This window comes from Sphaeramia orbicularis, chromosome 15 (assembly GCF_902148855.1).
Source record: "Sphaeramia orbicularis chromosome 15, fSphaOr1.1, whole genome shotgun sequence".
NCBI lineage: Eukaryota > Metazoa > Chordata > Actinopteri > Kurtiformes > Apogonidae > Sphaeramia > Sphaeramia orbicularis.
The window spans coordinates 6,968,709-7,040,797 of NC_043971.1; the positions used below are offsets into that span (position 1 = coordinate 6,968,709).

General features: G+C 36.3%; 4 protein-coding genes across 7 annotated transcripts in view; 2 read left to right on the top strand and 2 right to left on the bottom strand.

Moving 5' to 3' along the window:
* Nucleotides 1-2,444: 2,444 nt before the first annotated feature.
* fignl1 (fidgetin-like 1) lies at nt 2,445-7,823 on the bottom strand. The gene is made up of 2 exons (XM_030156674.1): nt 7,709-7,823; nt 2,445-5,038 (listed from the first exon to the last, which is right to left on the bottom strand). Exon 2 carries the CDS (start codon nt 5,019-5,021, stop codon nt 3,081-3,083), a length of 1,941 nt encoding a protein of 646 aa, XP_030012534.1. The 5' UTR covers nt 5,022-5,038; nt 7,709-7,823; the 3' UTR covers nt 2,445-3,080.
* On the top strand, nt 6,135-18,732 carry ttl (tubulin tyrosine ligase). Of its 2 annotated transcripts, none has more exons than XM_030156681.1 (8): nt 6,135-6,149; nt 8,775-9,362; nt 10,088-10,166; nt 10,279-10,511; nt 11,901-12,036; nt 13,527-13,796; nt 14,052-14,195; nt 16,146-18,732. In XM_030156681.1, exons 2-8 carry the CDS (start codon nt 9,194-9,196, stop codon nt 16,342-16,344), a joined length of 1,230 nt encoding a protein of 409 aa, XP_030012541.1. In that variant the 5' UTR covers nt 6,135-6,149; nt 8,775-9,193; the 3' UTR covers nt 16,345-18,732. The 2 variants fall into 2 exon arrangements, with proteins under 2 accessions (XP_030012541.1, XP_030012542.1); XM_030156682.1 differs by lacking the exon at nt 6,135-6,149 and adding an exon at nt 8,680-8,695.
* A 9,045-nt stretch (nt 18,733-27,777) lies between these two features.
* Nucleotides 27,778-52,727, top strand: polr1b (RNA polymerase I subunit B). Of its 2 annotated transcripts, XM_030156672.1 has the most exons (16): nt 27,845-28,021; nt 31,375-31,542; nt 33,943-34,089; nt 34,168-34,300; nt 35,667-35,803; nt 37,085-37,308; nt 38,716-38,887; nt 39,024-39,195; nt 42,436-42,717; nt 44,784-44,917; nt 44,992-45,162; nt 46,760-46,916; nt 48,998-49,194; nt 49,749-49,999; nt 51,093-51,996; nt 52,684-52,727. In XM_030156672.1, exons 1-15 carry the CDS (start codon nt 27,845-27,847, stop codon nt 51,973-51,975), a joined length of 3,405 nt encoding a protein of 1,134 aa, XP_030012532.1. In that variant the 3' UTR covers nt 51,976-51,996; nt 52,684-52,727. The 2 variants fall into 2 exon arrangements, with proteins under 2 accessions (XP_030012533.1, XP_030012532.1); XM_030156673.1 differs by lacking the exon at nt 52,684-52,727 and having other exon boundaries at nt 27,778-28,021; nt 51,093-51,975.
* A 4,533-nt stretch (nt 52,728-57,260) lies between these two features.
* nanp (N-acetylneuraminic acid phosphatase) overlaps nt 57,261-72,089 on the bottom strand; it is a 20,107-nt gene continuing 5,278 nt past the window's right edge. Inside the window, exons 1-2 of one of the 2 annotated variants that reach the window (XM_030156684.1) lie at nt 62,080-62,301; nt 57,261-57,984 (exon numbers count right to left, since the gene is read on the bottom strand). In XM_030156684.1, coding sequence (XP_030012544.1) covers nt 57,334-57,984; nt 62,080-62,169 — 741 coding nt within the window. In that variant the 5' untranslated portion in view covers nt 62,170-62,301 and the 3' untranslated portion in view covers nt 57,261-57,333. Of the gene's footprint in view, nt 57,985-62,079; nt 62,302-72,089 lie in introns of those variants that run through there. The other variant, XM_030156685.1, reaches the window with a different exon arrangement.

A 72,089-nucleotide genomic window follows, 5' to 3' on the forward strand; every position in this document is an offset into this window, starting at 1 on the left:
AGGTTTGTGAACTACTCCACTAGAGAGTAGAAGATCATTTTAACAAAATGAGAGATATGCTGAATATAGAGGGCAAAAAGAAAAAAAAAAAAGAAACCCATAGGTGTTCAGTTGTGACTGTGATGGCTGTAACATATGATTCCCATCATGTTCATCTTGGTTAAATCATTCTTTGAGCCCTCCTGTCCTATTGAGACGCCAGGATTAACTCTTAACAAATGACTGACGGTGATTTAAAGCTTAATGTTCCATGAATTCCTCTCGCTCACCATGAACGAGGCACTTAATCCACAGTTAATTTTTATGTGATTCATTTTAAATCCCTGCATTTGATCAGCCTCTAAAAGAAAAACAGAAGCTTACGTCTAATATTAGTTATATGAATCAAACTGGATTAAAGGGAAACATGTTCTGCATGCCAAATGAAACACCACCGACCTACACAATAAAATAACAATAATAAGACGTGTGTTTTCGTAATATCAGAATCCATCATGTTCTTAAAGGCTAAAGAAATGGATGGATGTGGAATAAGGTGGATGAGACTCACGAGGTGGAGCAGGTCGTACACAAAGCTGAAGATTATTGGTTTGACCCCTGACCCTTGTCCTTATGTTGATATTAGGGATGTAACGATAATAAAATTTCATATCACGGTTATTGTGACCAAAATTACCACAGTTATCCTTATTATCACAGTATTGTTGAAATGTGCTCGAAATGTTCAAAAAGTACTAATACACAACCTGAAATAATTTAACCAAGTGGTATTTTGAAAAAACAAAACAAAAAAACCCCAAATAAAATAATAGGCACAATGTACTGTCTGTTGGCAGAAACATTCAAATATTAACATGTAAACATCAGACATACAAATGCGCATTAAAGATGGCACCTTCTAGGCATTGTTTGACCATTTTCCATATCGAGTTTGCTTTGAAAGTGCAGTAATCAAAGAGGGTTATCATGATAATTAGAATTTAAACGATAATACTAACCGTCAGGAATTTTACCGTAGTTTATTGTTATACCAGTAATCGTTACATCCCTAGTTGATATATAGTGTTTACCTGGTGTGTGAATGGGTGAACGTAATACGTTATAAGTACCATCCAGGTGGAAAAGCTCTGTAGTGTCATTTACCAAATAAACGTGTGGAATCCAACTAATTTGGTGAATATGACATAAATGTGAATAAGTAGACATGAGCTGCAGGAATCACCGCTACATTATGCATCATGTCATCCATCAAATCACCGTATGTCATTTATTATTTAAGGATTACTTAAGCACTTTTTTTTTTTAGCCCTATCTCAGTGCCAGTTTTTTCCTTTGTCACATATAAGCATCCCCCATATGTGAGTTTGGTTTTGACCGGCTCAATATGTAAAGTGTCATGAGATAAGTTTTGTTATGATTTGGCACTATATAAATAAAATTTGATTGATTGATTGATCACTGGAAACAACAGCCAAATTTGTAAATTCCACATAATATTCTGCTTTTCAGATTTTGTGTAAATATAAATAAGGAATGATAAAGGCACTTGAAACTTTGTATGTTAATAAATAATAAAAACAATAATAAAAGTATTGGAAACATACATTAAAGTAAATGAAACTAAAAGATAAGATGGATAAACATTTAAATATGCAACCTCTCGAAGTTAAAAAATAAAAAATCTCAATAAATTGCAGTATTTGTTTCTGACCCTTCAGACTCTTTAATTATGTAAATAGATAGCAGTAAAATATTAGGCTACTGCTGTTAGTCAAATCTAAACAGATATATGTATTTCCCCCTAAAATGCTTTGTGTAACGTGCCTTTTTCAGTCCCAGTCAAACCGATACAAGCATACACCATATGGCACAGTTTTCAGTCCATACTCTGTGGACTCTATGGATCCCGGCAGCACCAGAGGAATTCTGTGCATCTGTCCCGGTCCAGCTGTGACGGCGCCCCGTGTCCGTCCGGCGACGCCCACCGGGGGGTTGTGTGACTACTTTCACTGCTGGCTAATTCAACAAAGTTTCAATACAGTGGCCAACCGCACAATCTGAAATATTAATCAGGGACTGGACAAAAAGATGAAAAATAAATGAAAGTCTTTTTTCATGGTCTTCCAGATTTTCAAAGATCGTTTCATTAAAATTACATGGCAGTTTCATTTCATGTGTGCACAATCTGTAATCGCCCCGTGTGCGTATGAGCACTTGACAAAATAGTCAACAATCTGTGTGTCAGTTTTAGGTTTTTATCTGAGAAATTAAACATGTGATTCTCCGATCCATGTAGTTACTCTGCGGATTAGGATTAGACTGTTACCTCAAACTGGATGAAGTAACAGATTTTCCTGTTGAGTCCACTGCTGTCTTAATCATTAACAGGAAGGAGATATGGTTAAAGTGAAGATTTGAGTCGACACGAAACCCAGGATACTCTGAACATTGCCTAACTTCCGCGGGCACGATTAGCACATCCAGCGTCAGGAACATTTCAGGACAATGAAAATTAAGGGGAAATGTCAGATATGCACACACACACAACTATCACTGCCCTCTGTGGACGAAAGCACCACAGTATCCCACATTACCCTTTGCTAATGAAGTGTTTTTCTTCAATAACGCAAAAAATACACCGTTAAGATTTTATTTAATTAGGAAAAAACACAATTTAGAAAGTGCCGTAAAGGGCCACATCAACACAACTGGGATCAGGTGTTATTCTCACAACATGGAAACAATTTACTTAGTGATTTTGATCATAAAGCATCTACTCAGCCTGCATATCAGACATTAACATAATACTTATATCGCTCTCTACCTTGGGTGTGTGCATTTATCAACTTTTCGTGTAGTAACGCAGTGTGTATAAGGTCTAAATTAAGTAAATTAACCAGTAAACATCAAACTGGTTGCAAAAAAATAACACAAATCTACTGGAATAGATGCTCATAAAATATAATTTATGACAAATAACTAGATTTAGTAACATACTTAAAGTTTGTCTACTCTTAAGTGTCTTCACAGTCATTCTTGAGTCAAGCAGAGGTAGGACCGAGCTGGATTAGGAGCCAAACTTAACGTCCACATCCAAAAGTCTTATTCCACTCTTCATACAGCTCCAAATCCTTGGTTGAGACGCTGGGGCGGACAGTGTTCAGGGCGTCCTGGAAGTCGCTGTAGAGGATGGGCCGTACCTGGTCTGCAGTGATGGTGGCGATGTCGCTCAGCTGGATGCTCCTGATGGGACCCAGAGCCGCCTCTCGACACAGCTGAGTCATATCCGCTCCTGAAAAGCCGTCCGTCGCCGTCACCACCCTCTCCAGCTCCTCTTCCATCAGCTGGTTCTTCTCTTGGGCCATGAGGTTGGTCACGATTTGCCGTCGGGCCGCTCCTTCAGGCAGGGGGATGTACAGCCTCTTGGCCAGGCGTCGGCGTGCGGCCTCATCTATCTCCTGAGGTCGATTAGTGGCCCCCACCACCAGGATGCGGTCCTCGGCTGCTGTGGCCGCCCCGTCAAGCTGAACCAAGAATTCCGTTTTTATCCTGCGTGATGAGTCGTGCTCCCCGTCTGTCCTCTGGGACAACAGCGAGTCAATTTCATCGATAAAAATCACCGCCGGCTGGTGGCAGCGGGCTATAGCAAACAAGGCCCGCACCATTTTTTCTCCCTCGCCAACCCACTTGGATGTGAGTGATGACGCACTGATACTAAAAAAGGTGGCACCTGACTGGCAGGCGATGCATTTTCCAATTAGGGTTTTTCCAGTACCAGGAGGTCCAAACAGCAAGATGCCTTTAGGAGGACCACGGAGGCCTGTGAAGATGTCTGGCCGCAGCATAGGCCACACCACAATCTCCTTTATCGTAGTCTTGGCGAACTCCAGGCCTGCTATGTCATCCCAGGCCACAGGGGGTCCATGGTCCATGATCTCACTCATGATCAGCTCAACTATCTTTGGCTCAAAGTTTTTCAGGCGCTCATCCATGATCTGAGGTTCCTGATTAAAACTGTGGCTCCCCCCACTTTGTTCCTCCTCCTGCCGTGGCAAAGGTGACACAAATTTAGAAAATGCTCCACGAGGCCTGTTGGCACCCAGGGATTTCTTCATCGTCGCTGCAAGCCCAGGGGTCTGACCTCTCTGGGGCTGATGGGAATTTTTCTTGTGCTGATCAACAATCAGTTGTTCACGGGCTGTTTTAAAGTTACCTCCAGCTCTTGGGCCAGTGCTTGTCTGACCTCCTTGTGGACCCCTAACACCTTCCCCTCCATCTGAGTTGTAAAAGTTTTTCCGCTTTGATGGGTTTGATGTAGGGAAAAAAGTAGACTGATGGCTTTGTGTGGAAAATGCAGGACTGGAGTTTCCCTGATGTGCAGCTGATGAGGGATAACTGAACACAGACTGAGCTCGGGCTGGAGGTCGAGGGAACAAGGTAGGATTACCTGAGATCCCCTCTGACCCTCTTGGTCTGTCTGAAGTAGTGCTATGAACACTGGAGGTGCTGTTAAACTGTGTTTGAGGTTGTGGTGGACCTACAGGTTTGAACAATGGAGTCTCTGACCTGACACTGGTCATGGGACCAGACAGGGAGCTGCCTCTGCTCTCTTGTCCAACTGTTATGTTCACATCTGCTGGTGCCACCAGGGAGCCTCCTCCCCCTGTCCCTTTCTGAATCATCTTCTGCACGCAGGGCAACTCCAGCACACTCTCCATGGTCAAGGACGACTCCCATTTATTGCTGTAGTTTCTCTGACTGCGGGCCAGATGCAGAGCACTCTCTGCATAGTTGTTTAGCCCTGAGCGTGGGTCATCTGAGTCTAGCACTGCAGCATAGTGCTCCGAGTAGGTCCTGAACAGGCTGGCCATGCCGGCCTCAGAGAGCTGGGAGTTTGCCCATGCATACTGAATAGAGAGGATGTGGGCCCGGTAGGCATCTGCCTTCTGTTCAGGTGTGCAGTTGCCAGATGAAATGTCAAAGGACCTCCTCTGCCATTCGTCCAGGTGTGCGCCACTCATGCCTGGCCTGTCCCAGCCTGGTGAAAGAGAAGGGACAAAGGTTATTAAAAATACATGTCCTCAGCTCAGCAACAGCAAAGCCACACATCACCCCTGACCCAAACACAAAAAGTTGCATCTCTTTACATTAGGTCCATCCATCTATTATCTATTCACGCTGATCCTCACAGAGTTCTGGGGGATGGAGCCAATCCCAGCTGAGACTCAGTGAGATGTAAACTAAAACCCAGACAGCCAGTTAGTTACAGGGCTGACACAAACAAGCTTTCACCTGCTGACACCTAGGGCGAATCTACAGACATCAATTAACCTGTGTGTTTACGGACTGAGCCACATGAAGGACCTGGACATGGAGAGATCCTGTAAACTCCATGAAGAAAGGCCTCAGCCGGCCAGTGGGTTCAAGCCCAGAACCTTCTTAATGTGTGCTAGTCTAAAGGGAGGAAGGTTATTAAAAATACATGACCTTAGAAACAGCAAATACAGACATCACCCCTGACCTAAACACAAAAAGTTACATCGTGTTACATTACATCTGTGATATAAACAAACTCACTGCTGACAAATTAGAACCAAGACCTTTGTTTATATTGTAAAAGTCAATTAACCTCCTGAGACCCAGGAAATGTCAGCAAAGTACAAGCTTTTGTTTTTGTTTTTATTAAGTAAGTGCCTATATTGGAAACATCATGATTCAACAGTTTTTTCAGATGCAGTTTTTACAATTTTTATGGAATGTCCTTTGTGGTGGACAGTTTTCTTTTTTTGTAAAAAGTTGTGAAACACTTGTCCACAAATGTGGACAGAAAACCCATAGCTGGGTCTTAGGAGGTTAAAGAAAACCTGCAAACTTGACACAAAAGGAGGAAATATAGGTCATACTTTGTGGCTTGTTTGTGGTTTAATAATAATGTATAATGGGAAAAGGACCAGACTATAACTAAGTGGAGGTCTGTGCTGTCTGATTGCTCTGATAGTTTGTCATAAACTAACTCAGAAAAAACACAGAACTGACTGTACAATTATTTTACACATTAAGTAACAGTGGCGATATGTACATTTATTCAAGTGGATACAAATTTGATGTATATTGTTTGTAATTCATTTGAGCTACGTATTTATTTGTAAGTGATGAAACAATCATTTATTGAGGAAAAATCTCTTTCTTCTTAAACAGTAAAAGTTACAAAGCCTCTTGGATTTACTGTACCAAGAGCTCTGTCATGAAATTGAATGAAAGCCTGTAATAGTGGATGTTTTAGACACATGACAGCACTGAAATAATGATCTTATAGAATTATAGATTAAACTCCACAAATTATATAAGTTAGTCGGCTAAAATTTACTTAGGGGGTCAAATGAGTGGCCATTTTTGTCAAAGAAAAAAAAAAAAAAAAAGTGTAAGAAATGCATAGAACTGTGTTGAAATAATGCTAATACATTTGTGCACAGACTACTTATATTATTTGACAGTGGAAGCTATATTTTCAGAAATACTGGATTTTGAATAGCACATGTATGCGAAAACTTTTGCTGGTGGACGGATGTGACATTACCCATGATGCTCTGGTCAGTACCAGTACTTTATTAGTAATAAACTTATAGACTTACTATTGCTAATTCTCCTCTTATTCATAAATGTTAGTATTGTGGATCTAAAACAATAACAGCTGACACAAAAACACAAAATGTGTCAGTGGACGGATGTGACATGGTTGTTCTGGATCCCTGATGGTGATGGATCTCATCATACTGATGCTCGGCAGCCATGTCACCGTTTCCACAAATGATCCCTGTGCAAAAACTAGTATCATAATTATTTATTGTATAGTTTATCATCATACTAAAGAGTAAATAACAATATAGAATTGTTATTTCTTTATAAAAATGCTTATTATTAGAAAACTGTTGATTTAAAAAGTGACGTGTGACATTCTTAATGTATGTATTGGCGTAACATAAGCAGGATGGATCAGCACCATACTCCATATTGCAACCTGTAAAAATAAAACATGTGATATGTAGTATATAATAATCTTGTAAGAAAAATTGGGGAATCTAAAAGAATAGAATATTTGTTTTTCAGGTAAATTCAGTTCAAATATAACTTGGCCATTTGTGACATAAAAATATAGCATTAATTGTGATGAAATTGGACATTTTTGAGCTGAAAACATAGTTCATATGAGCATCAACATGTTGAACAGAACTGAAATCCTGTACATTTGCACAACTTGCATTTACCAACACAGAGTTCCTTTGGGGATTCACTTATATTGATTTCTTATGCACAAAGATATAAATAAGACTTCTAAACAAATTTTAGCCGTAGTAAGAATTAGCTGATTGTTAAACATCTACAACAGTAAAAAAAAAAAAAAAAAGGACAACATCCACTAAAACAGAAGTAAAATGAATCATAAATCTCACAGATGATAGTAAAACACTGACAGGAACCACTTCACTACACAATGACACCTTTACTTTTCATACTTTAAGTAGATGTTTTAAATGCACTCTTTTACCTAGGTTTTGAATGCAGTGGTGTGTCTGTGTGTGGTATTAGTGCTGTAAACATAGTGATGTTTCAGTTTACGTTTTCAGACCAAAACATAGTTGACATTTCATTAATAATACCGCTACAAATCCGCCCACATTACGGGAATAAGAAGCAAAACTGCACTTACTAGTCGTGATATCTTCTTATAATATTCTGTGTAAAACATATACGTGCTAGCTCGTTGTCTTTTACTACAAACACCACTTTTGTGTAGCTACGGTGCATCAGACATGACACTTTCTGTGATTGTTTGTTCCCGCCACCGTCTTCTTCCGTCACAGTACTACTTCCTGTCTCGTCCCATTTCGTTTCCCAAAACCCTAAAATCACTTCTTTCAGCGTCGCTTTCATAAATTATACAAAGCTAGCAACAAATAGCCTTATATTTTACAGTCTTGGTAAAAACCCACCAATTTGAGAGAGCAGAAATTTAGAAAAATAAGAAATGAAGAGAGTTAATAATCGCACTTAAAGTATTGGAACGGGTCCGTATTTACTAGAGTGCTGCCTTTAAGGTAACTCAGTAACTGTCTAATTATTGATTATAGTATATATATATATATATATATATATATATATATATATATATATATATATATATATATATATATATATATATATATATATATATTAACTTTAACGAAAAAGTCCTTGATAAGTAATGATCTATTGAACAAATACGTGTCTTATTATACGTAACGAGAAGCATTTGACAAGTTTTTTTTTTTTTCTTTTTATGGCTACTTGAAAACCTTTAATCGTTTGCTGAGGTCTACGGCGCCATCTTGTGGCCTCAACCGGGGACAACAAGTTGGTGGACTGTCGCTTTGGTGCTTTGCATTCTGGGAAACGCAGTACATAAATGTTCACTAAATTGTTTTGCCTTCAAAACATTAAACGGTGCGTCGGTAATATTATAATTATGACAAGTACTTGGCGTTTAGGCTTTTGTGTTTACTTGTAACACATGTAATAAATAGTTTAACAAAAGCCACACGAGATGTCGTTGTTAAGTAAACTACATTACCCATAAGCGCTAAGCTGTGTGTTTATGCTGTGTGTCGCCTGCGGATGACAGCCGCTGCTGAGCTGCAGATAATAAAACACGCTACCGGTGGGAAAGCAGGCTACATGTTTGATGTTGTGCCGCTAGCTAACTACATTATTATCGTTTGTTTATATCCGTTGCTTAGGTATTCGGGTTGAAGGCGATATTCCGGTGAAGTGTTCCGAATAGAAGAAAAAAAAACTAAGTGTGGACGCCTTCCGTTTGCTAAAGCAGACAGGATATGAATTAATCCAGACGGGACAGCAGTCAGTCACACCCTTGTCTGCGGATTCCTAAGGGACTTTGTCTGCCGAGGAGTATGAAATCGCTATCCCTTTTCTACTGTGAGATGTTTTATACGATAGACTTGTGAATTTCAGGCTCAGAGCACCGGTGTGAAGAAAGTGAAGTGCGGACTGGATATGACTGACTCATCATCATGGCACGGACAGAGGAGATAACCCTGAAGAGTCTGCCAGCCAGACAGCAGCCCCACGACTAACAACACACACATCTGCTCTGTCCTTTTGCATTAGAACCGTCCCCGTTCGACACTGAGGTATTATGAATGCCCCGATGTACACCTTTGTCACTCGTGACGACAACAGCACTGTTTACGCAGAAGTTTCCAAGATCCTCGTCTCAACCGGACACTGGAAGAGGCTGAAACGAGACAATCCCAGATTCAACTTGATGCTCGGGGAACGGAACAGATTGCCCTTTGGACGTCTAGGTAGGAGATGTTTGTTGTCATTTACCCCATGCATGTGTGTGTGTGCCATATTTGGTGTCCACCCACGCAGGATGAAGCAGCTGCTGTGACTGTGCAGCTGCCCACTCCAGCATCCTGTGGAAAGATACCACGTCTCTTTACACATGAAATGCATCTGTACATCTTGTTGCACATTTTCTTGCGTTTTTATCTTGTTGCAGCCCTAACCAGTGAATTTCCCCTTTTGTAGGATCAATAAAGTTTCATCTTATCTTACTATAGTGGCAATCTAGCTACAAAAAATGCCACTTGGGGGATTTTGAAGATATTTCCAACTCATGATGGTGTGTAAAAATAAGGTCCGCCATGGATGTGTGTTTTAATATTTTATTTACTTGACCTGAATGACTTAAAATGAGCTCATGTACAAAAAGACAAAAAAAATACTAATAACACCCATTCAGACGGTCGCACACACAGGCACGGTTGAAAAACTGTGTGGCTTCCCATGGCTCACATTCTCTCTCTGATCACTTGTGTCTGCCTTAAATAACCTCTGTCTGGCTGATTACTCCCTATGCCCACAGGTGTGCAGGTGACCCTAGCACCCAAGTGCTTCAGTACAAATACGCGCCCACTTTCACACATACAAATACACACGCAGCACAAGTCTAAATTGGCTACAACTCTTATCTTATCTTATCTTATCTTATCTTATCTTATCTTATCTTATCTTATCTTTACAGGCCATGAGCCAGGACTGGTGCAGCTGGTGAACTATTACAGAGGTGCAGACAAGCTTTGCAGGAAGGCGTCCTTGGTCAAGTGTGTATCAGCCTTGTTAAAAACACTTTATACCATTTGTCCATCCTATTTGCACATGTGAATTATTCAAAGGGCCTAACATCAGCCGACCTTCTTTCTCCTTCACCACCAGGATGATAAAGACAAGCCCGGAGCTCTCAGACTCCTCCAACTGGTTCCCAGAATCTTACATCATCTATCCCACTAACCTCAACACCCCTGTCGCTCCAGCCACAAACGGCATTAGTCATCTGAAGAACAATCCCAAGACTGATGAGCGGGAAGTTTTCTTGGCTTCCTATCACTCGAAAAAAGAAAGTGGTGAGGGAACAGTGTGGATAGCCAAGTCGTCTGCTGGAGCGAAAGGTAAATTGGTATTAAAGCTTCAATCCATTAGTCCAGAGACAGAAAATGAATCACTTCAGGCTTCGTGTATTGATGGCACTGTTTTCAGCATACTCTGACACTTTACTGTCTAGTGATTTATTGATGAAACGAATAAGAGACTAATTAGTAAAAGTAGAGATACGCGCAGCACTAATTAGTATGACGAGTGTTTTTATATTTCATCCCACCTGTTGTAGCGGCCAAAATAGTTTTGTTTAGACTATTTATTTGAGGTGTCTTTTTTATTTATGTCATGCTATAGATAAAATAAGACAATTCAGTGTAGCCTGGGGTTTCATTCCTTGCAAATCTTAAAATACAACATGTGTTAGCATAACGTTAGTGCTGCCAAACACACTGTTTTATCTCTGTAACAGAACATCAAAGATGTTGGGGCCTGAAATGCAGTGACGAAGAAAATCCATTTTATTTATGCATTGTGCATTCACACAGAAAACACATGAGAACATTTGACTCATCTGATGGAGACCTGGGTACACAGGGCATGCATTCACAGCATTTGTTCAGTCACATGAAAACCCCAGCCAACCATCTGCAACTCTCAGATTAAATGTTTTCAATCTGCTGGCCACAACAATATAAGGTAGCACTATGGCCGAGGAAGAAGGTAAGTAAGCGAAAAGAACTGCATAAGGGGTTATTTTGAATTAATGCTGCCTTCATATGCTGTTGGGAAAATGATCCTCTCCACTAGTGAATTCGAAATTACAAGTGGGTTGTGTTCAAGCAAAATGAAAAATGGCTGACACACAATTTATCGTAACCTGCTACTTGGGTAAAACGGCTTCGGACGTGTTAATTCATCTGCTACAGCATTTTTTATTTTTTTTTTAATTGTCTTTTTTTGCAAATTTTGTATGTTATAAATGTCTTAAAGCATCACCTAACAGCAGCATAACGTTAATAAAAGGATTGTTTACCATTTCCGATTAATCCCGTGTCGCTCTCCACCATGTTGAAAATTTTAGAGGTTATTTCATGTCAGCAACTCATGGATCAAACTTTTTCCCAGTTCTCCAGTGGAAAATACAATATGAAGGGGTGTTCAAGTGTAATTTTTGAGTTCGTAATTAGTATTTACCATAATTCCCATAGCACATGAAGGCAACATAAGTAGAGATGAAGTATTTTACAGGCTCTGTGTAAAACATCCTAAAGAGTTGTGTTTGAAGTTTACTGTATTACTGTCTATATGTTGAAGCTGAAAGACACTGGACCTGTAAAAACACTCTTCAGTATTTTGTTATTTATTGAAACTCATCATCACACTGAGCTGTGATATCAGACACCACAGGTTTTCCTCATATAATGCAGGCTTTATTAACGTGTCTGGATTGTTCTGAATAGGTGCTGGTATTTTGATATCCCATGATGCTAATCAGCTGCTGGAGTACATCGATAATCAGGGACAGGTCCATGTCATTCAGAAGTATCTGGAGAAACCTCTGCTTCTGGAGCCGGGTCATCGGAAGTTCGACATCAGGCAAGTCCTCCACAGAGAGTTAAACATAATGCCCTTAAAAACCTCTCACCTACTGCATCAGACAGTGGAGTCTCTGAGCAGCTCCTTCAGTGGCTGACTGTTGCGCCCACAGTGTAGGTTAAATCAGGTGGTTCATCCACACCGCTGTCAGACTGTACAACACAACTGTGTAACTCTGTCCTGTTTGTGTTTCTGTACTGTCTGACATGTTGCACTTCCACTCTGTTGTAAATATGTATAGAGTCATTTTTGGTCGAGTATTATCAGGTGCTATTATTATTATTATTTTGTATAGTTTGTCTTTTGTACTATCTTTATGCTGCACATTTTTTCTTGCACTTTATTCTGTTGCTGCCTTGACCAGTGAATTTCCCCTTTGTGGGATCAATAAAGACTAATCGAATCTAAGGGCGAGGTCAAGGGCGTCACAGATGGACAGCCCACTACTTTTTGATTCATAATTTTTGAGCCGGACAAGTTTAAGACAAATATTACACATAATTGGAAAAGTCTAAATGCCATCTTAAACATACTCAAAGGGCAAAATTTAGTTTCAAATATTTTTAAATGAAAATATCAAAAACTACAATTAACGTCTATTTTTTGCAAGAATTACAAAGTTCTCAAAAGTGAAGTTCCTCTGACATTTTCATCGTCAAATGTTTTCAGTGTATACCTTAAACCCTCTATTTTATAACCTAATAATTGGTTTGAGAAAAAATATTTGGTCGTACCTAAATAGCAAGAGTTTTTACAAATGGCAGTGTCACAGATGGACACAAAAGTAAATATCAAATTAAACATTTTTTAATTTCAATTATCAATATCATATGCATTTTTTCAATATTTACAGCATACAAATAATATTAACATTATATTGAAATGTGTTTTGCATAGATATACGAGGGTCGTTCAATAAGTTCAGGGCCTCACCCAGAAATACTGGTTGTTATAATACAGGATGTTACATTCTTTCGTGATGGGATAGTGATGCTTGAACATCGATGGACCAAGTGCATTGCTGTAAATGGAGATTATGTTGAAAAATAAAATATAAATTATCAGTCTGTGTTGTTCTGTTCTGGGTGAGGCCATGAACTTATTGAACGGCCCTCGTATGCATTTATTAATTGTAAACACTGTGTTTAGAATATGACAAATAATATAATAGTCAAATATCAATGTATTTGGAATAAATGTAGTTTGTTTATAAGAGTTTATAAAATGAACCCAGAATGATGGCAGAAAACTTTGTCACTTTCCAAACATTCACACTCATTTTTTCCACAATTTTTTTCTCATTTCAAAATACATTTTCTTGAAAATGTAAATAATTACCTACCCAAAAATATAAGTTTGGTGTAGATTATTGTAATTAAAATTTTTTGACCAGATGTTAACCTTCCCTTGACTTCGCATCTAATCTAATCTAATCTAATCTAATCTAATCTAATCTAATCTAATCTAATGGTTTGTTATTCTCTCACCAGGAGCTGGGTGCTAGTGGACCATCAGTACAACATCTACTTGTACCGGGAGGGTGTGCTGCGGACCTCATCGGAGCCCTACAACAGCTCCGACCTCCAGGACATGACCAGCCACCTGACCAACCACTGCATCCAGAAGGAGCACTCCCAAAACTACGGCCGATACGAGGAGGGGAATGAGATGTTCTTTGATGAGTTCCGGCTGTATCTGATGAATACTCACAGTGTCACCCTGGAGACCACCATATTACCTCAGATCAAACAGATCATAAAGTAGGTCCCTGGGTTGGTTTTTGCATGAGAGTTCATTAAAAACTGAGCTGCTCTCGACCATCACACATCTAACTTAAGGCTCAAATCTGAACTGGTTGTGTTATTTTAACATTCTTATGTCCCACCCACCATATCTACCTGTGTGTTTAACCCCCCCTTTACTGTGATGCTGTGACTTAAACAACTGTCCACCTTCACGTTATGGTTTGTTCACTCCCGGTTCATTTTCTGTCCATATGATCTGTGACTCTCCAGGAGCTGTCTGACATGCATTGAGCCGGCTATCAGCACCAAGCACCTGTCCTACCAGAGCTTCCAGCTCTTTGGATTTGATTTCATGGTGGATGAGAGCTTCAAAGTGTGGCTCATTGAGATCAATGGAGCACCGGCCTGTGCACAGTGAGTACAGTTCAGTCCAGAATTTGTGGTAAAACTGTCCTTTTAGAAGAATTGTTATTATTTTATGTCTGTATATATTAAACGCTTGAAGTTGAACCTCAGCTTTTTTTTTAACTTATATTTTATTGTTTCATTTTTGAGATTTTACAACACAAACATTTAGAACATGGTGTCAGTTGTCATCCTGTATATTGTCCACTTTATCCATTGATCTTCGCATGTTGCTTGTCGTAGTCTTATGATATAAGGAAGTCTTTCCACGTTGTAAATTTTCTCCACAATATCTCTCCGATTATTTAGGGTAGGGGGTTCCTTTTTACACCATTTTTATGAGATGTTTTTTTTAGATGCTACCAAGAGGATTTTAATCAAATATTTATCCTTACTTGATATGTCTTTTCCTGTCAAATGACCCAAATATAGCACAGAACATGTCCTTTGGTAGTTCATATCCCAATATTTTTCCAAATCCTTCGCTGATATTATTCCAATATATGGATAATTTTGTGCACTGCCAAAAAACATGCGCATGACCCACATCCTGCTCACTGCCTCTTTAGATCTTTGGTGTTATAAAAAATGTCATTATGTTTTTTTGTTGTTACATTTTTTCATTTTCATTTATAACCATTGCAGTTGAAATAAATATACTTTCCTGCTAAATGAACAGAGAGACACCTTTTGTTCACTGTTTAAGTAAATAAATACAAACAGGGAATAGTGCTGGAGTTCATTTTCCTGATCCATTGAAATGCAGCCTTTCTCCTTTTTTTCTGAATTGTAGACTGAACTGAACAGCACTGACAGTTTCTTTACTGCCTTTGCTGGTTGTTTTTCTTCCACAGTGGCTCAAAGCAGACACAGGAAACCTTTGAAAATATTTTATCATCTCAGAGCAACACATTTGAGTCACCGTCATGAGTTTTTGTTTTTATGTTAATGTTTGATTTTATACTTGGTCGATAGATAGACTATATTTCAAACATAAATAGGAACAAAAGGCTAAAAGAAATGACCAATTTAATCAGGGCACTCCAATATATGAAAGGAAATAAGTCAACCATAAAAAGAAAAACAAATGTCACGCAATGTACAAGTATTTCATTGTGGTTCTTTAATAGTACTTTATGTCCGGGAAGGAGTTGGAAGAAACCGAGTTTATACGGTCATACCCCAATTTTATATGACTTGGCTAATCAGCTGATGTATCCAGTCGATATAAGGAATAGGTCAGTTATTAAATTACTGAAAAAGGGAACAAATGATTACATCCCATCAATAACTCTTACTGTTGTACTCTTATAGTCATTGTTAATATATCTCTGGAAAATAAGGTTTTTATTCATCCTCTTAAATTTTATGTTTCCTCTTTGCTTGATGAATCGGTCACAGTTCAGGACATTCCATAAACTCATGATTCAGATTGAGGTTAACCCAGAAAGACCCAGTGCTACTTTTGTGTCAGTTCCCAAATGAACTTTTCTCTCTATTTAACCTTCCTTAAGTTATTTATCACCATTTACTATGATATTATCCTCTGTATTTTGCTTTTTTTTTCTCCAATGAAAATCAGGTATTTTCTCATATTTGATTCACTGATCATGTAGATGTTCATAAAAGCTCAAGAAAACGTGACTTTTTGTACAAAATCTATCATCAACTGAACATAAACCCAGTGTGTCCCTTCACTGTCATTGATCCAACTCCATAGGTTTTAGTGGTGAATCAGTGTTGTAGAAAATGATAGTGTTTCCATGGTAACTACAGCGCCTCTGAACGTCCAAATGGCTCATATCTGATAACCATGAAAAGATGACAAACTGTATTTTACACCAGTGATTTACATGTATTGATAGGATTAGTAGATCAACAGGTGGTTTTGGTCACCAGTGGCTGTTTGGGTCTTTATAGGTTCAACTAATGCTTCTGTTCTCCATCTGCTTCCTGTAGGAAACTCTACCCAGAGCTGTGTCAGGGCATTGTGGATGTGGCCATTTCCAGCGTCTTCACCCTGAACAGCGGCAGTGACTCCTCATCTGCCTCCTCCTCACCTTACTCCTCCTCCCCGTCCTCCATGTTCACCACCAACTCCTGCTCCTCCCCTAAACTGAGAGCTCCGCTTCACGTGGGCCCTTTTACTCGACTGTAAGCACATCAGAGTACCCAGTATCTCCTGTCCTATCTGCTTCTTCCACGCTCTGTCCTCATTCCTAAACTGTTTCTGAGTGGTAGCGCAGGCCGGCACAGTCCAGCCTCTAATTGTACCTGAACGGAGAGAATTTGCTGAACATCAGAAATAATCTCCACTCTCCTGAGTCTTATGCATATTCTGAATGTGAGGTGAATGCGAGTGCGGTGATGAACAGATCGAATGAGTTTGCGGGAGTTTCTGAATGAGGACAGACGACCCTCCATCTAAACTCCACCGCCGATTTCTCCCGAGGCAGATTAAAGGAGGTCTGAGGGATCCAGAGACACTAAACCTGAGACTGTAGTGCCTTACATTTCCAACCACGCTCCCTTAAAAGGCTGCCAGTCAACTTACTGTATTACCGTGACTTGTACTTGTTGTATAAGCCTTTGCACTGTTTATTCGCTGCTGGATCAGTCCGTTCATTTGAGTCCATATGAAGCCCAGTTCAGACCAGTGGATTGCGTTTAGTACTCCAGTCTGTAGCATTCTGAAACCTGCCAGTTCACACCAGTGCACCTAGGTAAAGCCTCAGTCACAAATGCCGTTACGAACGACTACAAACACCGTGCGAACGATTTATGGACCATTTCATACGATCTTCTCAAGGCGGCCGTATAAGAATGGAGTGTTCGTTGTCTGTTCTTAAGTTCGTAGCCAGGCGTCTGCAAGATTTTCCACGAACGCTCTACGAAATTCACTTTCGTATGGCGCCCTAACGAATGCCTTATGAACGACTGAAGAACAACGCACAATGTTGATGGATCAGGAGGCCTTTCCAGGACCCACATGTTCCTGTGGTGGCAGTAGGTAGATCACAACAATACGTTACGTTGTTATTAGGGGTCCTTTACAGCGTTCACATGAACAAATGCACAGACAGAGCATCGCACGGCTTTCTTAAGGTGGATGTAGGGTGTTTCTATGGGCAGTAGTGCGTCATTCGTGGCATTCTTAGAGGGGGTCAAATACACATTTTTAAGACAGAGTGAATGACTGGACTCAAACGCATGGTGCTGAAGGGAAAGTGTTTTAATAACAGAAAAATACAATTGAAGAAACAACACCTGTCCACAGGGACGAGGATCAGTTAGGGTTCGGCACTCAGTGACAGACAGTTATTGTTTTTAACGTTCGCTTCCCTCTATTATTCTTGTGTATCTTTGTTTTATTCTTATACGTTCTATTTCAAATTTCTTCATTTGACGTCTTATTATGACTCCTGATGTCTAACGGTGCAGGTCAGTTTTCCTGCATGTTTTACAGTAATGTGTGATTTAGCACCACGGAAAGCGCACAATCCCAAACACATAAAACACATATTCACATTCTAAAACTCTTAATATAAAAACACTTAACATAGTTTAACGTCTGAAAAGAGCATCAATCATCACCAAATTATGATGGACATCTCTAATGCTGGGATAGGCTCCAGCACCCCTGCGACCATCTGGAGGATAAAGCGGCTCAGAAGATGAATGAATGAATGAAAAAACAGTACTCTAAGATTAAACTATGTAATGTTTTTTTGCAGAGGTGAAAGTGGACATGACTACAGATGGAGAAGTTTCACTCTTGTGGGCATTATTGCCATCTAAATGCAATTATCATGACACAGGACTTTTACTACACGGCCACTGTTTATATCCCGATCTAAATATTCTGAAACAGCGTAAGATCTTCCTGACATCGACTTGAGTTTCACATAGGGGTGCCGTACATCCACCTTACGACAAAATAATTCATGAAGTGTCCGTAGGTCTGATGTAGGAAGGTCCCAAGTCACCCTTATGAAGACCATGACAACTGTACAGTGTTTGTACGACACAAAATCATGTCATTTTCTCACGGAGTCCTCAAGTTGCTCTTGCATTTTGAACAGCAGCCGTACAGACTTCATAAAACGGCCGTAAGAAACTACGACTCCATCCACGAATGTCTATGAACTGCAGATCTCGTATGAACCCATCGTTCATAAGAAGCTTTGTGACTGAGGCTTAAGACAGTGCATCTTTCTGCACGTCTTTACCTCTGTTCTAACCCCTTGGCCTTTTGTAGCTGGACTTAAATTGTAGCATTTTCAAATAAGTTGAATAGTAATAATGCGTTACTTACTTTAGCTGCATTTTTGGTACTGATGAAATGGCAGATTTTTCCCTTCTATTCCCTAAACAGTTCTATCATCGACCTCACTTCATAATTACATGAGCAAAGAAAACACAAACTAATACTAACTATTGATTATTAAAAGCCAGAAATTGATTTTTTTTTTTTTTATTATTACATAAAATTTGAGCTTTAGCCCCTTTGTGCTAAAGAAAGCACGCATTTAAACTTGTTAAATAATGTTTCCAATAACCAGATTATACAATTATTATTCCTTTATACAATTCACAGTATAATTTCTCCTTCATAGCTCACAAAAACTGATACTGTAACTGAAATATCCCAAATCAAATTGACATCGACATGCACCTTAATACGTTAACTGGTCGATGTAAATCACCTAATTTACATCCTGAATGTGAGAGTGAATGGTTGTTAATCTGCATATCGTTAGCCTCATAGCATAATTGCCTAAGTCATATTTTTGGCCGAATTGTGATGTGTGCATAAAATTAATCAGCAGTGTAAGGAGAGTAATGTTATGCAGGTATCACAGTTGAAAAAATATGACTTACGCAATTATGCTATGAGGCTAACGATATGTCAGACAAACGTCCATTCATGTCCAAGACCTAACCTGACTCCACAGCTGGGACGGCTCCGACATCCCACAAGGACTGAACAGTTTAGAAAATGAATGAAATGGCAGATTATTCCCTGAGCAGTTCTGTCATTTTTGTCAGATCATCACTACACAAGCAAAAAAAACACTAATACTAACTACTGATTAGTAAAAGCCAGAGATTTTTTTTTTTCTGTTACTCCGCCCCCTGAAGAGGAGGCAAGGGGGTATTGTTTTTGGTTTTGTTTGTTTGTTTATTTGTTTGTTAACACTATAGCAGCAAAAATATGGGTTGAATTTATACCAAATTGGGTTTATAGATTGCCAGTGACGTAGAATAGATGTGATTACATTTTGGGAAAAGTAGGTCAAAGTTCAGAATTTTTACAAATTTTTAAAATCTTTTTTTTTTTGTCCCGTTTACTTATAATAGGTGAAATTTCACGTCTGTAGCAGCAAAACTATTGGTTGAATTAATAGCAAATTGGGGTTGCAGATTGCTAGTGACCCAGAATAGATGTGATTACATTTTGGGAAAAGTAGGTCAAAGTTAAAATTTTTTATGAATTAAAAAAAAATTTTTTCTCCCCATTTACTTATAATGGGCGAAATTTCACATGTCTGTAGCAGCTAAACTATTGGTTGAATTCATAGTAAATTGGGTTTACACATTACCAGTGACCACAATAGATTTCATTACATTTTGGGAAAAGTAGGTCAAAGTTCTAATTTTTTAATGAATTTTCAACCCCCCCCCCCCCCCCCCCATTTAATGGCCAAAATTTCAAATGTCTATAAAGACGTCAGTTTTGTTTCAGTTTACTTCAAACTTGGCACATACAGTATATAGAGGCAATCATCATGGCATCAGCTGAATCGACGCCAAAATAACTTAAAATACATGCGAGGGGCGGGGTTTGTTGTGCCTGGCACCACTTGTTATTATTTAGTAAAGCTTTAGCCCTGTTCGTCTCCTTTTTGCATTCATTGAAACCTGTTGGACATGTTAAATTAAGAGTTCTGTAACAGATTAGAAACTTCCTGGTACAGTTTACAGTATTATTTCTCTTTCATAGCCTGTTTTATCTGAACTATCTCTAATTAAATTAATACGGAAATAAATCAGATTAAACGAATTATCAAATTAGGACCTTGTGATTCAGTCATTCAGCGTCTATGCCCAATCCTAATATGAAGACAGGAACTACAACCAGTTAATACAAAGAAAAACATACACTATAAACCCCATAAAGCACTACACGGTAACTCCGACCTTTTCCCCGTCAGGTCCTGGAACCGTTTCACCTCTTTGTCTTTGGTCTGAACTGGGCTTTAAACTACTACCCTGAGATCTGAGAGAATCCGTAGCTGTACTTTTTTCTCCATCAGACACATTTTTATCAGTTCTTAATTACAGCTTATCTGCAGCGATTTGTGCCCGCGGGTCTCAGTAAGGAATGTTAGAAATGACAGCGATGGATGGATCAGTTTGTCAGATGAGTGAAGTCACCGCATAACTTAAACACTATCATTCCTCTTTACTTGACCACATGGATGTGATTAGACGTCATATGGACAAAAGTATGTGGACACGTTGAATTCAGGTGTTTCTTTTCCAACAGGGGTCTGGGATACAAAACAATAATGACAAATGCCAGAAAATAGTTTTAATTATAGTTATACATTTGATTTTTACTTTTGTTGTCCATCCTTGACGCTGCTGTTTTTCAAAACTCTTTCTGTTTAGGTACGATAAAATATTTTGTTCCTCTAACCAATTATTAGGTTGTAAAATAGAGGGTTTAAGGTATACACTGAATACATTTTAGGATGAGAATGTCAGAGGAACTTCACTTTTGAGAACGTTGTGATTCCTGCAAAAAAATAGACGTTAATTTTTTTGTCCATCTGTGACGCAGTAGTTTTTGATTTTGTTCATTTAAAAATATTTGAAACTAAGTTTTGCCCTTTGAATATGTTTAAGATGACATTTAGACCTTTACAGGTATGTCTAATATTTGTCTTAAACTTGTCAGGTTCAAAAGTTTATGAATCAAAAAAGTAGTGGACTGTCGATCAGTGACGTCCTTGACCTTGCCCTTAAATTATCTTTGTTTCCAAAATGCCTCAGAGATGGTTTTGACTTATTTTCTCTCAACGTTTTTGTTTTTTATGATTTTAAATGTTCTGCCTCTAAATTTTTTTGAATTTTTTTTGTGCTATGAAGGTAAATAATAATTTTCTACCACAACTAACCATCTACTTTCTTCACATCTCACTGAGGAAGAAAAATCTTTCATTAAACTTTAAGGAAATATTGATTGTTATAAACTATATGGACTTAAATATTGGGACACATCGTGTCTACAGCTGTAAAATGTCCTGTTCAAGCTGATTGGAGATAAAAACATCAATATTTCCTTAAAGTTTAATGGGAGATTAAACAGAACTAACCAATGCAATGATATTTATCCCAATATAAATCTATATTCTGACATTTGTCGTTATTGTTTTGTATCCCAGACTGCTGTTAGAAAAGAAACGCCTGAATTCAACGTGTCCACATACTTTTGTCCATATAGTGTATTAATTTTAGTCAGGTCAGCAGGTTGAAAGTCAGTAAAAGTGCAAAGAAAAACTGTCCTTCAGCGAGAAAACTAGACACGTTGAACTGTCATGACCTCTTTTAAACGTAGGAGGTGAAGTATTACAGACGTAACAGTCAGGTTATTGACATTCTGTCCAGTTTGTCATTAGATTAAAGCATGTTTGTGTGAAAGCATGTCGTCGTGTGCATCTGCATACGAGCTCCGCAGCACCTTTTGACCCAAATGACTCTGTTTATAGCGAACCGTCCCGATATTTGTGTTTTATTTCCATTAGATCAGGGGTGTCAAACTAATTTTCGTTCAGGCGCCACATTAAGCCAAATTTGATCTGAAGTGGGCCGGACCGGTGAAATAATAACATAATAATATAGAAATAATGTCAACTCCAAACTTTCTTCTATGTTTTAGAGCGAAAAAAAAAAGTAAAATTATGTGACGAAAATGTTTCCATCTACCAACTATCCTTTAAAACAATGTGAATAACATGAACAAACCGAAATTTCTTAAGAAAACTAAGCACAATTTTAACAATATTATGCTTCAGTTTATCATTTTAACATGTAAATTACAACGTACAGATCACAGTGGATGGACAAATACACAAAACATTTAATAACAGGCAGAATATTGTTAAAATTACACTTCAGACATTTCAAAATGTTTATATTTGTTGAGGTTATTCGTGTTTTTGTGAAATGTTAGTTTGTTTTAGTGCAAATACAGTAAAATGACATGAAAATTTTTACATTTACAAAGAGAAAAATTTGGAGTTGTGAGTATTTATGGGCTATTCTGATAGTATTTTACTGATCTGACCCACTTGAGATTGAACTGGTCTGAATGTGGAACCTGAACTAAAATGATTAATATCTTCAGTGTAATTTTTGCATTTCACAAATTCCTCCCAGGGGCCAGACTGGACCCTTTGGCGGGCCAGATTTGGCCCTCAGGCCGCATGTTTGACACCTGTGCATTAGATGATAATTGCGACTGTTGTAGTGTTACGAACAAATGTGTGTGTGTTTTGTTTTTGAATAGTTGAAGTGAAAGTAGCTTAGATCGTACAGTGTTTTCCTGGTATTTAAAGACCCCATGAAATGAAAGTAACTCACAAATGAAGAACATTTAAAATCAGCTTCATCTGTAACACAGTCGACTTGTAAACACACACACGTCGGAAGAGTCATTACCAAAGAAAAGTCACTTTACTCTTTTACACTTTTCATCTTTCCACTGCCGCTTCATATTAAATCACTTCTACGACCCTTTTTTTTTTTTTTTTTATCAGGGTTTCACACTGTTAACTGACTTTCTTTGCTTCATGGGGTCTTTTAATCTGTTTTAGCGCCTGTTTTTTACGTAGATCGTTGTGAATAGATGAGACCTTTTTGAAGTGACTTGTGTCAGAACTATTTTACGTCACCATTTGGGTTGTTTGTTTAAAAAAAAAAAATAGGAATGCGTAGATTCTCCTTAGACTTTAAAAGTAGCCTGAAATGTGTGAGCGCTGTGTGTTGATTATTGGATTTTCTGCTCCTCTGTGGCCATACTTTTCAGGGGCCCATTTGAGTTAAATCATATATACGTGTCGTTACATTACATGCGTTTTAGTCGTTAATCCCAATTTTCCTTCTTTTAACCTCAAGTCAAATATACGAGGCATTGCTTCCTGCGTTCTGAGACGTTAAGGGACACAATCGGAACATTTATTTATTTATGTGTTTTTGTTTACAACATGATTCCGGAGAATGAAGGAGATGAAAGTGTTTGAGACAAAGACGAAAAGGGCTGATGTAAATGTAGTTTTGCTCTAAGCTGAATATATTGGTGGGTTTTGTTGCAAAGCCCTGGTTTGGGTCAAATAACGTGCGAAAGTTTGGAAAGAACTCAGTGTAAGTAGTATTTGTGTATTTATGTCAGGTTTGCAGATGGGTTGTACATGTTTGACTGCTAATGTTGGAAAATGTCAAAAACAAACTTATCAGTATTTTTAATTTTTTTAATTTGTAGGGAAATATCTTTCCATTAAAGGGAAGGGTGCCTTAGAGGGAATTGCGTATTATTGAGAAAAACAAGCAATCGACCTCCAGCATTTCATTGCACCTTTATTTGTTTATACTCCAAGCGAATTTGCCTCATTTATTTTCAACCTCTTTAAATTTCAACGATGTCATTTTCTTCTTACTGTATTCATTTTTTTTTACGCTTATCTGAGTCACTGTATCGTGTTTCGTCTCGTGCGTTTCATGTTTCTGTTTTTGGATTTTTCCATCGTTACCAAAGATAAAGATAAAGTTCCTGCTGTTTTATCATCAGTGACGGCCTGTAGTCGAGTCAGTCACGCATCAGTCGGCCAACATGAGCTAAAGGCGCGTATCGGAGGGATGTCTGTGCTGTGTTTTTCTTATCTTGCATGAACATTTTGTCTTTATCAGAAACAATATTATGAGAATAAAGAAAATATGATCAAACTACTGTCATGCATATGTTTCTGCTCTGCATGGTTTACATACAGGGTGGGGAAGCAAAATTTATAATATTTTGAGGCAGGGATTGAAAGACAGTGTATGACCAATTAGTTTATTGAAAGTCATGAGAATTTATTTGCCACAAGAAAATTGACATAATAGAAAATGTTTTTATTCTATGTGTCCTCCTTCTTTCTCAATAACTGCCTTCACACGCTTCCTGAAACTTGCGCAAGTGTTCCTCAAATATTGGGGTGACAACTTCTCCCATTCTTCTTTAATAGTATCTTCCAGACTTTCCCGTAATACTTTTGCTCATAGTCATTCTCTTCTTTCCATTATAAACAGTCTTTATGGACACTCCAACTATTTTTGAAATCTCCTTTGGTGTGACGAGTGCATTCAGCAAATCACACACTGTTTGACGTTTGCTTTCCTGATTACTCATATGGGCAAAAGTTTCTGAAAAGGTATGGATAATAGTGTTAGGTATGATTATGACATCAATATATGTTTGGTTTCAAAACAATTGATGTAGTGCCTGCTGAGAAAAAACAACTAAATGTTCATTGTAAATTTTGCTTCCCTACCCCGTACATAGATTTCTTTAAATGTTCAGGTGAAACTGCGGTTTGTCATCTCATCTGACTGGGTAAAACGGTAAAAGAAATGTCTTTCCTAAACTTTTAATAGACAGTATCATGCAGCATTGAATACACACAGAGGTGGACTGTGAATATGAAGGCAGATGTGCAATACAACTCTTAAATAAATCAGTTTTTGTTGACCCCTATTTCAGTTAGTTGTGTTGATTTATTAATGTAACATGTTTTAAGGATTCAAGGTCATTTTGATTTTTGTCAAGAGCTGCACACTTAATCAAACTCCAGTTATAATCACAATATCAGCCTGTGTAGTTATGCACTCACAAATACCTGCAATTACAGGTTCTTATTTAGACAGATTTAGTGTAATCTAGTTGAACTTTTTTATATTTTTATTGTGAGATTTTTCATGCTACTAAGAGTGTGTATGTATGAGTGTTAAGCTGCAATCTGTGCATTTTCCTGAAGGTCAATGAGGTTTAACAGACACCAGGGACCAAAAGCATCTACAGATCTAAAATGTTAAGAAACTTCTGAACCATTAATTCTATCAATACATGTATATGTTTAATACGTCAAAAAATTTAAATCCCTATTAAAGTGTATAATTTGTTTCTGTACAGACACATGCAACTGCAAATAATTCAGGTAAAATGTGTCAACTGCAAATAATTGAAAACTGAATGGATTTCAGTGTGATTAAATCAACATGAATAAAGTAAGTGGGAAATGCACAAAATTTACAAAACAGTAACACGAACAAATAGAACAGAATAATAAACAGTGAGCAAAGAAGACAAACAACTAACAAAATAATGAATGAAATGAAGAAAAATCAACAAAATAATCAATAAAATCAACAAAAATAGTCAATGAAAGACAACAAAAGCATCCAAATGTAGAAAATTTACCAAAAAATGAACAAAAAGAATCAACAAAAATACAAAAATGGACCAAAATTAACAATGATAATGAAGAAAAATAAACTAACCCTGTGATCCGAATCTTCTGGTTCATCAATGTCCTTGATTCTACAGTAAAGTAAAAAAAAAAGAATATTTATTTATTTATTCATTCATTCATTCATTCATTCAGATTTCCTAAACAATGTGATTAAATTTGATGACACATTTGGAAGACAGTAAAATAAGATGAGATAAGACTTTATTGATCCCATCATGGGGAAATTTTACAGTTAACAGCAGCAACATACAACACACAAGTGTAGAGAAAAAGACAGGTAGAAAAACAAAACAAGTAAGAAATGACATATTAAGGAAAAAAATTTGAATTTTGGTAATTTATCGAAATGTGGTTCAACGAAACTCAAAATAAAGACAATAGAATATCAAGGGGAGTCTGATATACTTTATGAGGTTTCCCTTGGCAAACAAATTTGTTCAGTACAAAAAGGCAGCTAGACTACCATTCTGCTGTTATGATGCTGGACAAAACAAAAAAAAGACAAAAAAAAAAAGATATTTATATTATTTATATTAATAGAGAATTAGAATTTAACATTTAAGAAATATATTGCTGGTGTAATCCATGTTACCGTGGTAAGTGGAAAGATATTGAAATTGGAACACTGGAACAGCCTATCCAAAACTTTCTTGGAGAAAAAGATGCTTATGAAAAAAATAAAATTAATTTAGACTTAATAACTAAACATACATTTAATATTTGGTTTGGAATGCTGCGTACACATAAAGTCCAAAGACATGCAACGAAACTAAAATGGATAGCATATGATAGTAAATTTATGCCATCGAAAATTGACCAAAACTATAAATACTGGGTAACCAAGGGAGTTACAGCTTGATGTGTTGTGGAAAATAATGGGAGGCTGGAGAGTTTCCAAACTTTGGCACAAAAATATCAATTTGAGAAACATGATTTTTTCCATTATCTTCAAATGAGAGACTATTATAAGGGGAAATACAGGTGGGACCCTCCATGGAAGAGAGCGATGTGGTTCAAATCATGACTAAAGCATATAAAGATAGTAATATTAGGATAATCTCAGCATTATATAAAGCCTTAATAAATCTCGATAAGCAAACAACTTACTATGTAAAAGTGAAATGGGAAAGAGAATTTGACATAGAAATTGATGATATAGATTGGCTACACATGTGGAAATTACATCATACAACTACTAGCTCTTGGACATGGAGGGAATTCACCTGGAAAAACCTTATAAGATTTTTTTTATTACACCCAAGTTTAAAAGTAAACAGTTACAGAGGCATCAGGAATGTTGGAGAGAATGCGGGGAGATGGATGTTGACCATTCTCATGTTTTTTGGAAATGTTCAAAACTTTCGGAATATTGGGAAATGATCTGCAATGTCCTACGTCAAGTATTAGGATACACAATTCCAAAGAAACCTGAAATTCTTTATTTATGCAACTTTGGTGACGGCACTATACGTGAATACGATAAATATTTGGTAAAGGTGATGTTGATAGTTGCAAAAAAATGTAGAACAAGGAATTGGGGGAAGATGAACGTACCATCAAAGGATCAATGGATAACTACGATGGAGGACATATTTCTAATGGAAAAACTAACACACAGATTGAGACTACAAGAACCACAAATGAACAAAAAGTGGAAAAAATGGACATTGTATAAGCAGAATAATTGATAAGACTGTGCTACCCAGACTTATTTATGTTGTTGTGTTTTCTTTTTGTTGTTGTTCTTTTAAAACTAATAAAATATAAGTTACAAAAAAAAAGAATTTAACATTTGAAAAAATTTTATAGTATTTACATTTTTACATTACGGACTTGGATACGAATCTAAGTTTTTTTTTTTTTTTCAATAAAATAATAAATGTATAGGACATATTTGGAATAAAAAGTATGAACACTGGATATAAAATGACAAAAATGGCACCGAAACAGCAGGTGGCGGTAGTGAGGTGAACATTATATACTGCTACTAAGTAGTGTATATTACTTCCGGTGTCAGGGGGTTGTACTTCCTGTGTCGCCATCCACATGTGATAAACAAGCGTATGTAGTCCAGGTAGAACAAGCATGGATTATTCAACAAAGTGGAGTAATTTACCTACAGCTCCGAGTCTGAAGAATCTGACACAAGGAGGCTTCGGCGTCCTGAAGGAGACTCAACATGGCGCCATCCAGGATTTAACCCAAGCCCACGTAGAGTCCTTTGACCAGGCTATGACTGAGGGACTGAGCCGCGTCGTGCAGGTTGGTACCCCCAGGGAACGGGTTCAGCACAGGTTTAATAACTTCAGTAAAGGATGAAAAAGTCCGATAAGTTCAGCGTCTGTGTATAAACAACTGGGAATCTACGAAAAGTGAAATGACATGATTTTATTAACTTTTTATTGATTAGCAAACTGTAAAAAATCCTGAAGCCATGTGTGAAAAAATAATGACTCAGAGTGGTGAATGAAGTTTATTTCATAGGAGTCATGCACAAAAATACCATTAACCCTCTGGTATCCCGTCCAGTAAGGCCCTGACTAAGCACCATATGTCATAATAATGTCAAAAAAAAAATTCACACAGTTTGTTTTTAATTCTTTTACACTTTTTTTCTATTTCATCAACTTGAGCCGCAAATAAAAATACCAAATACTCAATAACTGTCACTTTTTTTTTTAACCCTTTAAATGCAGTGTTTGTAATAGAAACAAACCATTTTTCTGGATGCAAAAAACTAAAAAAAAAATATACAGGGTGGGGAAGCAAAATTTACAATATTTTGAGGCAGGGATTGAAAGACAGTGTATGACCAATTAGTTTATTGAAAGTCATGAGAATTTATTTGCCACAAGAAAATTGACATAATAGAAAATGTTTTTATTCTATGTGTCCTCCTTCTTTCTCAATAACTGCCTTCACACGCTTCCTGAAACTTGCGCAAGTGTTCCTCAAATATTGGGGTGACAACTTCTCCCATTCTTCTTTAATAGTATCTTCCAGACTTTCTCGTAATACTTTTTCTCATAGTCATTCTCTTCTTTCCATTATAAACAGTCTTTATGGACACTCCAACTATTTTTGAAATCTCCTTTGGTGTGATGAGTGCATTCAGCAAATCACACACTCTTTTTGATGTTTGCTTTCCTGATTACTCAAATGGGCAAAAGTTTCTGAAAAGGTATGGATAATAGTGTTAGGTATGATTATGACATCAATATATGTTTGGTTTCAAAACAATTGACGTAGTGCCTGCTGAGAAAAAACAACTAAATGTTCATTGTAAATTTTGCTTCCCCACCCTGTATATTTTTTTTCAATATACTGCATAAAATGTGGAACACAAAGTATTTGATTTTTGCAGCCTGGCATATGTCAATGATTAACTCCAACATTGGTTAATTTGCATCATTATTTTTAGCACTAGGTCAAATGTTCAAAAATACTAGCATCTGTCACCAAGTGTGCGTAAAATGCACACCTATAAATCAAACTATTAAATATTATATATTGATTTATTTTTTGCTCTAATAGTAGTAGTAGTAGTAGTTTATTTCGAACACATAGAATCATCAGATAACAAAGAATCATACAACATGGTCAAAACAAATAAATAAAATTTTTTTGCGCTCGAAAAGGAGTGGGAAGAAGTATAACTTATTGACTCCCACCCCCTTTTTACAAACTAATAATCAAACTAGATCCGCCTCCTTTGCTTTGTTAACACACACTTTCCTCTGTATATTTTTTTTACAATATCACAAAACATCCATAAAAACCATTCATATACACTTTTTTTTTAGTCACCTCATACACAATCAGATTTGCAATAATCAACTGTTTTCAATATAAAATATAATATATATATATATATATATATATCCACCCCAAATATTTACTCCAAATACAATGATCAATAAGTATGATAGTATCTTCCTATCATGATAACCAATTAACTATAATATCTTATTTTATACGTACTTCTAATGTTCTATATTTTGTTATTATAGTGCATTTATACATCCTTTTAAATGCACAGATTGAAGAAGACGTTTTTAAGTTTTGCTCCAGATTATTCCACAGATGCACCCCTCTAACAGAGATACACTGGCTTTTTATGTTTGTTTTACACTTAATTTGATTTTATTTTTGTAAATTGAGGTCAGCCCTAATCATACATATCAAATGGAAGAAATAATGCGTTTTAGGCACATTTGGGAGACAGATGCTAGTCTTGTAATTTTCTTTTGTTTACAATGTGCAAATTTTAGTTGGTGGCCAGAATTTTAAAGATCATGCAAAAATGAGCAACTTTTGAATTCTAACCTCATTTAAATTGTGAAAATAATGTGAAGTTTTTTAAAACGAAGTGCAAAGTGTGCCTAAAAGGTGCACCTGGATACCGGAGGGTGATTGTCACATGAGAAAAGATGCATTTTCCAGGAATGGAAGGTCTCCATGCGTAGTCCCTGAACTATATTAAATAAATAGGAGGGAAAACTGTTCAGTCTTCCCTCTTATTGCTTTAATATAGTTCATTTTTACTCACTTTGAATGGATTCACTAAATATTTATAAAATAAATAGTAAATGCAACAAAATGGCTCACAAAATTAACTTGGACGCAAAACAACTCACATAATAATCAATAAAACGAACAATAATAATCATCACTGCCTTCACCCTTACAAAATAAGGGTAAAAAGGACAGAAACTGATCAGTAATTAACAAAAGGAAGTCAGTAATAGGAATAAGAATAATCAACCAAATTATCAAATAAAGAAAAAAATAGCAAAAATAACCAATAAAAGAAACAAAATGAAGAAAAAAGTTAAATTTTTATTGATCAACTGACCACAATCGGTGGAACTGTGATGATTTGGAATTAACCCGTGTCTCTATCTTTTTTGATGCATCTGTTTTTCACTCATATTTTGTTCTGTTCTGATACCAAGGGCAGGCTCATCACTTACAGGTAACTGATGAAAGGTGTCAAAATATTCCTGTCTGTGTCCTGTCATGCATATCTCTCTTTTAAAGGATTTAAATTTGCTTTTTCACTAAATATCTTGATATATTCTGACATGAGTCTCCTGAATTTCCATCATAATACTTTAAAAACGGTACTTTATTGTCAGCAGTGCAGCCTCCATTGTCCTCAACCATGAAATACATTGATTAAAACAGCAGGGAAACAAACAGTGGTTCAGATTATTTCAAATCATAGTGATGTAAATTTTCACAGGACTAATATTATCAAATCACTTCTGTTTTCGCTGAAATAAGGAAGATCATTTGCTCATTTAAACCATTTATAAATTCTCACAGCAGTGCATTGTATCGGATAAGATCGTCATATGTTTGTGTCATTGTCTTGTGAGAACCTTGTGTTTTATCTCTAAAAAGTAAATATTTCACCAGCTCAGATGATGCATTTTGCAGTGAATCCATGAAGGTTTGTGAAAAGTATATTTAGCTACAGATGGCAGAGAATGTTTAAGTCAACACATGAAGGAAACGCTTCATGTCACACATTAAAAATCCTGGTTTTCCATGGTTTTGTACTCTGTCTCACGTTCATGTGCTGTAATGTTCTTCCTCATCTCTCTTCTCAGGCCATTCCTCCGATGGAGTTCATGTTCAGAAATGACAAGATCAGCCTTTCATTTGTTGACGCTGCCATTTACAGTCCAATGGTTTCCAAAGGGAACGTCTGCAGGGAAATGAAAGTGTTTCCGGCTGAGTGCAGAGGACGGAGATGTTCATACAGAGGGAAGATTGTGGTAAGGCAGTGTTTTTCAACCTTGGGGTCACCTGAAATTTCAAGTAATTGATAAAAATAAAAATAAAAACATACTAATAAAAAATATATGGTGAGTTGAGAGCGACAATCACAATCCATAAAAGACACAACAAACTGTGAAGCTGAAACTGCAGCACTGTGGTTCTGTTTATCTGTCAAATGTTCATTGTGGTCAGTTTCAGATGCTGCAGCTCTTTCATAATTCATAGTTTGAGTTCTTGTTTGTTCAGTATTAATTGTCAGCCTTGTAAATCCAAGCTGGACTGACTGTACATATTGTAACACTTGAAAGTTTAGGTGTTACCCAAAAATTAGGAGGTTGTGGATGAAAAAGCAAGACGCGGAGAAGGAATAACTCCACAGGAAGAATTTTTATTAGTGGTCCACCGCTCCCACTTCCTTGAACTCAACCTGTCACCTCACCTTCTCTCTACACCATATCCTTCCACCTGTCCATTACAATAGTCCCAATAATAGAGCTGCAACCAGTTAATACATTAGGTGCTTGAAGCAAATGCAAAAATTCATGATTCGATTAATCGACTCGAGTTGATTGAAGGGAAATATTCTATTGCAGTTTTCCTGAATTGAAGCTTCTTTGTGCGTCACAATAATCGTCTGTGTGAAACACAACAGTGGAATCAATGTTTAACGGCAGAGAAATGAAGGAAACAAAGCTTTGATTCAGGAGAATTGTGGTTGAATGATTTTTTTTTTTTTTTTGATCACTTTGAGTCGATTAATCGGTTGTAGCTCTACCCAATAACAGAAACAATATAGACCCAGTTAAATTCTACAAATTAAATTAACAAAGCAAAAATAAATCATCTTACAATATCCTGACCAAGGAAAATAAAATACTCCTTTTTTGTGCAGTAATCTACACCTGGCTTTTCCGCCTCCGTCCATAATAATATACATTATATAGACTAAATGTCATCTAAAATTAACGTTTATTTGCAACATAGTATAGAAAACTATTACATGATCAAAAACAAATTAATTTTAGCCAAAAAAATGTCTCCGGTTTGAATGTCTGGGGTCGCCAGAAATTTGATGTTAAAATGGGGTCACGAGCCAAAAAAGGTTGGGAACCACTGTGGTAAGGTGTCCCTTTATGCTCATATGAGTGAAGGAAGTTCACAGGTTGACTTTGTACCATAAGGCCAAGTATCAGTTATTTCACAGTATGCTTCCACACACTCGGCTGCAGTGTCCGAGTCCTTTTCATGCAGAAGTATTGAAGGTTCGAGGGTAAAAATGTCCCCAACGGCAGAAGTGACCTCATCAGCGCTTTGATTTTCTGTCCAGCCTAATGTTTTAACAGTGACAGAGTGATTAATGGGACTGAATAAATACCAGTTTGAGATAATCATCACTGGCCAGCAAGTCCTCCACAAGGTCAGTAAACAAAAGATGATGCAGTGCAGACAGCCCTGTCACCGCTATCTGTCTATTTTAGAGGGATCAAAGTGTGACGGGGGAAAAATGCTCTTTCTTTTACAATGTGTGAACAAATTACAAAGTATCTTAAAATATGATCACCTCCCTCAAGTTTCTAGTTTGCCTACATTCACAGTTACAGCCCATACATTGATTTCTGTGTAGATTTCTATGTCACATGTAGGGGTGTAACGATATGAAAATTTCATATCATGGTTATTGTGACCAAAATTATCACGGTTATCATTATTATCTTGGTATTTATACTTTTACATACACTGAAATAATGTAACCAAGTTGTATTTGGAAAAAAACAAACAAACAAAAAAAAAACCAAATAAAATAATAAGCACAATGTACTTTTTGTTGGTGGAAACATTCAAATATTACCATGTAAGCATCAAACATACAAATGTGCATTAAAGATGGCACCTTATGGCCATTGTTTGACCATTTTCCATATCAAGTTAGAGTTGTTTTAGTTTCTTTTTCAGGGATGGATGGATGGATGGATGGATAGATAGATAGATAGATAGATAGATAGATAGATAGATAGATAGATAGATAGATAGATAGATAGATAGATAGATAGATAGATAGATAGATAGATAGATAGATAGATAGATAGATAGATAGATAGATGCTGCTGCTTCTCCAGGAAATGTGCAGTACCGTGAGTTTTCAAAGTGCGGTAATCAAACACGTTTATCATGATAATTAGAATTTAAACGGTAATACTAACCCTTGGGAATTTTACCACGGTTTATCGTTATACAGGTAATCGTTACATCCCTAGTCACATGTTTGTATTTTTATGGAAAAAATTGTTCATGATTGGTCCTGAGCTGAACACAGATACACGTGTGACCAACAGGATGCAGACGACAAGTCAGCATCCACTGTCTGTAATTATTAAAGTTTCCTTTTACTGTCACAGGCAGACGTTTCCTGGTCAGTCAACGGCGTTCCCAAGGGCATCATCAAACAGCCTCTGGGTCAGATTCCCATCATGGTCAAGTCCAAGCTGTGTAACCTGTACGGCATGTCGCCCAAAGAGCTCGTCGAGCATCACGAAGAGGCAGAGGTAAGACCCAGCAGTAAACCCAGCAGGAATCAGTTCAGTCTATGCATCCATTTTCTAATGCTCGTTCTTAAACAACAGGAAATGGGCGGTTACTTCATTGTGAACGGGATAGAGAAGGTCATCCGTATGTTGGTGATGCCGAGGAGGAACTACCCAATTGCCATGTCGAGGCCTAAGTGGAAGAGTAGAGGCCAGGGGTACACGCAATACGGTAAAGACAGGAGTGAAAAACACCACTGTGCAGTAATGACTGAGGCTGAATAATAATAATAATAATAATAATAATAATAACTAGAAGCACTCGGAGAGCGCAGACCTCCGCCAAGGCTGATCAGCTGCCCCCCCCGTGGGCCCCCCCACCCCCGATCACCACCAAAATTTAATCATTTCTTCCTTATCCCATTTCCAACAAACCCTGAAAATTTCATCCAAATCTGTCCATAACTTTTTGAGTCATGTTGCACACTAACGGACAGACAAACAAACAAACAAACCCTGGCAAAAACATAACCTCCTTGGCAGAGGTAATAACAATAATAATAATAATACATTTTATTTATAAGTGCCTTTAAAGACACCCAAGGACACTGTACAACAAAATAAAACAGACAATCCATAAAATACAAAGAAATAAACAGATAAAAGAATAATTACTATATGTAGAAATGAAGATGTAAAATGGAAAGTAGAACTTATGTGGGTAGGTGGGTAGATTAAAGCTGCATTAAGCCAGTGTTTTTCAACCTTGGGGTCAGGACCTGGAATTCAAATGGAGTCACCTAAAATTTCTAGTAATTGATAAAAAATAAAAAAAAAACTAGAAAAGCACTCGGAGAGTGCAGACCTCTGCCAAAGCAGATCGGTGTGTGCGCCCCCCCCCCCCCCCCCCCCCCCCCCAAATCACCACCAAAATTTAATCACTTGTTCCTTGTGCCAGTATCACCATTTCCTGAAATTTTCATCCAAATCCATCCATAACTTTTTGAGTTATCTTGCACACGGACAGACAAACCAACGCCAGCAAAAACATAACCTCCTTGGCGGAGGTAATAAAAACAAAACTTACAAATAAAAATATATGGCAAGTTGAGAGAGACAATCACAATCCATAAAAGACATGACAAAACTGTGAGTGTGAAACTGCAGCACTGTGGTTCTGTTTATCTGTCAATTGTTCATTGTGGTCAGTTTCAGATGCTGCGGCTCTTTCATAATTCATAGTTTGAGTTCTTGTTTGTTCAGTATTAATTGTCAGCCTTGGAAATCCAAGCTGGACTGACTGTACATATCCTGAGGAAAATCAAATTCTCCCTTTGTGCAGTAATCTGCACCTGGCTTTTCTGCCTCCGCCCATAATAATATACATTATATAGACTAAATGTCCTCTAAAATTAACGTTTATTTGCAACATAGTATAGCAAACTATTACATGATCAAAACAAATAAATTTAAGCAAAAAAAAAAAAAAGTCTTTGTTTTGTATGTCTGGGGTCACCAGAATTTTGTGATGTTAAAATGGGGTCATGAGTCAAAAAAGTTTGGGAACTGCTGCTTTAAGCGTTGTCCTCCTCTCTCAGGTATCTCCATTCGCTGTGTGAAGGAGGAGCACACGGCCATCAACATGAACCTCCATTACCTGGAGAATGGGACTGTGATGCTCAACTTCATCTACCAGAAAGAACTCTTCTTCCTTCCGATAGGATTTGCACTAAAGGTAAAAAAAAAAAAAAAAAAAAAAAAAATGTGGAAAATGCATAATTCTGGTGCTGTTAAGAAGGAGGTATTTTCAGTTAATTATGCTTTTACTGATTTACAAGTTGAATTTCAGTCTCTATTTTTACCCATCCAAGTGTATAGCGCACCTAGCATTAGCATTAGCACTTGGCTGCCATTGATGGCACTCAGGGACTAACTCCAGATCTTCATCGACGCTGACAGGAGATGGACCTATATGTACCTGTTTTTCATTGAAATAAATCGAATCAGTAACACTCTGACGCAGAAGTGTGAAGCTCTACACTATCGTAGCATCATACCATCATTCTGCCTTATTTATTTGGGAGGAATCTAGTCAGGCATTTGTAAGCATTCACTACATCAGGGGTCTCAAACATGCGGCCCGGGGGCCAAATGCGGCCCGCCAAAAGTTCCAGTTGCGGCCCGTGGGATGAATTTGCAAAGTGCAAGAATTGTGGAACTCATTTTCGTTCAGGTTCCACATACAGATCAGTATGATCTCAAGTAAAATAATAGCATAATAACCTACAAAAAATAATGACTCCATATTTTCCTCTTAGTTTGATGTGAAAAAAAAAACATTACAGTATGCCTATAAATAATGACAACTTCAATTTTATTCTTTGTTTTAGAGCAAAAAATAACATTAAATTATGAAAATATTTACATTTACAAACTATCCTGTAACAATATAATGTGAATAACCTGAACAAATATGAACAACCTGAATGAAATATCTAAAGAAAATTAAGCACAAGTTTAACAATTTTCTGCTCGTTACTGAGTGTTTAGTGTCTTTGTAGATTCGATCCATAATGCACATGTGTGAATGATAAGTTGAGGCATGATATTGTTAAAATTGCACTTATTTTTCTTAAGAAATTTCAGTTTTTTCAGGTTATTCACATTTTTTTGTTTGGATAGTTTATAAAGTTCAGTATTTTCATAATTTAATGGGGGTTTTTGCACTAAAACAAAGACAAAAATTTGGAGTTGCCATTATTTATAGGTTATTATGCTATTATTTTACTGGTCCGGCCCACTTGAGATCAAATTGGGCTGAATGTGGCCCCTGAAAGAAAATGAATTTGAGACTCCTGCGCTACATAATACACAGACTATTGTTATTGTTTATACTATTGGTACATTTTTTTTAATTCATGGTATTATGTCTGATGACTGAATAAAACCTTTAACTCATTCATAAATCTGCGTGAAATAAATTTAGTTTGGACTGTTCTGTCTGTTTTGCCTCCAGGCTCTTGTGGACTTCTCAGACTTCCAGATCTACCAGGAGCTGATCAAAGGCCACGAGGACAACTCCTTCTACAAGAGCTGTGTGTCCGAGATGCTGCGTGTGGTCATGGAGGAGGGCTGCATCACCCGCAGTAAGGTGCTCAACTACCTGGGAGAACGTTTCAGGGTGAAGCTGAACCTCCCCAGCTGGTACACCAACCAGGAGTGTGCCCACTTCCTGTTCAGGTCAGACTCGACGTCAGTTTTAACGCACAGTGTGATTATTACCTCCGCCAAGGAGGTTATGTTTTTGCCAGGGTTTGTTTGTTTGTCTGTTTGTTTGTTTGTTTGTCTGTCCGTTAGTGTGCAACATAACTCAAAAAGTTATGGACAGATTTGGATGAAATTTTCAGGGTTTGTTGGAAATGGGATAAGGAAGAAATGATTAAATTTTGGTGGTGATCGGGGGTGGGGGGGCCCACGGGGGGCGCCACTGATCAGCCTTGGTGGAGGTCTGCGCTCTCAGAGTGCTTCTAGTTTACAATGTGGACAAAAGTATTGGGACATGTTGAATTCAGGTGTTTCTTTTCTAACAGGGGTCTGGGATATAAAACAATAACGAATGTCAGAATATAGTTTTATATTGGGATAAATATCATTGCATTGGTTAGTTTGGTTTAAATTCTTATCTTTGCTTCCAAAATGCCTCAGAGATGGTTTTTATCTAATTTCTCTCAACATTGATTTTTTTTTTTTTTTTACCATGACTATGATTTTATATGTTCTACCTATAAATTTCTAAAATATGTTTTGTACTCTGACTGTAAATACTTATCTACCACAACTAACCATCTACTTTCTTCACATCTCACTTTTAAACTGGAAGGAATTGATCTTTATATCTCAAATCAGCATTTTTTTTTTTTATCCATGATAATGATTTTAAATGTTCTAAAATATGTTTTGTGCTCTGAGGAAAGGCTCTTAAAAAAATATTGATGTTTATATATTATATCCTCCTGAGACCCAGCAATGCATTTTTGTCCTTTGTAGGGGACAAGAGTTACACAGTTTTACTTGGAAAAAAAAAAAAAGTTAACTGCAAAGGACATTCCCAAAAAATAAAATAAAATAAAAATGTAGCTGAATAAAACCTGGGTCTCAGGAGGATATGGACAAAAACATTGGGACACATTATGTCTACAGTTGTAAGATGTCCTGTTTATGATGATTTGAGATAAAAACATCAATATTTCCGTTAAGTTTAATGGGAGGTTTTTCTTCCCCAGTGAGATGTGAAGAAAGTAGATGGTTAATTGTGGTAGAAAATTATTATTTACAGTCAGAGCATGGAAAATATTTTAGAAATTTAGAGGTAGAACATTTAAAATTATGGTCATGGATTTAAAAAAAAAAGAAAAAATCAATGTTGAGAGAAAATAAGTAAAAACCATCTCTGAGGCATTTTGGAAGCAACAATTAACAATTTAAACCAAACTAACCAATTCAATGATATTTATCCCAATGTCAGAATTATATTCTGACATTTGTTGTTAGAAAAGAAACACCTGAATTCAACGTGTCCCAATACTTTTGTCCATATATGTTTATCTCATGTTCAGGCTTAAATGTTTTCTCTCTTGTTTGAACCAGCGAGTGCATCTGCATCCACCTGAAGTCAGATGTGGAGAAGTTCTACCTGCTGTGTCTCATGACCAGGAAACTTTTCACGTTTGCGAAGCAGGAATGCATGGAGGAAAACCCTGACAGCATCATGTGTCAGGAGGTGCTCACCCCTGGGCAGCTCTACCTCATGTTCATGAAGGTAAACCATCATCAGCGTCTGGCACCGAATAAAAGGCACCGCCGAGAGTTTTAAAGCTGGAAACACCAGCACGAAGTAACGGTAGTGAAGTCTCCTGTTTGATATTTCTGGATTTAACCTCTAACTGTCTTTCCAGGAGAGGTTGGCGCACTGGCTGGTGACGGTGAAACTGTCCTTGGAGAAAAGAGGGAGCAGACTGCCTGCAGAATATACCACTGAACATATGATGAAGATTTTCGGGATGGGCACGGATTTGACCAAAGCCTTTGAGTATATGCTCGCCACTGGAAACCTCGCCTCTAAAACCGGTACGAAAAACACGAGATAAGTGTAGAGCTGCAACCGATTAATCAATTAGGTGCTTGAAGTGAATGCAAAAATTCATGATTTGATTAATTGACTTGAATTGATTAATCCTTTCATGCATAGTGGTCACTCCAGTGGACAGCTGTTCAAAGCTGTTCTCTTGTATATGTCAGGGTAGAGACTGCGATCTGGTAGGATCGGCGATTCTACCAGTAGAGACTCCGATCGTAGTCTCTACTGGTAGAAACTCCAATCCTAACCCTAACCCTAACCCTAACCCTTCTACTGGCAGGATCGGAGTTTCTACCAGTAGAGACTCTGATCGGAGTTTCTACTGGTAGAGACTACGATCGGAGTTTCTACTGGTAGAATCGCCGATCCTACCAGATCGCAGTCTCTACCCTTACATATATTTATGGATTTTGTTGTTTTAGTTCCATATCAGCCAATACAGTGGATACGCTTATGCATCATCCCATACACTGTAATTCATACCATTACTGTAAATTTGCTCTTCTAGATAAACCTGAACTGCACTAACATGTTTGAGTGTAAAAGAAAAATGCTATTTGTTATTGGACTGCAATTAACTGTTTTGTTTTTTTTTTAACAAAAAGTTTTCGTTCGTTGTTTTTTTTTTTTTTTTTTTTTTGGCATATTTTCTCCATGCAGGTATGTTAAAATGTGAGAAAACATCAAATTATCAGCATTAAACATGTTTTTATTTCTTAATTTTCATGCAGTATTTCAGTACATACATGTTTCTTTGCTTCTTTAGCTGAGTGGACATTTTTGTAACTCCATGAAAAATAGATTTATAATTTTTTTTTTCTTTTTTTTTTATGCCTTAAGAGGAATAAAAACACTCAGGAAAAAATGTATTGGTTAAGGTTCGCATAATTCATGCATGAAAGGGTTAAAGGGAAAAATTCTCTTGCAGTTTTCCTGAACTGAAGCTTCTTTGTGCGTCACAATACGTGTCCGTGTGAAACACAACAGTGGAACAGCAGAGAAATGAAGGAAACAAAGCTTTGATTCAGGAGAATTGTGGTTGAATGATTTTTTTTGGATCACTTTGAATTGATTAGTCATTTCAGCTCTAGATGAGTGCAATGTCATATGATAATACAATTTTGGACTTTTCATTAGTTTATTTCATTACAGTTTTAATTTAGTTTTTTTTCCGCTTCAGTTTTTATTGAAATTTTTTTACACATATATTTGACAAAACAACAAAAAACACCCAACATTGCTTGGGTACATTACACATATTTCAATACTTTTGCATTATGTAATCTTTCCATCATTCTTCGCTCTGTAATCAGTCCATTTATTCCACTTTTCATCCATTTGTGCTTCCTGTAGTCGCAGTCTGTGAGTCACCCTTTCCATTGTATCTATTCCTTCAATAATTGCGATCCATTGGTCCTGTGTTGGTGGTTCTGTCCTTCCCCAGTTCCTTGTAGTAGCTTTTTTTGCAAGCCACTGAAAGTATCTTAACCAAGTATGTGTCATTTCCATCGGATAAGTTGCAAAAATACAGTACGTCACCGCACATTGGAATCTCATACCCCATTATTTAATTAGTTTTTAAGGCAAACTTAGCTCAGTTTTTATTAGATTCTCTGGTATTTATTCAATCAAAGACAAAACTCCTAAAAGCCGATTCCATGTCTAGTGATAAATATTCATGCTTTCATTCAGGCGTGCATGTCTTGATTCGTAAAATAGGGTTTTCAGAGTTTTGTCAGTTTTTTTTTTTTTTATGAACTCAGCTTCCTTCTTTCATTCCTCCAGTATAAAGTCAGTTTTTCAATATTTCCCTCACATCTTAAAGCCTGTTGAAATGATGTATAACAGTAGGTGTATTTTCTTTGACTAGAAATATGGACTTTTCTTTGGATTTATCTGTTTTAACTTCAGTGCACTTTAAACTGTGTCACAACCCGCAGTAAAACATGCAAATGTGATGGATATATTTGTGCTGTGTAGATGTCCAAACTGTACCCATAAAACCAGAATAATATCAGTGTGTTCCACATCTTTGTCGTAAATGCTCCAGTCAGAAACAGCCTAATTCAGAATATCCAAACAGATTATGCTGTGAACATGATTTCTGCCAAATTCAGAATAATGTCATTTTCAGAATCATCGTAGAATTATCGAGGAGTCGAGGAAATGAAAAGTAGGGAATAAAGAAGAGCTTTGTTAGTTTGTCATGAATGGTGTTTCCTTCAAAAGAGATGTAAGATGCTGCCCTCTGCTGGTGTAAAAGTAGAATAGCAATAAAATAGGAACCTACATTTTCGTCACCGCCCTAGAAAACTACATTGATATAAAGATGAAAATTAAAGATAAATGCACAGTTTTATTTACTTTCAGGTATTGGTTTTATTATTATTATTTTTTATTTCTCTCCCTCTTCTCCACCAAACCTTCACTATTTCATTAATTTCCATGTAAAACACAGGTGTCAAACATGCGGCCCAGGGGCCAAATCCGGCCCACCAAAGGGTCCAGTCCGGCCCTTGGGATGAAGTTGTGAAATGCAAATATTACACTAAGATATTAACAATCCTTTCAGTTCATTTTCCACATTCAGATCAATTCAATCTCAAGTGGGTCAAAGCAGTACAATACTATATAATAATAATAATAATAATCTCTAAAATAAATAATAAATAAATAATAATCTCTAAATACTCACAACTCCAATTTTTTTTTCATAGTAAATGTAAATATTTTCATGTATTTACACTAAAACAAAGTATAATTTCACAAAAATTGTGAACAACCTGAACAAATATGAACAACCTGAAATGTTTTAAGAGAAGTAAGTACGATGTTAACAATATTCTGCCTGATATTAAATGTTTTGTGCATTTGTAGACCCGTTGTGATCTGTAAGTTACAATGTACATGTGGAAACGATAAGGCAGAATATTGTTGAAATTACACTTATTGTTTCAGTTCGTTCATGTTATTCACATTGTTTGAAAGGATAGTTTGTAGATGTAAACATTTTCATTCTTTAATTTTACTTTTTCCACTCTAAAACATAGAGAAAAGTTTGGAGTTGACATTATTTCTATTCTATTATGTTATTTTTTTACTGGTTCGGCCCACTTCAGATCAAATTTAGATGAATGTGGCTCCTGAACTAAAATGAGTTTGACACTCCTGATGTACAGTAATAACCTCGATCTGGGTCATTAACCCTGATCCCCTCCCTGCGTCCTCAGGTCTTGGTATGCTACAGAGCACCGGCCTCTGCGTCGTAGCCGACAAACTCAACTTCATCCGCTACCTGTCTCACTTTCGCTGCGTGCACAGAGGAGCGGCGTTCGCCAAGATGAGGACCACCTCGGTCCGGAAGCTGCTGCCTGAGTCCTGGGGCTTCCTGTGCCCGGTACACACTCCGGACGGTGAGCCCTGCGGACTCATGAACCACATGACCGCCAGCTGTGAGATCGTGGCCCAGAGCGCCCACACCACGCCCCTGCAGGTTCTGCTCTGTTCACTGGGTGAGGACGGACTGCAGTCACATGAACACGGATAACAAACACATTATCATCTCCAAGGAAATCTATATTTTATTAACCTTTATTAAGGGTTTGTACGGGTGCTTGAAAGCCTTGAAAATACTTGAATTTCAGTGTTGTGTTTTCAAGGTCTGAAAAGCGCTTGCAATTCTAACTCTGATGTGATTTATTTACTTATTTTTAATTTTAACTCTGCCAGGTTAGATGGCAAATCAAAGCTACTTACAGAAAGGTGATACATTTTGAAAAATTTGAAAAAAACAAAATTAGCGGGTTTTCTTTGGTCAACTCCAGGTACATTTTTATCTTAATCTTTGTCTCGGTGCGAGTGTGGCTTCCTTTTTTTTTGGGGGATAAAACTTTGTGTTCTCCCTTAATTTGTAAACTTTTTGCTATTATGAAACATCATTTTAGATGTTTATAGCATAATACAATGTACATCATTGTGATAAGAAGTGAAAAAAATAATCATGAGTATATGTATTCCTGTAGATATGTATTTTAGCGATAAGGTTCTGTGCTGGAATAATTAGAAAATTACCCATAAAAGTGCTTGAATTTGACCTTGAAACATGTGCGCGAACCCTGTTTATTTATCCAGGAAAAAAACTTGCAGAGATTTTTAATCTCACTGAGTCTCCTGGCCAAGACAGCAGCAGCAGCAGAAGTTTCAGACAATAGAAACTACAGGCATATGTCTGCACTAAAAACATACATAAAACAAAGTAGTGGAGTAAGCCCTCTCCTCCAGCCCAGTTTTCTCTCTTTATTTTATTTGTTCTATATTCGACTAAAAATCTTGGATTAGCTTCATCTTTTACATTTGTTGTGTGGATATTGAAATATACCTGAAAGGGAAGTTTTGTTTAATATGCTTTTCCAAATAAACAAAGAATGGGGAAAAAAAAAAACAAAAACATAAAACACTAAACAAATAACAAACATATACAACAGCATAGATTAATTAAAAGGCACTAAATGTTTACAACAATGTTCCTTAAAAGCATCTGAAAGCAGAACCTGATTCAATTAGAAAAACATCTACATCAGATTGATCCATTTCCCATTCAATTAAAATGACTGAATGTATTTAAAAAGACCAGTTCCTTCATTTTTAGTTCATTACCTCCGCCAGCAGGTATTGCGATCGCTTTACTTTGTGTTTGCATGCGTGTTTGTTTGTTTGTTTGTTAGCAAGATAACTCAAAAAGTTATGGACGGATTTTCATGAAATTTTCAGGAAATGTTGATACTGGCAAAAGGAAGAAATTATTAAAATTTTGGTGGTGATCGAGGGGGGGGGGGGGGGGGGGGGGTCTGCGGTCTCTGAGTGCTTTTCTTGTTTTGTTTGTTGTTCCAGGCAGTTGGAGCAGAGAATTTAACTGCTTTCATTCCCAGTTCTGTTCTGAGTTTTGTAACCCACAGATAACAGATCCTGGGACCAGAGAATATGCAATAGTGTTTTTCAACCTTGGGGTCGGGACCCAACATGGGGTCACCTGGAATTCAAATGGGGTCGCCTGAAATTTCTAGTAATTGATAAAAATAAAAACTTACTAATAAAAAATATATGGTGAGTTGACAGAGACATTCCCAATCCATAAAAGACATGACAAACTGTGAGTCTGAAACTGCAGCACTGTGGTTCTGTTTATCTGTCAAATGTTCATTGTGGTCGGTTTCAGATGCTGCAGCTCTTTCATAATTCATAGTTTGAGTTCTTGTTTGTTCAGTATTAATTCTCACTTTGTGCAGTAATCTACACCTGGCTTTTCTGCCTCCGTTCATAATAATATACATTATATAGACTAAATGTCGTCTAAAATTAACGTTTATTTGCAGCATAGAATAGCAAACTATTACATGATCAAAAACAAATTAATTTTAGTGAAAAAAAAGTCTCAGTTTTGAATGTCTGGGGTCGCCAGAAATGTGTGATGTTAAAATGGGGTCACGAGCCAAAAAAGGTTGGGAACCACTGATGTAATCTGATATAAAACTATACGATGGCAGTTATTGTCTGAAGTCTGCTCTGTGTTTTATTTCAGGTGTGACTCCAGTGGATGGTTGTCCAGGTCAGGCCTTCTCAGACTGTTACCCTGTGGTCCTGGATGGGGCTGTAGTGGGCTGGGTGGAGGCTGATTTGGCCCCTGTTGTGGTGGATTCTCTGCGCAGGTTTAAGGTACGTTACTGCTGTTTCAGCGACTGCAGCGTCCACGTTTCAGCAGAAAACTGATAGAAACCATGAACCTGCAGGTGCTGAAAGAGAGGAAGGTGCCCCCCTGGACCGAGATTGTTCTGGTCCCTAAAACGGGAAAGGCCAGCTTGTACCCGGGTCTGTACCTGTTCACCACCCCCTGTCGGATGGTCCGGCCTGTACGGAACCTGGCTCTGGGCAAAGAGGAGCTGATCGGCACCTTCGAACAGGTCTGGAGAGAACAGTCAACTGGATCCATGTGTTTGAACTCACGTTAAAGTTTCCAAACACTCATTTTTAACGTCAGAATGTAGTACAGAAAACAGTGTATTTATGTTATGAGGGTAGGATATTATTAAGACCACGTTAAATAAAACTAAATGTTTTTCCAGTTGGAGGAAGTAGGTCAAATTAAGAGAAAAAAAAAACTTTAAATGGTAAATTTTAAAAGAAAAAAACTATTTATTTGAGGGTGAAAATCAGCGGAGATCTGTGTTGTATCTTGTATTTGTATTAATAGCAAAGGTCTGTAAAGTTGAGTTTTTTTCATCCTCATTTTCTTAATCATGTTTTTTTCAACTTTAACCTAAAAAATGTTATTATTTCTCCGAATAGTACCCCCACTATAATGTTTATTTTAAATAATATGACCCTATTGTAATGTAGTGTGTGAGCTAGTGAGTATAATAATAATAATAATTTGTAAATACCCTTAACCCAAGGAAAAACTTGCTCAGTATGTATTTACACAGAAGAAACTTTCAGCTTCCTACCTGAAATTAAATATCTAAATGTAACTAAACCAAAAAACATGTAAAAGTACAGAAATCATCTGTAATCAAAAAAATTCTTGAATATCTTTAATATATTTCATAAAAAAACTGGCAAGTAATATTAATAATTGCAGAAAATAAATAAGAATTAAGTAAATTTTTTGAGTGACATTCAGGCAGTTTCTTTAGATATGGTCAACAGGGTGAGGGTGAACATCAGCGGAGATCTGTGTTGTATCTTGTATTTGTACTTATAGCAAAATTCTGTAAAGTTAAGTTTTTTTCATCCTCATTTTCTTGTCCAAGTTTTTTTCAACTTTAACCTAGAAAATGTAGTTATTCCCCCAAATAGTACAACCACTATAGCGTTTATTTTAAATCATATGGCCACATTGTTATGTATAGTGTGTGAGCTAGTGAGTATAATAATAATAATAATAATGATAATAATAATAATAATAGTAATAATTTGTAAATACCCTTAACCCAAGGAAAAAATTGCTGAATATGTATTTACACAGAAGAAACTTTCAGCTTCCTACTTGAAATTAAATATCTAAATGTAACTAAACCAAAAAACATAGAAAAGTACAGAAATCATCTGTAATCAAAAAAATTCTTGAATATCTTTAATATATTTCATAAAAAAACTGGCAAGTAATATTAATATTTGCAAAAAATAAGAATTAAGTAAATTTTTTGAGTGACATTCAGTTTTTTTAAATATGGTCAAAAACAAACCAAGAAGTATTAATACAAATTTTGTTTATATTACTTTGTTACATTGTCAACAAAAATATTTTTAGCATAATTTGATGTTTTGTTCTTTTACTTAATTTTACTCCTGCTTAATTTGTATTTTTTTCCCTTTGTCTGTCGTTTTCATGCCTTTCACAGGCTATTTAAAACCCACAAATCATCTCTTCTTTTACTTTCACTCAGGATTAAAAAAAATCACAGCTTTGCCATTCACATCTTTTTTGTCGTGTTTCATATTTGATCAGTTTTTCATGTTTTTCATTTAATGTAATCATTCTTCTCCGTGGTGCTGCAGCTTTACATCAACGTGGGCATCTTGGAGGATGAGATCGAAGCAGGAGTGACGTCGCACCAGGAGCTCTTCCCTCATACGATGCTCAGTGTCGTGGCCAATTTCATCCCGTACTCGGACCACAACCAGAGTCCCAGGAACATGTACCAGTGTCAGATGGGTAAGTGCTACTGCTGTTCCCTTATTTCTGTTCGTAGAAGTCAGACTTCCCACAGCCACAGGAAACAGAGAAAAGTCCTGGAATGTCATTTGTATGTTTGCAGATTCCACACCTTTAGGCTACATGTTGTGAAATTCAGACCGCACACATTCATAAAAGTGGTTTTCAAAGGGTGAAATAAATTACATTATATTACTTTTGGAGCAGTAAAGTTAATTAATTCAAGGGTGGGTTTTTTATCTGTATCCCGAGGCAGAAAATTGACTGTAAATCCACATTTTAAAGCTCATATCATTTTGTCTTATCAGGGTGAAGAAGATCACCTTTTCACCTCTGATTAGTTTGATTCCCTGAGTTTTTGTCAGTAAAATGAAGGGTTTTGCTTCAGTTTGTGCAGGATTTAGGTTCTGCAGTTGCTTTGTAGACAAAATACATTCAGCATTTTGCATCATTTGGCTGATCCTTATAAAATAGATTATTACCTTAAACTTTTTTCTGAGTATTTCAAGTTAGTCTGGAATATCAATACTATGTCAAAATACTGTCACCAGCAGAGGGCAGTCACGTACCAGAACACATTTAGGACTGAAACCACCACCGAATCAACACTATATATTCAGACTGTATCAGTCACTGTATAAAGGATAAAGCTCATTGTTTACACACATCTGTATTATGGTATCATTCAATTTTCTTCTTCAAACTAAAACTCATAGACACTTATTTTCGCTCAAAATCAGGCTGTTTTATAATCGTCATGTGTTTCGTGAGCTGGTAGTTTACATTATAGCTCTGTTAGCTTAGCTCTGTTTTCTGTTTGGTTTGTGTTGTCAGTAGCTGAACTAAAGATCTGTTTGAATCCAACAAACAGCAACTTAGCAAAGATAATAACATCTCATAATAACTTTATACCTTCAAAGCCTCAATCAAACTCACCAGTGTAGAAGAAACGCTGACATTTAAAGGTGCAGGAGAGTTTGGTCACCAGTTTTTCATCAAATCTGTAAAACCCCAGTCATATCTGAAGTATCACGAATCCTTAAGTTTTTCTGTGATTACTCACCTGAATCTCTTCACTCACAGTGAACAATTTCCAAGTGCCATCCACGATAAAAAAAAAAACAACAACATTTGTTTACAGAGCTGGGAGGTAACTGGCATCTTTGGAATTTTGTCACGACGTGCATTGTGGGAAGCGGAGGTTTGTGCAGCCACCTGGCAGCGGCAGTGCAACCATATGATATCATAGGGTTGCAACAAACACGACGTGGAAATGGCTGAAACGCGGAAACGGCTGGAGCTCCACTTCCCTACAGCCATTTCTGTGACGTGTTTGTTGCAGCTCCTGCTGCCAGGCAGCTGCACCAACCTCCCCTTACCACAATGCACGTTGCAACAAAATTCTGAAGATGCCTGAGTTACCTCCTGGCTCTATTTGTAAACACATGGTCTGTTTCTGGTGGATGGCACTAAGAAATTGTTCACCATGAGGGAAGAGATTCAGGTGAGTAATCACAGAAAGACTTACCAATTCATGATACTGAGGTTTTACAAATTTGATGAAAAACTGGTGATAGTTTCCCGCAGCTTTAAGCATCAAAGTCCATTCTTTACATTTAGAGTCTGTGTCCAGTGGAAAAAAACAGTTTCTATTTTTATCACTTTTCTTTGACTCTAAAAGTTGTTTCTTATTGGTTCTTATCCCATCTGGTCACTTTCTCTTGTTTTGGTCAAAGGCCTCGTGGTGTTAGTTTTCCTCACTATGGGAGACCAGCAGAGTGACTCACTACTCCCTCTAGTGGTCACGCACTGGAAACAAATTCAGTTCATATCTTTATAATCCACTACGTTGGCATCTTTGACAGAATTTCAGAACTATTTATTCTAATTTTTGAAAGTAGAAATATTACGTCTTTAAGGTAAATACAATTAATGATTGGAGAATGGTTGCTGTTTAGTTTTCTACATAATTGACTGTACAGTTTAAAGGTTATTGATCATCATTCCTTGAATCATTTTCAGATTTTTCTGTTAATGTGTTTGGATTCTAGTCCATCTAACCCACGTTAAACTGTTTCCAGGTAAACAGACCATGGGATTCCCTCTGCACTCATTCATGGATCGATCCGATAATAAACTGTATCGGCTGCAGACGCCGCAGAGCGCGCTGGTGCGGCCTTACATGTACGACCACTACAACCTGGACAACTACCCCAGCGGCACCAACGCCATCGTGGCCGTCATTTCCTACACGGGCTACGACATGGAAGACGCCATGGTGAGACGACCAGTCCCATTTTTATTAAGTTCAGACTAGATGAAATGATAAATGATAAAAGTAAAGCACTATGTATTTAAAGGTGAACATCAGGGGAGAGCTGTATTTATAGCAAATTTATACTGAGCAATAGTTTTCTAATGAGTCCATTTAAGGTTCTTTCATCCTTGTTTTATAACCAGGTTTTTTTTTCCCCAACTTTAATCTAGAAAATTGATTTTTTTTCTGAATAGTTCCCCCTCCCACTAAGGTTTATTTTAAATAATATGGCCCTATCACCACGTTGTAATGTGTTGAGCTGCTAACAACTACTACTACTACAACTACTAAAACAACCAAACAAATGTGCAGAAGTTATCTGTAAATAAACATATCTTGAATATCTGAATATTTAATTTAAAAAAACTGGCAAGTATTGTTTAATAATTCCACAAAATAAATACAAATTATTATGTTATAGTTAATAAGTACGTTTCAGGGACATTCAAACAATAATATGGTCCATAAGTTGAACTAAATGGAATGACGCACAAATACATTTTGTCTTTTGTCAGATTGTGAATAAGTCGTCATGGGAACGAGGTTTTGCACACGGGTGCATCTACAAGACGGTGCTGGTGGATCTGGCAGAAAAAGCAAAAGGAGACGACGCCATTGTCTTCGGGACCAAACCTGGAGACCCCAAGGTCGGCGACAAACTGGACGCAGACGGACTCCCTCACATCGGATCCACGATTCAGTACGGAGACCCGTTCTACAGCTACATCAACCTCAACACTGGCCAGGCCTTCGTCAACTTCTACAAGTAAGAATCAGAGAGTTTGGGGTTTCCAGGAACTGTGAGGCAGAAACACAAAACACACAGATTACCAGGAATTCTTTTACCGGGTAAATAAGTTCCTGGGAATCTGGTGGAAAAGGGGCTGGTGTGAAAATGTCATGCTCCTGATCTGCTCTGTACTAAAGGAGATACTGACTGCATCAGTTAAAGGGATAAAAAAAACTTGTTTCAGCTGAAACATTAATCCCTACAGTAATTATCAAATAGAAGGATCTTACCTACTTTTTTTGTCCAGGTTGTGTACTAATACTAATGTACTTTTTAACTTAATATCTTTATATATGTAAAGATCTTTAAATTTTATACTTAAATTTTTATTTAACTAACCTGATTCTATCTTATAATTTAATCATACTTTTAGATGTAAAGGACTTTGGGCTTCTTTATGTTGTAAAGTACTATATAAATAAACTTGGTTTTGATTTATACAACAGCGTATTAGGGCCACCTAAGAAAAAAAAAAAAGCTTGTCACTATGAAAATAAAGTCATTATATTTCGAGAATAAAGTCATTATTTAATGAGAATAAAGTTGGAGTTTTAAAAAACTCATTATTTCATGAGAATAAAGTCGTAATATTTCGAAAATTCGACAGTTTCCGGTTTTACAGTGAAGGCAACAAGCGAAGCAGCAATGTGTTGATGGGGGAATAGGCTCAGTATTTGGCCTTTGTGTGTAAACCCCAAATGAAAGTAGAACTTCACAAAATGTTCCAAGTTCTAGTTCTACATTATTTGATGAGTGGGTATGACTTTATTCTCATTATGACTTTATTCTTGAAATATAACGACTTTATTCTCATTAAATTATGAGTTTTTTTAAAACTATGACTTTATTCTCGAAATATAACTTTATTCTTGTAGTGACAAGCGTTTTTATTTTCTTATGTGGCCCCAAAACGCCGTCATAGATTTATACTTTTAGAACATTTATTTCTACCTGCCTTTCTTTTGCACTGGTGTGTTGCATATTGCTGCTGTAAACCGTTAAATTTCCCCACGGTGGGATCAGTATTGTCTTATCATATCTTTAAATTCTATATTTTCTCTGTCTCTAGGAGCCAAGAGGCCTGTGTTGTGGACAACATAAAGATCTGCAGTAACGACAGCGGCTCAGGTCGCTTCAAACGCATCTGCATCACCGTCCGAATTCCACGAAACCCAACCATCGGGGACAAGTTCGCCAGCCGTCACGGACAGAAGGGCATCCTGAGCCGCCTGTGGCCCACCGAGGACATGCCCTTCACAGAGAGCGGCATGACGCCCGACATCCTGTTCAACCCCCACGGATTCCCCTCTCGAATGACCATCGGGATGCTGATCGAGAGCATGGCCGGTAAATCGGCGGCGCTGCACGGCCTCAGCCACGACGCCACGCCCTTCACCTTCTCCGAGGAGACGTCTGCGCTGGAGTACTTTGGGAAGATGCTTCGGGCCGGCGGGTACAACTACTACGGTACGGAGCGGCTCTACAGCGGCATTAGCGGGCTGGAGCTGGAGGCGGACATCTTCATCGGCGTCGTCTACTATCAGCGGCTGCGTCACATGGTCTCAGACAAGTTCCAGGTGAGGACGACCGGAGCTCGGGACAAGGTGACCAACCAGCCGGTGGGAGGGAGGAACATCCAGGGGGGGATCCGTTTCGGGGAGATGGAGCGCGACGCCCTGCTGGCCCACGGGTCCTCCTTCCTGCTTCACGATCGCCTCTTCAACTGCTCGGATCGCTCGATGGCTCAGGTGTGCGTGGACTGTGGAAGCCTGCTGTCGCCTCTGCTGGAGAAACCGCCGCCGTACTGGTCAGCCATGCGCAACCGCAAAACTGTCTGCACCCTGTGTGGAAAAAGTGACTCCATCGGCTCCGTGTCTGTTCCTTACGTCTTCCGCTATTTTGTGGCTGAGCTGGCAGCAATGAATATAAAAGTCAAGTTAGATGTGAAGTAAATACTGTACAGGAATCTGTATCATTCATGGTCAGTGTATCTTTTGGTAATCGGTAATTTTCTTTTCAGAAACAACAAAAAAACTAGAGGTTAATTAATTTGCATTTTTCTTTTTCAGTGTCAAAACAGATAAACCAAATTTAAAAAATGGATTAATTTTCATTTTCTCTTTCTAATAACAAAAAAGAACATTACGACCTGACAGAAATGGAAAAACGGCCCAAAAACAGCTGTTTTTTCATTTTCTGAGCCTGGATGTTGTCATTTTCAAGGAAAGAGCGCTAATGCCAAGGTCACGAAGATTCTTACGAACAATGGGTTTGTGCGAAATCTGGACATCGTAGACATGCTCCCTCTGTGAATGTCTAAAAACTCCAGATTTCGTACAAACTGGAAGATTTGTACAAACCCATCATTCATAAGAATTTTTGTGACTGAGGCATTAGCGCTCTTTCCTTGAAAATGACAACATCCAGTTTCAGAAAATGGAAAAACCAGGTGTTTTTGGTCCGTTTTTCCATTTTTGTCAGACAGTAATGTTTTTTGTTATTAGAAAGAGAAAATGAAAAGCAATCCAGTTTTGACACTGACAAAGAAAAATACCTCAAAATTCCATTTTAATTTCTCTACTTTAAAATGAAAATCAATTAACCACTAGTTGTTCTTTTGTTTCTGAAAAGAAAATCCAGTTACTAAAAGATACAAAGACCATTCATTCTTTTCATATTCAACTGAGAATCCATAATTGGAAAATTTATTTATAATTTATTTCATTATTCATTTACAAATCAAAAAATGAGTTGTTTTTCATTCTTTGGATTGTATGCACAAATTAAAAATTAGAAATAAGCAAATGGACCAAATGTCGGGTTTCATGTTGACATTTTTGGTATCCAATTTGGTTTGACCTGGAAGTTACTGACTTCTTCGTGTGTTACATGAAGTGTCTTCTACTTAGATTGTCTACCATGGACGCACTGTATTAGACAAAACAACCTGACCATTTTTTCAGTTGTCATGTCGTCCTCCTTGAGAGTAACACGTTTTCTGTCTCTGAATAACATGAAATTCTCCATTAGCGAAGAATGCATTAAGCAGAATACTAGCAAACCCACGACTGTCCAGCTCAACACATGAAGAAGTCAGTAACTTCCGGGTCAAACCAAATCGAATATCAAAAATGTCAACATGAAACCCGACATGGTCAGTGTATCTTTTGGTAATCGGATTTTCTTTTCAGAAACAAAAGAAAAACTACTGGTTAATTGATTTTCGCTTTAAAATAGAAGAATTAAAGTTGAATTTCAAGGCGTTTTTTTTTTTTTTTTTCAGTGTCAAAACAGAAAGATTTTTTTTTCTCTTTCTAATAACAAAAAATAAAGTTACTACCTGACAGAAATGGAAAAATGGATCCAAAACAGCACTGAAAAAGAAAAATGCCTTGAAATTCAATATTAAGTCTTGTATTTCAAAACGAAAATCAGAGTTAACTATTAGATTTTCTTTTGTTTCTGAAAAGAAAATCCACTTACCAAAAGATACACTGAACCGACATTTGGTCCATTTGCTTATTTTCAATTTTTAATTTGTGCGTACAATCGAAAGAATGAAAAACTCAATTTTAGATTTGTACATGAATAATGAAATGTCATTTTTTCATTTTCCGGTTGTGGATTCTCAATTGAATATGAAAAGAACGAATGATTCACGGATTGTACTTGCCTTAAATGCGATTCAGTTCAGTTCAGGAGGAAGCGTGGATCGTCAAACTGGTCTTTGAAGGCAGTCTTGCGGTTTGGATTGTCCATGCTGCAGAAAGACATCTACACTGGTGAAGCGTTAAAAAGATTTTCTGTCATGTTTCCAGGAAATGATGTTATGTGTTGATTCTTCCAAGGTGTATAAAAACAGCCCAAAGGCTTTGTACAGTGAGTGTGAACTTTGTAATAAAAATGATGTACTTTACTATACCGGTTTTCTTCAATGAAATTAGCAGACGATGCATTCAGGTCCTTTTTAATAGTCTTGCTTTTATAACCTAAATAAAGATACTGTAGTGTTAAGAGCCAAAGTAATTTATAATATAATGTAAAGGTACAGATAAGAACAGGAAAACAGAGAAAATACAGTCAGGTCCATTAGTATTTGGACAGTCAGACGAAAAACCACCACAGTGAATCTGAAAATGGATGGAATACATTTAACGTGGTTATAGTTCTTAAATGATTAATCCAATATAATTATAAAATTATACAATTAGTTTCATCGTCCTAATACGTATCGATCTGACTATATGCATTTCCATCTATTTTTCTATGAAATCCATAATGTCCAAAACTACATGGATCTTAAAAGCTGAGTCTAAACTGGATTTTCACTCCCAAAATATAAAACCTGAAACTTTGGATTAAATCAAAGTACTTCAAGTAAAATTATTCATTTCCAACAAAAGGCTGCACTATAAACCATATCTGTAAACAAAACTGTTACTGTCCAGCCTCAAAATGAAATGATCTAAACAATCAGCACCATGACAAATTGACTATTTTACATTCATCCATTGACATTTTAAGTATTTACACTGTCGCTCATAAAGTTGGAATCGTTTTATTTTCAGACACATTCCTGTTTTTATTCTATTTCTACACATCAGTATCACCTTTGAGTCCCAGATACAATTTATCAATCAGGTATAAATAATATTCTCACAATTATTTCACAAGATAAGCTGAACAAATTTTACTCCAACTTTATGGGGAACGGTGTATTTGCTCAGATGTCAAATACTGTATGTCCCAAAAAAAAAATTACCATCGGACTTTCTGCAATGATAACTTTAAAAATTGTGACTCAATCCAAATGTAATTTCAGGGCATGAAACTGTAATTTATTACCTGTATTTTGCAGAAAACTCCATTCAATTTGCAGTGGTCACAGAAAAATGGGGATCTTTGTAAAGCATGTCAGAAGTCCCTTCCCTCCAAGTTTTGTAATGAGACGCGTTTCCTTTCTCTAATCTCCTTCCTTACTTTGTCAAGATTGTGGTTTGTTTCAGCGTACCTTAACCTGTTTAACCCTGACCATATTTTCAGGGGAAAAACGCCTAAAAAGACATACCCAAAGTGAATGAGGAATTACTTATAATACTTATAATAATAAGGTTCATATGGATGTTCTTGGTGTCTGTGGACATTTACAGACCTCACAGAATCTATTCTCATTGTCTAAAATATTGTATCTATTACTCTGCCTGAGTAAACTGGAACAAACTAAAAGAGAAATTAGAATTTTTTATCCTCGCCTGTTTTTTTTCGGCTGGACTGACGATGATATGCATAAATTAATTCTTCGTGTCGGAGATTTTTAATAGCGTATATTTCACCCCACAAAGATTAAAAATCATGTTTGAACATTAAAGTTTGCACAAAAATACACTTTTGATGTACTTTTATTAACATTAGGGTCTAAACTTTGAGCAAAAGTTGAAAAAAACATCCATTGTCCTGATTTATTATATTTTTATAGTAGATGAATATTAATATAATTTTTTCGGCCCGTGGGCGGACTGATAGGACTAAAGAGGTTAACACAATGAATGCTCTCTGAACAGGAGTTAGAAGCTGACCAACCAAACCGAATCTGCAGTTTGAGAATTGGATCGGTAAGAATCAAAGTGAAATACTTGTCAACAGATGTTAGCGTCTTAGGGAACAAATGCAAAATGATATCTGACAGATCAATACATCTTTCAAACACAAAACCTCACATGAGTACACACCATTGATATAATGTTATGCACACAATTTGAATTCATTTGTTCGTTGTCCTGTCAGTTGTGAGCTAAATATTTTCATTCCTATGGACGCCAAGAGCATCCAAGCGCCAAATTTGGAAGAAACGAGCCCATGACATCACAAGATCCACATTTCTCTGTGACCACTGAATCAAATTAAATGGGGTTTTCTGCAAGATGTAGGTAACAAGTTATGGTTTCATACCCTGAAATAGCATGTAGATTGTTTAATTATTAACACCTCTGACAAGGAACAGCAGAGGTTATGTTTTCATCTGGGTTTGTCTGTCTGTTTTCAAATAACTCAAAAAGTTATGGACGGATTTGGATGAAATTTTCAGGAAATGTTGATACTGGCAGAAGGAACAAATGATTAAATTTTGGTGGTGATGGGGGGGGGGGGGGCGGTTTGTTCGTCTGTCTGTTAGCAAGATAACTCAAAAAGTTATGGACGGATTTATTAATAATAATAATAATAATAATAATAATAGTACATTTTATTTATAGGCACCTTTCTTGGCACTCAAGGACACCATACAGTAAAACAGGAGAGTATAAAACAAGCGATAAAACAGAGTAAAAAATAAAAGGCAGGTTAAAAATTGGACAGTGCAATTGTGGTCAGAAAGAGAAAGAGGTCCTAAACAGATGTGTTCTGAGTTTGGTTTTGAAGAGAGGGAGGGAAGTGATGATTCTGAGATCTGGTGGCAAGGAGTTCCAGAGTTTAGATGAAATTTTCAGAAATGTTGATACTGGCACAAGGAACAAATGATCAAATTTTGGTGGTGATAGCAGGGGGGGGGGGGGACTGATCCGCCGTGGTGGAGGTCTGCGCTCTCCAAGTGTTTTTCTAGTTATGTTATGTTTTCATTGGGGTTTGTCTGTCTGTTCGCAAGATAACTCAAAAAGTTATGGATGGATTTGGATGAAATTTTCAAGAAATGTTGATACTGGTACAAGGAACAAATGATGAAATTTTGGTGGTGATTGGGGGGGGGGGGGGGCGGAGTAAAAGTAAGTAAGTAAGTAAGTAAATTTTATTTATAGAGCACTTTTCACAGACAGGGTCACAAAGTGCTTTATCAAATCAAGTTTACAGAAACCCAACAGAATCCTCCAGGAGCAAACACTTGTGATTGGGTACACACGACTGATCTGCCTTGGCGGAGGTCTGCGCTCTCCGAGTGTTTTTCTAGTTTTGAAAGCAATGCAGAAACTCCGATTGTAATTTTTGGGGGGGACATACGGTATAACTGAAAAACCAGGTATAAAAGTGAATGTAGTGGAGAAATAAAAACAAACTGCAAATAAAACAATATTGTGCTTACACACAGTGCAGAGAAAGCATTCCATTAAATTACTTGTAAAACCTGTGTGTTAACACCCTGAAACACCACATAAATCCCAAATGACAAGTGTGTACTTATATTTTAGAATTGCATGAAACAGATAAAAAGTGTCCATAAAAAAGCAGCTCCAAACTTGGCATCACATTCACCTTCAAATCTCCCACATTAATTAAAAATCCCATAATATTGCACCAGTGTCACCCATGTGTTGGTCCTTTTACTTTAGTTCTTCCAGAATGCCTGGCAGATCCAGTACAGTGGGTATGGTGTAGTCTGGTTTCACCAAATCGTCTGCTCCTCCTCCTCCTCCTCCTCCTCTGTTGATCCAAACTGTCGCTCGGACCTTGGCGTTAAAGCCCCCCTGAATATCTGTGTCCAGAGAGTCTCCGACCATGACGCAGTCCTGGGCCTCCACCCCCAGCATGTGGAAACACAGCGTAAAAATGGACAGGAAGGGCTTCTGCTCGGCGTGTTCTCCGCCCACCACGATGGCGTCGAAGAACTCCTCACACCCGGCGACCTCCACCTTCTCCCTCTGCGTCTGAGCCACGCCGTTGGTCAGCAGCAGCAGCTTGTACCGTCCCCGGAGCCGCCGCAGGAGCCCGCACACTTCAGGGGACAGAGTGAGGAGCTCCAGGCGGCTGCTTTTCCACAGGTCGTAACATCGAGCCGCAAGAGATTCAGCGGCTGAACCGTCAGACAAAGTCTCCACCAGGCTCTCCTCCCAGTGACCGACCCGGACCTGGTCTATGGATCTGCTGCCTGTGGGGTCAAAGGTCTCTTCTCTGAGCTTCTGCTTGAACTTGTTGCAGATGATGCTGATGGTGTCATCGTCGAGGTCCAGAGTGGTTTTTAGAAGTTCACTGGTCTGAAAGAGACAAACACAAGACAAAAAAAAATAAAAAATAGGTGAAAATGACAGGTCGACAGAAAGTGGATTTGAAAAGACTGATAGTTATATTAGGTAGTACTACTACTACTACTAATAATAATAATTATAATAACAATAATAATAGGTAAAAGCAGGAAAAAAGCAATAGCTGATTAAAAAACTGATATAAATCCAAGAAAAATTCACTACAGGAGATTAAATTTGTATTAGAATTAGAAATTATTGAAAAGAGCATTTAACAGAAAGTAATAAATATCTAAATTAATATCTGTGTTTATTTCGAACATGCAAAGAAACAAAATAAAACTAAACTAAACTAAAACAAAATAACATTTAAATAAACAGAATCTATCTTCAAGTACGCGCAAGTCTGAATTTTGCATGGGTGAAAAGGAGTAGGAAGAAGTGTAAACTTATTTAATCCGACCCCTCAAGTGCTTTTACACCTTTATCACTAACTTAATACAACAATCAAACAATACATTTTTCCTAATTTTAGCATTCAGCCACAACAAATACATAATACAGTAATTGAATCATACACAACAATAGGATCATGGCCTATCTGTGTTTATATATTATAAACAAGTGGTAGCAGACACAACAAACCCCCCTCGCACGTATTGAAACTTATTTTGGCATGGATCCAGCTGATGTCAGCATATCAACTGCCTCTATATATGTGTCAAGTCTGAAGTAAATTGAAACAAAATTGATGTTTTTATAGATGTGAAATTTCACCCATTATAAGTAAATGGAAGAAAAAAAAGATTTGAAAAATTCATTAAAAATTTGAACTTTGACCTACTTTTCCCAAAATGTAATGACATCTATTCTGGGTCACTGGCAATCGATAAACTCAATTTAGTGTGAATTTAAAAAGTAGTTTTGCTGCTACAGACATTTGAAATTTCGCCCATTATAAGTAAATGGGAAAAAAAAAGATTTGAAAAATTCATAAAATAATTGAACTTTGACCTACTTTTCCCAAAATGTAATGACATCTATTCTGTGTCACTGTAGTTGTAGTAGTAGTAGTAGTAGTAGTTTATTTGGTTGTTAATTACTTTAAACAACAAACAAAAACAACATATCCATTGTTCTATATACAATGCGACTGAAAGAATTTAGGCTGAAGTTAAGACTTATTTTGCCCAACCCTATTTACAATTAACACAATGTTTCCACATGAAAACAAACAAACAAACAAACAAACAAAAATCAATGTTATCATTGCTAAATATACAACAGAAGAGAATACATATTTAATTTAATTCAGGTAAATCATGTCCTTATAAAACTACCAATATCGATCCTAGGCTTCTAAAAAAGTATTTTCTTTTGTCAGTCCTGAGCTCTATATTTTATCTGTACATCTTTTTTGAAAGTTTTAATTGTTTTAGACTGTTTTAATCATTCCTCCATTCAAAACATCTACTTTTTTTTTTAAAAATTGTTCTTGCCTTAGCTTTTTTAAAAATGCTGGTTCCTCTGAGGCTACACTGACTTTTCCTACATTCAGACATCTCCTGGATGAAGGAGGGAGAATAGGAAGATTATTTTGTGCCTTGTACATCACTACCACTGTACTAAGATCAGCAAGATCATGTATTTTCAGTAAATTAAGCTCTGTAAAAATACAAATTTGCTGGTGCATAAAAATCTGCATCAGTAATAATTCTTATTCCCTTTTTTTGAAGTAAAAAGATAGGATGAATATTTGAATAGTAGTTGTTTCCCCATATTTCTGCACCATCATTTAGGTATAGAAGTCATATAAATATAGTAAAATACAAGATATAAAATGGAGTTGACGCATCTTAAGAAGGGGGAGGGTTTTAAAGTCAACCTACAGAGGAACACATGGCTTTCCAAGGACAGGAAGTGGACCTGTAATCTGTGAAGTGACTACACCTTAAAGACATTAAATTTGGAGTTATAATGAAAAACAAAAAACAAGAAATTACATACAACACTTGAATTATTATTGCTAAACAATTTATACACAGATGCAGATTTTTATGAAGAACCACCCACTCTTCTCAATTTACAAAAATGAAATAACTTACAAAAAAAACAAAAAAAACACTGAAATATGTAAAAACCAAACAAGCCTTGATTGTTTGTGAATTTGAATATACTGATACTTGATTAGACCTCTGACTTTATTTTGTTATTTATTTTATTTTCTTTATTATTATTATTACTATTTTATTTTATTTTTATATATAATGTTCTTTAGAAATACTGTTCAGCATAAGTTTGATGTTGATGCTCAGTGTGGGAAAAAAGTCTCTCTCTATGGTAGGGATGTCAAAGTCATTTTAGTTCAGGGGCCACATTTAGCCTAATCTGATCTAAAGTGGGCTGGACCAGTAAAATAATATAAATAATAGGTTAAGAACTTATAAATAATGTCAACACCAAAGTTTTCTCTCTGTTTTTGAGTGAAAAAAGTAAAATTCCGTGGTGAAAATGTTGACATCTCCGAACTGTACTTGAACATAACATGAACAAAATATGAACCTGAAAATTCTTACGAAAAATAAGCGCAATTTTAACAATATCACACCTCAGTTTATCATTTATACATGTGCATCACAATTTACAGATTACAGTGGATCTACAAATACACAAAATATTTAGTAATACGTAGAATATTGGTACAATTCTACATGCATCTCTTAAGAAAATTCATATTGTTCATATTTGTTCAGGTTATTCACATTTTTGTAAAAGGCTAGTCTGTAAATATAAACATTTTTGTGTAATTTTACTTTTTTTACACAAAAAAAAAAAAAAAAAAAAAACCCACAAAAATTTGCGTTTTTCATTATTTATAGGTTGTTATGATTGTATTTTACTGGTCTGACCCACTTCAGATTGAATTGACCTAAAATGATTTTAACATCCTTGACTGTTAATATCTTCATTATAATTTTTCCATTTCACAAATTCATCCCAAGGGCCGGATTGGACCCTTTGGCGGGCCGGATATGGCCCCCAGGCTGCATGTTTGACACCTGTGCTCTATGGAATTCCTTAGAATGTATGACCAGATTTTGATTAACCCTTTCATGCACAGTGGTCACTACAGTGGACAGCTGTTCAAAGCTGTTCTCTTGTATGTTCATAGGTTTTGACGTTTTAGTTCCATATCAGCCAACACAGTGGACACTTATGCACCATCCCATACACTGACATTCAGACCATTACTGTAACTTTGCTGTTCTTCATAAACCTGATCTGCAGTAACATGTTTGAGTGTAAATCAATTGTTATTTGTTAGACAAGAAGGTTTTTTTTTGCATATTATCTCCATGAAGTGAGTAAATACTAGCATTAGAGTATGTTAAAATGTGAGAAGACATCAGATTAGCAGCATTAAAGATGTTTTTATTTCATTGTTTTCATATTACTTTCTGATATTGGGTTTTAAACACGTTTCTTTACTTCAAAAATTAAATGCATAGACATTTTTGTAACTCCATAGAAAAAAAAAAAACTTGATCGCATTGTTTTTTTCATGCCTAAGGAGGAATAAAAACACTGAAGAAAAAAATCTTGACTAAGGTTCTCACAATTCATCCATGAAAGGGTTAATAAAATTTAAAAAAAAAAAGAAAAAAAGTGACTCCACCTGTCAGACAAATCAGGTGTAGTAATAAGCACAACATTCACCTGTGAGATGCAGTCAAGTGCATAGTATAAAGTTGGATTAAACAGAATGAGCTACACAAGTGAAGTACAAGTACATCACATTTGTACTTAAATGCAGTACATGAGTAAAGATGAAGTCTAAGTTAGACCCACCACACCTGTCGGAAATTGTCCAAACGAAACAACCTCTTATTTCAATGAAAAGTACTAATATGCTCAAGTTTCCCAGTGTAAGTGAACGCACCATCATCAAATACAGCAAAAATCTTAAAAATTGTGCCAAAAAAGCAAAAATAAGAGACTTAATTAGAAATTATACACGATTAATAAGCACTAAACGAAACCACACCCACAGTAAGATGAATGAAAGTGCCGTTTATAGGTTTCAGACTCATTTCCGGTCGGTTTTACCTTCTGAATCGCCACTACTCCAGCTTGACTCGTTTCAATCAGAGTATTATCCAAATCGAATAAAATTGCCTTCACAGTTTGGTCGTCCATTGTCCGAATCAAGTAGTATCATCTGCCAGAAACAAGACTCGTGTACATCCGGAAGTACAGCCGGGTGAAATGCATCATGGGAGTTGTAGTTCAGGCGGACGATAAGCACTTACGTATGTTTTCCACCAGAGGGCGCGCGAAGTTCAAATACAGGATTCAGATTCACATTCAAGTTTATTTGTCATTTCAGCATACAAAAATACACAGAAACGAAATATTGTACTCAGGTCCCCGACTGTCAGCAGCATTTAGTAAAAATAGTATAAGTTACTGATAAAAATAATAAAAATACTAAAAAATACTGATATAAAAAAAAACAAAACAATAACAATAACACTCCCCCTAAAAATTACTTATAAATAACTTAAAAAAAAAAAAAAAAAAAAAAAAAAAAAAAGTTTTATTTATAAAGTGCACAGCAGTAAAGTGCCAATTTCAAAGTGCATTCTGGGCTCAAAGTTCAGCAGGAGTTCATCATTCTAACTGATGAACTTTACTCTGTAGTTTAACGGGTCTATGGAAGGAAATCTGTCTCATCAGATTTTGAATTAGAAAAGCCATTGAATTTCCAGCATTGAAATTTTTTTGCACTAAAATTAAGTGTCTGAATTTTTTGTGATTTTTTAAACTATATTCATAAATTTAGAGTTAAAAAAACAAAATCAGATGCAAAAAATTCAGATCACACTTCCGGGAAACCAAGGATAATATATATATGTAAGCACACAAACTAGCATCCACAATCATAATACAAAGAAAGAAAAAAAAAGAGCCTACAGTGCACATGTACATTTAGTATTTGGAGCTTCTTATATTTTTAATCTATTCTTGTATTTTATTCTTTTATTTTGTTGTGTATATTGTTCTGTATTTTTATTTATTTATTTGTTTTACTTTTTTTTTTTTTTTTTTTTTTTTACAGTTGTTTGATGTCTTTTAATCTATTCTTGCATTTTACTCTGTAATTTTGGTTTTATCAATTGTTCCGTATTTATTTATTTATTTATTTATTTATTTATTTTTTACAGTTGTTCTATGTCTTTTAATCTATTCTTGCATTTTACTCTGTAATTTTGGTTTTATCAATTGTTCCGTATTTATCTATTTATTTATTTATTTTCAGTTGTTCTATGTCTTTTAATCTATTCTTGTATTTTACTCTGTTATTTTGGTTTTATCAATTGTTCCATATTTATTTATTTATTTTTTACAGTTTTTCTATGTCTTTTAATCTATTCTTGCCTTTTACTCTGTTATTTTGGTTTTATCAATTGTTCTGTTTTTATTTATGTATTTATTTATGTATGTATGTATGTATTTATTTATGTATTTATGTATGTATGTATGTATTTATTTATGTATTTATGTATTTATGTATGTATGTATGTATATATGTATGTATGTATGTATGTATGTATGTATTTATGTATGTATGTATGTATGTATGTATGTATTTATTTATGTATTTATGTATGTATGTATGTATTTATTTATGTATTTATGTATTTATGTATGTATGTATGTATATATGTATGTATGTATGTATGTATGTATGTATTTATGTATGTATGTATGTATGTATGTATGTATGTATGTATGTATGTATGTATTTATGTATTTATGTATGTATGTATGTACATATACATATATACATATATATGTATATATATATATATATATATATATATATATATATATATATATATGTATGTATGTATGTATGTATGTATGTATATATGTATGTATGTATGTATTTATGTATGTATGTATGTATGTATGTATGTATTTATGTATTTATGTATGTATGTATGTATGTACATATACATATATACATATATATATATATGTATGTATGTATGTATGTATATATGTATGTATGTATGTATGTATGTATTTATTTATTTATTTTTACAGTTGTTCTATGTTTTTTAATCTATTCTTATATTTTACTCTGTTATTTTATTTTTTATTTATTTTTATGTACAGCACTTTGGTCCGCTGTGGTTGTTTTAAAGTGTTTTACAAATAAAGTTGGATCGGACTGGATTAGATATCTTAGCATCATGAGGTCCATTCCCAGAGAAATCGTTGGTTGATGTGCCCTTGAGCAAGCCACGTAACCATCACTGATGCAGTGGCTACCTGCTGATTCTCCTTCTTCTTTTTCTAAATAAGTGCAATAAAATAGTGTAAATATAATATATGATCACTAAACCAAAATCTGAATATTAACCTGATGGAATAAAAACCCAGCTGCAGTTTTGTCTTCATTATCAGACACTGTTTTCCATCCTGGAGACTTTTTACCCAGTTCTTGTTTCAATGTAACTGGATCTCCTGCAGTTGCAATTCAATTAAAGTCAATGTAACCACAGTGGATGGGAAACAGTGTCATCGCTCGTCTAATTAAACCGCCTACGTGATACGTGACCGTGAATATTGCCAATTTAAACAGATATTCCGTGACTCTTTCAAAATCAAAACATACCTCGTCCTTTTACGTGCTCTTTCCTCTGGCAGCGGGCCACGGCCTCACACGCAACAGTGTGCAGGCCTGTTGCACTAACAAACCCAATCAGAAATCACAACAATCCATTCTCACATTACCTGACAGGACTCTGACTGGAACTCAGGTGACCTAGTTTTGTTTTGGTTTTTTTTGGTTTTTTCTGTCCCAGAGGGAAAATTTGTCACAGGTAGAACGCTACAGTCTGTTGCATTTCACATAACAAACATCATTAACAGGACATTTAACAGTACATTAATTAAAGCAGGGGTGTCAAACTCATTCCAGTCCAGTTCCACATTCTACTAAATCTGATCTGCAGTGGGCCGAACCAGTAAAATAATAACAGAATAATATAGAAATAATGCCAACTCCAAACTTTTCTCTATGTTTTAGAGCAGGGGTGTCAAACATGCGGCCCGGGGACCAAATGCGGCCCGCCAAAGGTTCCAATATGGCCCGCGGGATGAATTTACAAAGTGCAAAAATTACACTTAAGATATTAACCCTTTCATGCATGAATTTGAGAACATTTATCAAGATTTTTTTCTTTGTTCCTCTTTGGGCATTAAAAAAACAATGCGAGTACATTTAAAAAAAAAAAAATTATGAAGCTATTTTTCATGGAGTTGCAAAAATGTCCACTCAGCTGGACACTATGTGTTTAACCCTTTCATGCACAGTGGTCACTACAGTGGACAGCTATTCTACAGCTGTTCTCTTGTATATTCATGGGTTTTGTCGTTTCAGTTCATTATCAGCCAACACAGTGGACACTTATGCATATGTAACTTTGCTGTTCTTGATAAACCTGATCTGCAGTAACATGTTTGAGTGTAAATCAATTGTTATTAGACTGTAATTATCATTTTTTCTTTAGCAAAATGTTTTTTTTTTGTATATTATCTCCATGAAGTAAGTAATAACTAGTATTAGAGTATGTTTAAATATGAGAAAACATCAAATTAGCAGCATTAAAAGTGTTTATATTTCATAGTTTTCACAGTATATCAGTAAATACATGTTTCTTTGCTTCAAAAATTAAACACATCGTATCCATTTGAGTGAACATTTTTGCAGCTCCATAAAAAATAGGTAAAATAAATATAAAAATAATAATAAAAAGCTGTCAATTGCATTTTTTTCATGCCTAAAGAGGAATAAAAACAGGGGGGAAAAGTCATGATTAAGGTTCTCATAATTCATGCATGACAGGGTTAATTTTTGAAGCAAAGAAACATGTATTTCCTGATATACTGTGTGAAAACTATGAAATAAAAACATTAAATGCTGCTAATTTGATGTTTTCTCACATTTTAACATACACTACAAAAATAAGTTATGGATATTTTTAATTTTTGGGCTATTTTTTTCAGTTGGGATTCTTGCACAATGCTTTTTACTTTTTTGTTTGTGAATTGAATTGAAACATATTTTTTTTTAATGACCAGACAGTTTTATTTACAAATGGCAAAAATGACAAAAAAAAAAAAAAAGACAAAAAAAAAAAAAAAAGAAATATCCTTAACTTTTTGTTTGTAGTGTACTCTAATACTAGTCATTACTCACTTCAAGGCCAAAAATATGCCAAAAAAAAAAAAAAAACTTTGTTGTTAATTACAGTCTAATAACAATAACAAGGAATTGATTTACACTCGATCAGGTTTATCAAGAACAGCAAAGTTACAGTAATGTTTTCAATGTCAGTGTATTGGATGGTGCATAAGCGTCCACTGTGTTGGCTGATATGGAACTAAAACAACAAAATCCGTGAACATATAAGAGAACAGCTGTAGAATAACTGTCCACTGTAGTGACCAGTATGCATGAAAGGGTTAACAATCAAGGATGTCAAAGTCGTTTTTATTCAGGTTCCACATATAGACCAATATGAGCTCAACTAAAATAATAGCATCATAACCGATAAATAATGACTCCAAATTTTCTTAGTTTAATGTGAAAAACATAATATTCCATTACATCTATAAACAAGTAATCACAACTCCCAATTTTTCTCTTTGTTTTAGTATAAAAACTTACATGAAATGATGAAAATATTAACATTTACAAACTATCCTTTAACAATAAAATGCGAAAACCCTGAAATTTTGAAAGTGAAATTTTAACATTATTCTTCCTGTTTTTAAATATTTTGTGCGTTTTGTAGATCCAATCTGTAATATGCATGTATAAATGGCAAGTTGAGGTGTAATATTGTTAAAATTGCACTTATTTTTCTCAAGAAATTTCAGTTTTTTTCAGGTTATTCGCATCATTTTTGTTTGGATAGTTTGTAAATGTACACATTTTTATAATTAAATTTTAATTGCACTAAAACAAAGAGAAAAATTTGGAGTCGTCATTATTTACAGGTTATTATGCTGTTGTTTTACTGGTCCGGCCCACTTAAGATCAGTTTGGGCTGAATGTGGCCCCTGAAAGAAAATGAGTATGACACCCCTGTTTTAGAGCGAAAAAAGTAAATTTACATTATGAAAAGGTTTACATCTACAAACTATCCTTTCAAAAGATGTGAATAACATGAACAAACTGAAAAAATAAGTGTAATTTTAACAACATTCTGCCTCAGTTTATCATTTCCACATGTACATTAGAACTTACAGATCACAGTGGATCTACAAATACACAAAACATTTAGTAACAAATAGAATATTGTCAAAATTGTACTTACTTCTCTTAAGACATTTCAGGTTGTTCATATTTGTTCAGGTTATTCACATTTTTTGCAAAATTATATTTCGTTTTAATGTAAATACACGAAAATATTCACATTTACAAAGAGAAAAATTTGGAGTTGTCATTATTTAGATATTATTATGGTGGTATTTGACTGAATCCTGCCCACTTGAGATTGAATTGGTCTGAATGTGGAACTTGAACTAAAAGGATTGTTATTATCAGTATAATTTTTTCATTTCACAGATTCATCCCAAGGGTCGGACTGGACCCTTTGGCGGGCCGGATTTGGCCCCCGGGCCGCATGTTTGACACCTGTGAATTAAAAAAGCAGACAGTACATTATTAATAAAACACACAGTACTGTGCAAAAGTCTTCAGCCATATTCAGTTTTGTTGTTTCTGCAGAGTTCAAATGAGCATATATATATTCTGTTGGGTTTCTGTAAATTGGCTTAGAGTCTGGTTTTGACCAACTCTAAATATAAAATGTCATGAGATAACTTTTTTGTTGTGATCTGGCGCTATATAAATACAATTTGATTGATTGAGTGATTTGATTGGTTTTCCCCTGTAAGTCGCTTTGGAAAAAATGCATAAACATAACATAAACATAAACATGTTTTTATTTCTCATTCTCTTTTCTTCAGGAAATATGTGCATAACCTTTAAAGACACAACAATTTGGATCTAAATAGGCTGTAAAGGTTAACCTGTGCCTTTCTACCTAATTTGTGTTCATTTTACCTATTTACCTTGACTATAAGTGAAGAACCATGAGGACAAAATTAATCAATAACACCTCGTTAGAAAGATAATAATCTCTAGTTTCAGAAAACGTTATTTTTCAGTATCTGACTAAAATCTAACCTGAACTACATCAGCTTAAATGTAACTGAATTATTATCATTTTTTTTTTAATTATTTTTTTTTGTTATTATTATACCCATTTTTGAACAGGGATATAATTACCTCCGCCAAGGAGGTTATGTTTTTGCCAGGGTTTGTTTGTCTGTCTGTTTGTCTGTCCGTTAGTGTGCAACATAACTCAAAAAGCTATGGACAGATTTTGATTACATTTTCAGGGTTTGTTGGAAATGGGATAAGGAAGAAATGATTAACTTTTGGGGGTGATCTGGAAGAAATCCTGGATTCTGGATCACTTTGAAATTTTCATTAACATTGTGGTAAATGGGGCCAAAATTTTCGTTTCCCAATATCTCGCTTAATTATTGACCAAAACTCATGAAATTTTACTCAGGAATTGACAATGGGGTCCTCTATCACATTTCAAAGGCTGATCCGGATCTGATCCAGAAGGCGGATTTTATCTCAATTTATATAAAAAATGGGGGTGCCCTTACTTTTTGGCCTACTGTGCCTTTAATTTGGATAAAAATTTCAGGAAATGTTGATACTGGCACAAGGAACAAATGATTAAATTTTGGTGGTGATTGGGGGTGGGGGGGCCCACGGGGGGGCCCACTGATCAGCCTTGGCGGAGGTCTGCGCTCTCTGAGTGCTTCTAGTTAATGCTGGAATGGACCACTCATGACAGCAAACAGGTAGGAAGTCCCATTAGAAGCACCTTGAATTGCCTTGTTCCTGAAATGTCCCATACAAATAAACTTGCCTTGCGTTCAAGAACTTGATGGAAACTCCAACAAACGCTCCACTTCCCACAGCCTCTCATGACTTTCTCATATAACCTGTTTTTCAGCGTCATTGTTAGATTGTCAAACCATTGTGAATACACTTTCCAGGATTGTGTCTCCAAATATACCTTATTAATTACTTCCATTACCCAACACGATAAATCAAGAACTGCTGTGAGAAGTCGAACCTGTTATTATGCATCGGTACAAGCAACACCTGCTGCTCGCATGCGAAGGAGGGATGTGCATGTGGAAATGACAGAACTCAAAACCATATCGTTAACGTGGAAAAAAAAGAGGGAAGAGAAACATAAACAGTGCATGAAGAGTGAATCTGGAAGAGTAAAGTCGGAATTTCCCTTCTGATGTGGAGGGGAAAAAAAGCAAACGACTTCCCCCCCAAAAAAATCTGTGTGTGACTCTTTTAAGAAGAAGCATCTGAAGGACCGGTGAGACCTGGTGTCTTTGTCTGCACGACACTGTTCCTCTTTTATCTGTGTGGGTGGCTGTGAATGCACCGTCACACGCTATCTCTGAGCTGAGTATGAACACCCACCCCCCGCAAAGGCCAGTCATTAAACACCTCCACCCCCCACCCCCCCTCTGAAGAGAACACTCCAGTGTGTTTGCTCTGTGTGGTTTTCACCGTGTTAAAGACTGGTGTAGTTTTTGTGACCCTGCACTTGTTCTGTGTAATTAAAGGCATCAGCCGGGGCAGCAGGGTTTGTGATCTGTGGGTGTGGATGTGTTTATGTTTGTCTGTCACAAAGCCAGGGAGGCAGGTGGATCTTAACCCCGGAGGACGAACCACGAGCTCAGGACTGGGGATTTTCACATACAGGGTTCTACCAGGACCGCATATTATAATGTCCTTCTCTTAACTTTTAAAATTTAAAATCTAATATCTAAAATCTAAAATTTTCTGAATACAAAAAGGAAGGTTTTTACTTTTAACGCGAAACATAAATTCCATTGTTTTTAAATATACAATATCAAAAAATTTTAGTAAACCAGATTCTACAAAAAGTGGATTATTTGATTGGAGATAACCAGCTTTGTTTATGACTCTAATAGCTTTTTTTTGGAGTTTAATTATCGGGTCTATATTAGTTTTATACACATTGCCCCATATTTCCACACAGTATGACATATATGGCATTACAAGTGAACAATACAACATATGCAAACATTTTTTGCTTAACAAGTCTCGAGTTTTATAAAGAATCGCAACAGCCTTGGACATTTTGCGTTTGATATATTCTGTTTGTGGTTTCCAACAGAGTTAATGGTCAATAATCACTCCCAAAAATTTTGTTTCATACACCCTTTCAATCTCAATTTCATTAATTTTCAGTTTTATATCATAATTTCCCCTAGCACCACCAAAAACCATACATTTTGTTTTATCTTCATTAAGTGATAACTTATTTACATCAAACCATTTTTTTTAACTTGATCAATTCCTATATATATATATATATATATATATATATATATATATATATATATATATATATATATATATATATATATATATATAATATGATGATCTTTTCTTTTTTCTTTTTTTTTTTACTGATTTATCTCGAATATGGAAATGGTACAAGCTTCCTGATTACTACTAACTGACTTCTTTGCACAACATAATATAGAAATGAAAATTCCAGGAAGCAAAAAACAATAATAAACACAAAAAGAGAAAAAGAGTCATATTCGAAAAGGAGTGAGAAGAAGCATAGCGTATTAGCTCTCACCCCTTTGTCTAAACCAGTAATACAGTGTTTTTCAACCTTGGGGTCAGGACCCTACATGGGGTCATCTTGAATTCAAATGGGGATGCCTGAAATTTCTAGTAATTTATAAAAAATAAAAATAAAAAAACTTACAAATAAAAATATATGGTGAGTTGACAGAGACAATCCCAATCCATAAAAGACATGACAAACTGTGAGTCTGAAACTGCAGCACTGTGGTTCTGTTTATCTGTCAAATGTTCATTGTGGTCAGTTTCAGATGCTGCAGCTCTTTCATAATTCATAGTTTGTCTTCTTGCTTGTTCAGTATTAATTGTCAGCCTTGTAAATCCAAGCTGGACTGACTGTACATATCCTGACCAAGGAAAATCAAATTCTCCCTTTGTGCAGTAATCTACACCTGGATTTACTGCCTCCGTCCAGAATAATATACATTATATCGACTAAATGTCCACTAAAATTATTGTTTATTTGCAACATAGTATAGCAAACTATTACATGATCAAAAACAAATAAATTTTAGCAAAAAAAAAAAAAGTCTCCGTTTTGAATGTCTGGGGTCGCCAGAAATTTGTGATGTTAAAATGGGGTCACAAGCCAAAAAAGGTTGGAAAGCACTGTGGTGATGGTACAAGCTTCCTGATTGCTACTAACTGACTTCTTTGCACAACATAATATAGAAATGAAAATTAAAGGAAGCAAAAAATAATAAACACAAAAAAAGAAAAAGAGAAAAAGAGTCATATTTGAAAAGGAGTGAGAGGAAGCATAGTGTATTAGCTCTCACCCCTTTGTCTAAACCAGTAATATGTACATATATATACATACACACACATCCACATATACAATCATATACATACACATACACATACATTCATTCCTTTTCTGAACCTGCTTTATCCTCACTAGGGTCACGGGGGTCACTTGGAGCCTTTCCCAGCTACTTACAGGGGAAGGTGGGGTTCACCCTGGACATTTCACCAGTTCATCACCAGGCTGAACATATAGAGACAAACAACACACCTATGGGCAATTTAGATTAACCTGCATGTCTTTGGATGGTGGGAGGAGCCAGAGTACCCAGAGGGAACCCACGCAGACATGGGGAGACTATGCAAACTCCACGCAGAAAGGTCCCACCCCCATCGACTGGTGTTGGAATTGAACCCAGGACTTTCTCGGTGTGAGGCTGCACCACCGTGTCGCCCTTACATATACATACATACACATATACATGCCCATGCACATACACTTACATATACATACATACACATATACATGCCCATGCACATACACTTACATATACAT

What these genes read in the sequence shown, in the direction of transcription:
- fignl1 (XM_030156674.1), bottom strand. Translation starts at nt 5,021, where the DNA reads ATGAGTGGCGCACACCTGGACGAATGGCAGAGGAGGTCCTTTGACATT.
- ttl (XM_030156681.1), top strand. Translation starts at nt 9,194, where the DNA reads ATGAATGCCCCGATGTACACCTTTGTCACTCGTGACGACAACAGCACT. An exon ending in GTCGTCTGCTGGAGCGAAAG is followed by an intron (nt 10,512 to 11,900) that starts GTAAATTGGTAT and finishes TGTTCTGAATAG; the next exon opens with GTGCTGGTATTTTGATATCC. An exon ending in CATCGGAAGTTCGACATCAG is followed by an intron (nt 12,037 to 13,526) that starts GCAAGTCCTCCA and finishes TTCTCTCACCAG; the next exon opens with GAGCTGGGTGCTAGTGGACC.
- polr1b (XM_030156673.1), top strand. Translation starts at nt 27,845, where the DNA reads ATGGATTATTCAACAAAGTGGAGTAATTTACCTACAGCTCCGAGTCTG. An exon ending in CCAGGGGTACACGCAATACG is followed by an intron (nt 34,301 to 35,666) that starts GTAAAGACAGGA and finishes CTCCTCTCTCAG; the next exon opens with GTATCTCCATTCGCTGTGTG. An exon ending in GGTTCTGCTCTGTTCACTGG is followed by an intron (nt 42,718 to 44,783) that starts GTGAGGACGGAC and finishes GTTTTATTTCAG; the next exon opens with GTGTGACTCCAGTGGATGGT.